Raw genomic sequence first — 72,089 nt, 5'->3', positions numbered from 1 at the left:
TGTGAGTCACGACTTTAAAGGCATGCTAAAACCAATACCACAATCATTAAGTGAACTGTTCATAGTAGAAATGGCCAACGGGAAAACCGAAGGCACTAAGGAGATATATTTAAACTGCACCCTAACTCTAAACGATAATCCCTTTCCAATCAATCTGATGCCAGTCTCGATTAAGAGTTTCGATGTCATCATTGGCATGGATTGGCTGAGTTTTCATCATGCGGACATTTTATGTTACGATAAGGCCGTTCGCCTTAATCTGCCAACCGGCGAAACTTTCATTGTCTTGGGCGACAAACCCAGTACTACTCTTCGTATCATCTCAAGTATCCAAGCACAGAAATGCCTACGCAAGGAGTGTCACGCGTTTCTGGCACATGTTGTAAATATGAAACGCGAAATCCAGGGCGTCAAGGATGTGCCCGACGTATGCGATTTTCCCGACGTTTTTCCCGAGGACCTCCCAGGAATACCACCCGCAAGACAAGTCGAGTTCAGAATCGATCTGGTTCCCGGAGCTACCCCAGTAGCCAAAGCACCCTATCGATTAGCCCCGGCAGAGATGCAGGAACTATCCAGCCAACTGAATGAACTACTTGGAAAAGGATTCATCAGACCGAGCTTCTCGCCATGGGGAGCACCCGTGTTGTTCGTGAAGAAGAAGGATGGATCGTTCAGGATGTGCATCCACTACCGAGAACCCAACAAACTTACCATCAAGAACCGATACCCCCTACCCCGAATCGACGACTTATTCGATCAACTCCAAGGAGCCAACTACTTCTCCAAGATCGATCTAAGGTCAGGATATCACCAGTTGCGAGTCCTAGAGAGTGATGTTCCCAAGACGGCCTTCCGGACGAGATACGGACATTACGAGTTTGTAGTGATGCCGTTCGGTCTAACCAATGCCCCGGCCGTATTCATGGATCTAATGAATCGGGTATGTCGTCCATTCTTGGATAAATTTGTGATAGTATTCATAGACGACATACTCATTTATTCAAAGAATAAAGAAGAACATAGTCAGCACCTGAGACAAGTCTTAGAGACGTTACGGACTGAGAGACTTTATGCAAAATTCTCAAAATGTGAGTTTTGGATTAGAAAGGTGGACTTCCTCGGTCACGTGGTCAGCAAGGAAGGAATCCACGTGGACCCCTCAAAAATCAAGGCTATCGAAAACTGGTCAGCACCAGTTACACCAACAGAAATTCGCCAATTTCTAGGTCTTGTTGGTTATTATCGAAGGTTCATCCAGAATTTCTCCAGCATCGCAAAGCCTCTTACCGCTTTAACCCAGAAAGGTGTGACCTACAACTGGGGAGAAAAGCAAGATGCTGCATTTCAAACCTTGAAACAAGCCCTTTGCAGTGCACCTATCCTTTCTCTTCCGGAAGGGACCGAAGATTTTGTGGTGTATTGCGACGCTTCGAAGCAAGGGCTGGGTTGTGTGCTAATGCAGAGGGGAAAGGTTATTGCATATGCCTCACGACAACTGAAAACGCATGAGGTCAATTACACCACTCATGACTTAGAACTTGGAGCGGTGGTCTTCGCTCTTAAAATTTGGAGGCACTACCTATACGGTACCAAGTGCACTATCTTTACAGACCACAAGAGCCTCCAACACATCTTCGACCAGAAGGAGTTAAACATGATACAACGACGTTGGGTCGAATTGCTCAACGACTACGAATGTGAGATTCGCTATCATCCGGGAAAGGCAAACGTCGTGGCCGATGCCCTTAGTCGAAAGGAATACTCTGGCCGAAGAGTGAAGTCATTAGCCATGTCAATCCATTCGCACCTATCAGCGCAAGTCAAGGAAGCTCAAATAGAGGCCTTGAAACCCGAAAACGTGACAGGTGAGGCCCTTAGGGGAATGGACAAGAACTTAGAAATCAAGAGTGACGGAGCACGCTACCTCATGAACCGGATCTGGACACCCAAGTTTGGTGGATTCAGAGAGGTAATTATGAGCGAGGCACACAGGACTCCATACTCCATACACCCAGGGTCATACAAGATGTATCTAGATCTCAAGCAACTCTACTGGTGGTGAAACATGAAAGCGGAGATTGCTACTTATGTGAGCAAGTGTTTGACTTGCGCCAAAATAAAAATAGAACACCAGAAACCTTCAGGCCTACTCCAACAACCTGAAATACCTGAGTGGAAATAGGAGCAGATTTCCATGGACTTCATAACCAAACTGCCCAAAACTCAGAGTGGCCAAGATACTATTTGGGTAATCGTCGACAGATTAACCAAGTCAGCCCATTTCTTACCGATCAAGGAAACTGATAGGATGGAAAAACTATCAAGAACCTACATCCGGTAGATCGTACGACTTCATGGCGTACCGATGTCCATCATCTCAGATAGAGACAGCAGATTCACTTCCAGATTCTGGCAATCACTGCAAAAATCCATGGGAACAAGGTTGGATATGAGTACGGCATACCACCCACAAACTGACGGACAGAGTGAGAGGACGATCCAAACCTTGGAAGACATGTTGCGAGCATGTGTAATCGACTTTGGTAAGGCATGGGATGTCCACTTACCTTTGGTCGAGTTCTCTTATAACAATAGTTATCATACTAGTATCAAGACTGCTCCATTTGAAGCCCTTTACGGCCGTAAGTGCAGATCACCCCTGTGCTGGACGGAAGTGGGTGACACGCAATTAGCAAAGGGGCTAGTCCCTAATAGCACCCTCACTGGTCCGAAGATCATCAGAGAAACGACTGAAAAGATCGTGCAAATACGAGAACGACTGAAGTCCTCAAGAGAAAGGCAAAAGAGCTATGCCGACAAAAGACGTAAGCCCTTGGAATTCCATATTGGCGACCGTGTACTACTAAAGATCTCACCCTGGAAGGGCATGATACGTTTTGGAAAGCGTGGAAAGCTAAATACTAGGTACATTGGACCCTTCGAAATCATTTCAAGAATTGGTCCAGTGGCCTACAAACTCTGACGTCCAATCGAGCTTAACAAAGTCCATCCAGTATTCCATGTATCGAACCTGAAAAAGTGTTTGTCCGACGAAACACTTGTAATTCCACTCGATAAAATCGAACTAAATGAAAATCTTAACTTTGTGGAAGAACCCGTCGAGATCATGGATAGAGAAGTTAAACGAACTAAACAGAGTCGCATTCCAATAGTTAAGGTTCGATGGAATGCTAAGAGAGGACCCGAGTTCACATGGGAACGGGAAGACCAAATGCAACAGAAGTATCCGCATCTCTTCCCCAGCCCCTAAGACCTCTCTTTTGTATTAAAATTTCGGGACGAAATTCCCTCTAACGGGGGGATTATGTAACAACCCGATATTTCAACTCTTTGTAACGACCTAAAAAGTCAAGTATTGTAACCACCTTAGAGTTTATAAAATTAACTTTGATAATAAAATGCCCAAAAAGTATCTATTTAAATTCCTACTATGTTTAATATCAATAAACCGGGATCGTACGTAAAACGGATGCCCAAATCCGGCTTCGTTTATTGAAATTAAGATTTTTTTCCAAGTTCGGCTTAGCAGCAGACAGCTAAAAACTCGAATCGGAAATCGAGCGACTTTTGGCCGGAATGACCTAAACGAGAATCGAAGGTCTCACCAATAATATTTCAGCGGTAAAAAGTCTGGCAAAAACCGACATCAGATAAAGAAGTTATGAATTTTTAAAGAAATTCCTTAATCACGTCATTTTAATAAATAAATAATAAAAATAATTTCATAATTTGCCAACGGAGTCTAAACGAAAGTTGTAGATCTTAGTCTCACCTACGCGTGGATATAAAGACCATCGAAAACGGAGTTCGTATGAGGAAGATATGAATTTTTGAAGTTTATTAAATAAATTATAATTATATTTAAATCAAAAATGCTAGTAATATCCGAAGAGGAGTCAGCGTCCTCATCCGAGGTACGCGCCGCGTAACCCCGTACGCCCTGCGTACCCGAGGGCCTTGGCCTCAGACTGTCCACGTCGCCCCTTTACGAACCTACCGACCCGTCCCATCCGAGCTCCGGGGCAGTCGAGGACTCGCTCATGCGTGACGCACGGGTACACGCTGCGTACGCCCGTACGCCCCGCGTACCGAGGCCTCTCAGACCCTATAAAAGGGGTGCGAGGGTTTTCGAAAAACTTGCTCATTTCTTCTCATTTCCCTTGCATTTTGCTTCGTTTTCCGTGCCCATTCAAACCCGAAGCCCTGGTCATTTTTACTCAACTTCTGAGAGTCGATTTTACTCCCGAGATTCCTGAGAAAGATCCGCTTCCCGAGACGAGACTCTGCCCGGTTTTCCATCCCGCTATCTTCAAACTTCCAAGTGAGTTCATACCCCTTCAAACACACTTTAAATATATTTTAAATGCTTTTATACTCTTTTAGGGGGGGGGGGGGAATACAAGTAAACATACGGTTATTATCGTGTATTTCATAATATTTCACTTGCTTGTTTTTATCAAATGAATCACTTGTGATTTAGTACTGCTATGTGAAAACTCTTGTCATACTTTATATGCATTAGATTCATACAAAGTATTTAGTAATTCCAAAGTATCCTTCATTTCTAAACCGTTTTATATATTCTAAAAACTTATGATTTATGCTTTGTCAAACATTGTGAAAAAGGATAAACTTTGCACACAAAACTATTACTATAATACAGACTTAGTTGAGAATCCATGAGATACGTACATCTTCAACTACTGCCTTTTTATTAGAAGGTATCGCTACAAATCCTGTCTATAACCAGAGTCTCCCGTTCGGAGAACGTGTCAAATGTGTATAGATCTATACGAGAAGTCATGATCCCGCGCCCTGATTGTTAAGCTACAGTCCTTCCTTTGGGGTGACAGTTTGTCATAACGCTACGACGCCTGAAGAACGTCGCTATAGGCATATTATGTTTAGTATGGTTATAAAACTCATCGGATATACAATTATTATAGTACTTCTGATTGATGAACGAGTAGCTATTAAAACTATTCTTTATCTAACAAACTAAAATCTTCTGATGGGTTTATTATATAAATCTATGTTCAAAATAGCCTAAAACATGTGGATTGCCTTCAACTTTTTTTTTTGTCTTGGACATTAAACAAACTATTACCTTAGGAAAATAAGGGATTTTCCTGTATACAAACCAAACAACTATTAGGAAAATAAGGGATTTTCTTGGTTCAACTAGCTACATTTTTCAACACAAATACTCTCATGCATTTCATACTTTTATTAGAAAATAAGGGATTTTCCTGGAAAATATACGCTCATTTTTGGAATGGCATTCAATGTTTCTAAATCACTTATGAACTCACCAACTTAATTGTTGACACTTTTTCTTTGAAATAACTTGTATTCTCAGGGAACCGTTAAGCAGGTTTGGAACTCAACTTTTGGTGATTAACGCGCTGGCGTTAATTATTTCTTTTGAAAGATGTTTATGCATTTATCTTTTGAGTATGTAATGAATACAATGATGTAAACATTTTTTTAAACCTTTAAATCTGTATGGTGGTGTGTACTTTCCTTTCTATGAACTGTTATGATATTGAATATGACGTCCTCCGCCCCCGAACGTTTCCGCCGTTCTGGTTTGGGGGTGTGACATTATATAATCGTTAAAAAATTTCAAATAAGTAGCTTAAAATAACTTATAATAACAATAGTTTAAATAATAATGTTTGATGTTTTAAATAATTATAATGATAGAAATTAAAACATTAAGCAAATATATTTTAAAAAATTAGTTGAAAATAACAGCTATAAATAATATTAAACCATATATAATATTTAATTTTATTGATGTGTAACTCGCGAGTAGAAGTTATTCAAACGATTGAGATTATGATGTTATAATAGATTTATATATTATCATATAATTCAAAATAGTCAATATATTATATCAAATTAATATACGGATTATTATATCAAATTTAACAATAACGTTAGTGTTATATTTTAAAATATATATATTTGTAAAGATATCAACTATATAGGTGTTTCTGCATATTACAATGTCAACTCAAATATATTTTTAAATATATTTTTATAATCGTTAAAAGTTTCCAAATAACTAGCTTAAAATAACTTACAATAACAATAGTTAAAAACAACTCTATATAAATGATTATATTGTTTTCTTTAAAATAAAAAAACAATGTTTGATGTTTTAAATAATTATAATGATAGAAATTAAAACATTAAGTAAATAAATTTTAAAAAATTAATTAACAATATAAACAACTATAAATAACATCAAATCGTATATTATATTTAATTTTATTCATGTGTAACTCGCGGTCAGAAGTTATTCAAACGATTGAGATTAAGAAGTTATTATAAATGTATATATTATCATATAATTCAAAATAATCAATATATTATATCAATTTAGTATATACAAATTATTATATAGGTGTTTCTGCGCAACGCGCGGGCATTCGCCTAGTTAGTAATGTAAACAGTGAATAAAATTCATAAAACTATTACAAGACAACCATACTGCATTAAGAAGAGAGGAAAGTTATGTCATTTTATACATCTATACATAGTAAATTTACTATCTGATTTGTTTAAATTAGAAATTTGTATTAGTTGGAAGATCTCATGGGATCTTGAATTCATGTCATTCAACCCAGTAAAAAATGTTTTGGTAATATATTCTTAATCGGGTTATTTGGGTTGACCCGAAACCCGAAATGTTTTGAAAAAATCAACCCTAAACCCGACCCTAATAATAATTCGGGTTAGTCGGGTTAACCCAAATAACCCGATTAAGAGTTCTGACCCTATTAAACCCGACCCTAATTACCTTATTCGGGTTTGGGTCGGGTCGGGTCGGGTTAATCGGGTTCGGATTTTTTTGACACCCCTATATATATATATATATATATATATATATATATATATATATATATATATATATAGGTAGGTTCAAATGTTTTTCACATCTATTGTGTGCTACAATGCACCAATAGTAATTTAATATTAATTATATGTATATTAAATTTTATCCATACTTGTAACCCATTTTTATGGAAACTAATTAAATTCGTCATTAATGTCAACAATAATATTCTTTCAGAATAAATTCATATCTAGAAGTATGAGAGTGTATTGCAGCAGAATGAGAGTGTATTCTAGTAGAATACACTCTCGTTCTTCATATTCCATACAACTTTATTGTATTTTAAGTGATTGAGTATTGAAACAAAGTACGAACTCATATATAAAAACTTAGATGCAAATTCATTCTGAAAGAATGTTATTGCTGGCATTAACGACGGATTTAATTAGTTTCCATAAAAATAGAATTATAATTATGGATATCATTTAATATACATATAATTATAGAAATCATTTATTATCTATAATTATTTAATTTACTAAATTTCTATTGGTGCATTGTAGCACACAATAAATATAAAAAACAAAATAACATATATATATATATATATATATATATATATATATATATATATATATATATATATATATATATATATGGTTATTATGTTCTAACTATCTATTGTGTGCATGTGTGATTGATTCTGGACCAATCATTTTAGTTATTTTAAAACAGTAATTAATGCATATTATATGTTAAATATATAAAGAGCATTAATTAAACCTTCAGTATTTAATATTCATTAATTACTTTTTTCTTAAAATAACTAAAATGATTGGTCCAGAATCAATTATACAAGCACACAATAGATAGTAGAAACATTTGAACCTCTCTCTCTCTCTCTCTCTCTATATATATATATATATATATATATATATATATATATATATATATATATATATATATAATATTAAAATTAATTAAATATTAATATATCTTAAGAAAAACAAGTACTTCAAAATTAGAAAATAAGAAAATTGTAATTTGAAAATTTGAAAATACGAAAATATGAACATTTTTGTATAATATTTAAAATTTTGGAGTAAAAAAAAGTTCGTTTTTTTAATTTTTAAAATGTTTTTAAAAAATATTTTAAATTTTTTTTGACCTTTTTTGACTTTTTTCGACATTTTTGACTTTCGTTGACTTTTGTTGACCGATTAATCTCGTCAAACCTGATTAATTCTAAATTTTTGATTAATGTTCTAATCCTCAACGATTGGAGAACGCCAAACGATTAATCCCGATTTCTGCAACAATGATATATATATATATATATATATATATATATATATATATATATATATATATATATATATATATATATATAGACAGAGAGAGAAAAAGAGATGTAAGTTCTATTGAGAAAAAATAAAAAAATGTTGAGAATTGGAGAATCATTCTCAACCATTGAATTATTTTTGCTGTAAAAACCTCCATCGTACCAGCAGAAATAGGAAAGAAATACACATATGTTTTTCCAACATAACATGTTTACTTAAACTATGCTAATCATTACCTATATATATAAGACATAGTTTTTTTTCGTTTTTTTAATTTTTAAGGAACTATTTTTTATCAAAAAATGATTTTAAATATATCAAAATTCATAAATTTTTATTCTCTATAAATAGACATCCATATTGATATAGTTTTAAGATAAATTAAATATTATATTTTTTTTATAGTTTATGTTATCGTTATTCATAAGTGAATAAAAATCAATCAGATTTTTACTACAGTACATTCGTTATTCACTTATGAATAAAAAAATATGATTAATTTTTTTACAATTTAAGTATCATTTATATTACTTATTCATATATGAATAAGAATTTAACTGTAACAAAAATCTGATAAATGTTTTATTCATATATGAATATAAAATATAACGACAACTAATACACGTTTTATTCATATATAAATATAATATATGACAAAAAAAATGATGTAAAAAATATATTTTTAGTAAGAAAATTTTATTAAGTGTTATATTCCTATATGAACGATACTCAAACTATAAAAAAAGTTAAGCATACTTTTTATTCATAAGTGAATAACGAATGTACTGTAATAAAAATCTGATGGATTTTTATTCACTTATGAATAACGAGAGCTGAAACTTTAAAAAAAATAAAAGTTTAGTTGGAAAACTATATCAATATCGATGTCTATTTATAGAGAATAAAAAATTATGAATTTTGATATATTCAAAATAATCTTTCGATAAAAATAGCTTTCTAAAAATAAAAAAAAATAAAAACAAAAAAAAATATGTTTTGTGTATGTTAAGGTAATGATTAATATAATTTAAGGAAACATGTTTGATTGGAAAACACATGTTTATCCGTTATCAATTTCCACCGGTACGCCTAAGTGTTTTGCAGCAAAATAAATGTGTGGCTGAAAATGATTCCCTCATTCTCAACCTTTTTTTTCTCAATTGAACCCTCCTATAAATATATATATATATATATATATATATATATATATATATATATATATATATATATATATATATATATATATTTCAAATGAGAACCAAAAACGATTAAGAACCCCTAAGAACCATTTTTTACAATCATATTATCATATCTGATGTTTTGATATAAAAATTTCAAAATTTGTAGTTTCTCATTTCTCTTACATTAAGAACTACCGCATACTCTCTCTCTCTCTCTCTCTCTCTCTCTCTCTCTTCCAAAGCAAAAAAAACCATCACCTCCGATACCTTCTCTTCTCCAACGATGATATGTCCTTTCTCCGGCGACTTCACATACGTCGACATCGACGACGCAACCACCAACGTTGTCATGCCCTCCTTCTTCCATGGAGGATTTGCTCCACTATCGTTTCTTCTTATTCTCCTATAAAAACCGCCATCAGACACCACCAACCAAAGCACCTTCTTTGTTTCAGATCTACTCCGACAAGCACATAAAAACCTGTTAGAATCACTCAGATCTAGTTCGCAACCACTCTCCACCACCAAATTTAAAGCCTAAACAATCTCCGTCGCTCACCTCCTCCAGATCTATCATAAAGCACAACTACCACCACCACCGATGACCACCACGACCATCTCTCATACCGGATTTGTTTAGATATGTTATAGATCTAAGTGAAATGCCACCAGATCTATTCAAATATGGTTTAGATCTATTCAGATATGGTCCAAATCTAGTCTACCACCAACATCTGACGACTTTCCACCACCGCCACCATCAATCTCCGACGCATCATATCTATTACAAGATCGTGAACGTTAAAACACCGCTTAAGCTTCAGTTTTTCTCACTAAATAAACGGAAAATGTTAGATCTTTATACAAGTCGTCATAATTTCTTAGATCTGAAGAGAAACAGACAAAAAACGACTACCACACGCAAAATTTGCTCATATCTGAAACCTTAGTGTAGCTACTGGAATGAACAGATATTAGCTCAGACAAGTGATGAGGCCATATTTACAAGCTTCAGTCACCAACGAGGATCCACCAGATTCTCATCCATTTAATTTTTTCTTTCTTATCACTGTTGAAACACATCGAGTATGTCGATTTTTATTGTTTTTCCTTCTATTAAACTGTGAATTTAATGTTTTAATCTCTTATTTTTGTTTTTTTTTGTTAATTTTAGTTTTAACGTTGTTTAGTTGTGAATATATGTTAATTTTCTTAGTCGTTGCAATATTTTTATAAATTTGTTATTCATATTTTTATTTTATTGTATTTCTGTTGTAGATTGAGTTTATAATATGTGTTATTATGTTAGTGTTTTCTCAAAAAAATAATAATAATAATTTAAGTTATAAACTACAAATTCATGATTTTTTATAAGTTTTAAATTATGAATTTTGTGTATTAAATTGTGAATTAACCATATTAAGAGTTTTAATTTGATAATGTGGTTATGAATGCATACTTTTTATGTACTAAACTGTTAATTTATTATATTAAGTTGTGAATTTTGTATATTAAGCTGTGATTTTTGTGTTTTAAACAGTAAATTAACTGTATTAAGCTGTGATTTTTTTTGTTTAAACTATGAATTGATTATATTTAACCTATGAATTTTATGCTTTAGAATAATAATTTATTGTATTAAACTATGAATTTTGTGTATTAAACTATGAGTTAACCAGTATTAAGAGTTTTAAGTCGATAATATGTTTTTTTACTTGCATCTGTTGTAGATCTCTATGATATAGTTTTTTTTTGTTTGTTTTTTTTCTTTTAAAGTGTGAATTTGATGTTTTAATCTCTCATCTGTCGTATAATTTTGTTAATCTTAGTTTTAACTACAATTAATTTGTGAATGTATAATTGTTTTTGAATTAAACTTTGAATTTATTATACTAGTTTGTGGATTTTCTATATTAAATTGTGTATTAAAGGTAGTAAGTGTTTTAAGTTGATAATATGGATGTGAGTACTACTTTTTATGTATTAAAATGTGAATTTAGTGTACTAAGCTGTGATTTTTGTGTTTTAAATTGTGAATTGATTGCATTAAGCTTTGAATTTTCTTTTTAAACTACGAATTGACTGCATTAAGTTGTGAATTTTCTATTTGAACTGTAAATGACTAGATTAAGCTGTGAATTATGTGTATGAAACTATGAAGTTGCTTGTATTAAACTATGACTTTTGTGTATAAACTTTGAATTGACTATATAAAGAGTCTTAAGTTGAAAATATGGTTGTGGATGCATACTTTTTGTGTATTAAACTTGGAGTTTTGTTTACTAAACTGTGATTTTTGTGTTTAAAACTGTAAATTGACTGTATTAAATTATGTATTTTCTTCTTAGATTATGAATTGACTATATTAAGCTGTGAATTTTGTGTATTAAATTATGATTTGATTGTATTAAGTTGTGAATGAATTGACATTAAGCTGTGATTATTTTATAATTTTTTGTTTGCTTTTGAAATAATATAAATTTTATTCACGACTTAATATATTAAATTCACAATTTAAAATATGAATGATTTATGTATAAATTTTTTTGTTAATTTTTTTCTGAATATATTTATTTTTTGTGTTGTATAAGTATGTAAAAATACATTAGTTTTAATAATAGTTTTGCATTAAATTCAAAATGAGTGATGTAATATCGTAATTTTCAAACAAATTTATCATTTTAAAAGCACATTTATCTCATTAATACAACCACAAAAGAAATCCTAAAAGTATTAAGTTATCAAAGCACATGTTCCAAACACTATTTATAACACAATCCATGATCCTCCAAAACATATCTCCAACTCGTGTGTGTGTGTACAATCAAGCCGGTGTCTTCCCATGATCCTGAGAGGTACTTGAAACACATAACACATAACACGGTAAGCACGAAACTTAGTGAGTTCCCCAAAATACCACACATAGCTCATTAGCCTCTCATGATTATACTCAGATAAGACCCTCCAGTCAATGTGTCTCAATGGAACCCTCCGGTACTAACTCATTAAGCTCATAATAATACACAACATAAATCATAAAGACATAATGCAGGATATCACAATACTCAATATAAACACATACGACTCTCCGGTCACGCAAAGGTTACCACTCTAGGTAAGTATAGTGAGAAGACTCACCTCGTAAGCAAGCAAGTAAATAATCTCGTACATGAATCTCGAACTAGCCTCCGCCGAGTGCATCTAAGTGACTTGCCGAGTCCCCATTGTTCCTTCTGAAATGACACGAAAACCCAATTTAACTCGTCGAGTTGTCTCATCAACTCGTCGAGTTACCTATATCCAGACACATCGGAGAAATCCCTAGCCGACTCATCGAGTTAGCTTATTATCTCGGAGAGTCCATTCAGTCTGTAATCTCATTCATACGTTTTAATTCAGATCCACCACTCCAAACTCTAGATCTAGTATCCTAAGGCTATAATGTCACGTACAGTTTCGATCTTTACGTTCATGCATGACATATTTGCTCCATAATGCAAATTCTAGCTCCAACAAGGGTTAGATGCACAAGACCTTATCTTTAGCTCAATAAAGTTTAGGTATTTGGACTCACAAGACCTCCTACAATCTAGATCTGAGGTTTCAACCTCAAATCATGCTCAAAGGACTCAAATGACACAAAAAGGATGGGAGAAACCCTAGAAAATCCCTAAACCAAGATCTCATAAGGAAACGATCAAGTTAGCATCTTTTTACCTCCAAATAAAGCAAAACTCTGATGAATCTCTAGATTCAATGCCTCTTCTTGATCCAAGCTTTGATACTCTCCCCTTCTCCTTTAAAAGTGCACTAATAACCACAAGATTAGCTCTTTTCTCACTCTCTAGCTCAAGTGGACGATTAGGGTTTCTCTCAAGAGTGTAAGGTGACTGGCGAGGCGGAAATGAGGGCTTATGATCCCTTAAATAGGTCACAAACCCGAGGATTTAGGGTTTCCTCACACAGCACCAACTCGGCGAGTCGGCTCTCTGACTCGTCGAGTTGGTTATTAAACCTACGTGACCAATCCAACTCTACTCGACGAGTCGGACACACAACTCGTCGAGTCACTCATTAAATCCCAAAAATGAGTAAATAAATAAAGAAATGAAATACCTGGGAGTCGGGATGTTACAATTCTCCCCAACTAGAATCAGACTTCGCCCTCGAAGTCATGCTCCAGAAATAACTATGGATACTACTTGCGCATCTCAGACTCCGGCTCCCAAGTCCACTCAGATCCCTTCCGATGTTGCCACTGGACCCAAACCAGGGGCACCTCTTTGTTCCTCAGAACCTTCACCTTATGATCCAAGATCGCTATCGGCCTCTCAATATAATTCAGGCTCACATCCACCTGAATGTCCTCTAATGGTACCACCGTCGTATCATCGGCTACATACTTCCTCATCTGGGACACGTGGAAGGTGTTATGAATCTTAATCAACTCTGTAGGTAGCTACAGTCGGTATGCTACCTTACCCACTCTGGCGTTCACTCTGAAAGGACCAATGTATCAGGACCCCGGCTTTCCCCATTTCCTGAATCAGATCACCCCTTTCCATGGGGATATCTTCAGGAGGACAAAATCCCCAACCTGGAACTCTAGCTCGGATCGTCGCCGATCTACGTAACTCTTCTGGCGACTCTGGGCTGTCAGTAACCTCTGTCTGACCTACTGAATTTTCTCGGTCATCTTCATCACTATCTTAGTGCCACCCATCACACGCTGCCCTACCTCTCCCTAAAAAATGGGAGTCCGACACCTCCTCCCATATAAGAGCTCGAAGGGAGGCATGCTAATACTAGAATGGTGGTTGTTGTTGTAAGAAAACTCAGCCAAGAGCAAATAGGTGTCCCAACTTCCTCTGAAGTCCATAACACATGCACGTAGCATGTCCTCAAGCATTTGAATCATCTGCTCACTCTGACCGTCTGTCTGCGGATGGTATGCGGTACTAAATTACAACCGGGTACCTAGCTCTTCATGAAATTTCTTCTAGAACCTGGAAGTAAAACGCACATCTCGATTCGACACTATCGAGGTCGGCAATCCATGCCGTGCTACCACCTCTCTCACTTAAATTTCGGCCAGTTTCTCTATAAAAGAGCTCTCACTGATGGCGAGGAAGTGAGAACCCTTCGTCAACCGGTCTACAATCACTCATATCACATCAACCCCATGCACGGTCCTCGATAGCTTGGTGATAAAATCCATCGAAATCTGTTCCCACTTCCACTGGGGAATCTCTAGAGGCTATAGAGGTCAATGTGGATGTTGGTGCTCCGCCTTAACCTGGCGATAGGTCAAGCACCTCTCAACTACCCATGCCACGTCCCTCTTCATACAGGGCCACAAGTAATCTCTCTTCAGGTCCAAATACATCTAAGTGGCCCCCAGATGGATCGAGAATCTCAATCTATGTGCCTCCTCCATCCGTATGTGTCGTTCTCCACCTGTATAGGGCACCCAAATCCGCCCTCGGAAAGTCATAATCCCACGACTGTCTGTCACAAACTCGAAAACCTACCGTATCACCCACTCCCTCTTGCGGCTCTCCGGTCTCACGGCCTCCACCTGGGCCTCTCGAATGGTATCTAAGACTGGAGTCATCACTGTCATCCTCATGCATGCATCTTGGATCGGAGCACTCACTGCTCTATGGCTCAGGGCGTCGGCTACCACATTAGCCTTGCCCGGATGATATAAGATCTCGTAGTCATAGTCCTTCACCACATCCAACCACCTCCTCTACCTCATATTTAGGTTGGGCTGATCCATGAGGTACTTTAGGCTCTTTTGGTTCGTTTATATGGTACACCGGACTCCATACAGGTAGTGGCACCAGATCTTGAGGGTGAACAACACCACCCCTAGCTCCAGGTCGTGGGTGGGATACCTTGTCTCATGAGGCTTCAACTGTCTCAATGCATTTGCTATCACGTTCCCCCTCTGCATCAACACCGCACCCATCCTGGATATAGAAGCATCACAATACACCATAAAGTCCTTCACTCCCTCGGGAAGGGATAACATTAGGGCTTCGCACAATCTCTAGCAAAGGGTCTCAAATGAGGCCTGCTGCTCGGGCCCCCAAGTAAAAGTAACACCCTTCTGGGTCAACCTGGTGAGAGGAACAACAATCTTGGAGAAATCTCTGATAAACCTCCGATAGTAGCCATCCAAACCTAGAAAACTCCAAATCTCGGACGGGGATCTCTAAACCTCCCACATCATAACTGCCTCAATCTTGGCCGAGTCGACCAATATTCCATTTTGATTAATGAGGTGTCCCAGGAACTGGACCTCTCATAACCAGAAATCACACTTGAAGAATCTGGCATAAAGCCTCTCTGTCCTCAGTACTCCAAGGATCTCTCTAAGATGTTCCTCATGCTGCTCTCTGGATCTCGAATACACCAGAATATCATCGATGAGCACGATCACCGATCGATCCAACATAGGCCTGCACACCCGGTTCATGAGGTCCATGAACGTGGCTGTTGAATTCGTGGGTCAGAAAGGCATCACCACAAACCCGTAGGGCCCAAAACGAGTCCTAAAGGCCATCTTCTGGATATCCTCCTCGCAAACTCTCATCTGATGATATCCAGATCTGAAATCAATCTAGGAGAACCAAGAATCCCCCTGCAACTGATCAAAAAAATCATCGATCCTTGGTAGTGGATAACGGTTCTTGACCGTCAGCTTGTTCAACTCCCGGTAATCAATACACATCTGGTGTGAACCATCCTTTTTTTATGAAAAAAATGATCAGCGCTCCCCACGGTAAGCTACTCGGTCTGATAAAACCCTTCCCCAGCAGCTCCTGGAGCTCATAAAATAACTCATGCATCTCTAGTGGTGCAAGGCGATAAGGTGCCTTGGCAATAGGTGCTGCTCCTGAAACCAAATAAATCCGGAACTCCACCCGCCTCTCGGAAGGCACACCCGGAAACTCCTCGGGAAAAACATCTGGAAACTTGCACACTATCGGAACCTCGATGATAGAACTTGCCTCTCTGTGGCAACCCTCGTATCCATCACATACGTCAAAAAGCCCATACAACCCTGCTATAGACACTGTCTCGCTCTGGCAGCAGAGTAGAAAAGCTGATCTAGATCTGGTGCCCTCGCCATAAACAGTAAGCACTCCCCCACTAGGGTCTCTTATAGTCACTAACTGATGCTCACAGTCAAACACGGCTCCAAAACGGCTCAACTAATCCATACCCACTACAACACATACATCACCTATCGCTATCGACACCAGATCTATCGGGAACTCGACACCAAAAATCTCTAATACGCATCCACAGAATACATCAGTGGCAAAAACCGCATGCTCTTTGGCTATAGAAACCCTCAGAGGTCGACTCAACGTCTCACGTTTGATACCGATGTGACGACTAAAAGCTAAAGACACGAAGGATCGACTCGCACCTGAGTTAAATAACACCAAAGCAGGTATAGAACTCACAAGAAAGTACCTATGTGCAACACAGTATAAGAATAAACATATCTCAAAATAAACAGTAACAAGGAAAGTGCATACCAGCCACGACATCAGGCACTGCCCGGACCTCCTCCGCTGTCAACTGGAATGCTCTCCCACGAGCCCTAGGAGCCTCGGCCTTCACTGGCCGACCATTAGTAACGCGTAACGCAAGAGGAGTAGAAGTCTGAACTGATCCTTGAGTGAGCTGAGGACACTCGGCCTTCCGATGGCCAGTCTGGTTGCAATTAAAGCAAACCGAAAATCCCATGGGGCAGTCCTTCACCATATGCCCCTCTTTGCCACACTTGTATCAAGTCCCCGCCCGACAAGATCCCTCATGACACTTGTCGCGCTTGCCACAAGTACGACCCTTCTGGCCTCCTGATCTCAAATTCGCGGGCTTAGCCCGCTTCGTTGTCGGCTACAACTGCGTCGGTCTCCGATCTCTCCCCTGAGACTCCACCTCTTCCTTATCCTGAGTGTCCAACTCAATCTCCCTCCTCCTGGCATTTGCCTGCAGCTCGACAAATGTCCGATAAGACGAGTTTGCCAAAAACTCCCGAATGACCCTCCTCAGAATGCTCAAATATCGGCTCATGTGTGCCTGTCCATTGGACACGTGCCCAGGGCAGAACAACACGCTCTCGTGAAACATCCTCGTAATCTCAGTCATTGACTTTGTCTTCTGCTTGAGAGACAAAAACTCATGTGCCAAACGTTCCCTCTCCACCCGGGGAACATACTCATCTCGGAACAACTGAGTGAACCTCTCCCACATCACTGCAACATGGTCTACAGGAGTAAAACTGGTAGTCACAAACTTCTACTAGTCCTTCTCCCCCGCGCGAAGCTGGTTCAGCGCAAACTAAACTCTCAAATGATCAGGGCATGAACACGTGTAAAAACACCCCTCGATATCAGAGATCCATCTCATAGCAGCAATCGGATCTTGTGTCCCATCAAACTCTGGTGGCTTCATGTTGTTGAACTCTTGAAACAACAAAGATTCACCTCCATGTGGCATGGCAGCAGCAACAGCTGTGGTGGCTGTAGCAGCAGCCCCCTCAGTAACAACAACATATCGCTCGTTAAATGTCCCAATCAGTGTGGTCTTAATAGACCCAAACATCTCATGTATTGCCTTTCAAATGGTTGCGGCCACCTCCTCATGAATCATCCTACGAATCTCATTATCACTAGTCCCACTGTTCCCGGGGTTGTGGTGTGTACCCACCATGATGTCTCTGAAACACAACCCAAAAATCATCAGAGAATTGCTCGAGCATACTCACACTCGGTCACCCATCCCTACTTGTTCCTTATCATCCTAATGATTCCTACATGGGTTGCATACAGATCCGGTGCTTTCAGTAGTACGGGCCCAATACTACCTTCCACACCAACCTGTAGCCACCCCAAGTCCTCCTCCTAGGATCCTAGTTCACAAGTACTCTATTTCTCACGAATATCAGACTACCCTCTCAGTAGACCTCTCAGAAGCTCATCTAGGTATCTGTTCCTAGATTATCCCTCAACTCAGAACTCTCTCTTTCTCTAAGTGATTCCTATTAAATACTCCTACTCAGCATATACTCAAGGCAAATATCAGATAGCAGCAACTCCAAGGCTAAGGCATCGCAAATCAGGCAACTCTATCCCTAACATGAAATACCTAGCTTATCCTCTAGCATGCATCCCTAACATCACACAAATATCTCATAACCCAATTAAGTAAGGATCTTTTGGGAAATCACCCTTCGGGCTCTGCTGATTGTACACACTACTCCAACTCGTTTTCTCTTCAAATTCTTTCTCATTTTAGAAAAATCATTTCTTTTGAAATTTTTTTCTCAAATCCTCAGTTTGAGTTCAGACATACCTGAAGGTACACCTGAATCCCTCAAACCAAGGTTTTGATACCAACTTGTAACACCGTAATTTTCAAACAAAAATTTCATTTTAAAAGCACATTTATCTTATTAACACAACCAAAAAAGAAATCCCAAAAGTATTAAGTTATCAAAACACATGTTCCAAAAACTGTTTATAACATAATCCAGGATCCTCCAAAACATAACTCCAACTCGTGTGTGTGTGTGTAGAATCAAGTCGGTGCCTTCATGTGATCCTGAGAGGTACCTGAAACACATAACACATAACACGGTAAGCACAAAGATTAGTGAGCTCCCCAAAATACCACATATAGCTCATTAACCTCTCATGATTATACTCAGATAAGACCCTCCAGTTAATGTGTCTCAGTGGAACCCTTCGGTCACCCTCCGGTCCTAACTCAGTAAGCTAAGAATAATACACAACATAAATCATAAATACATAATGCAGGATATCACAATACTCAATATAAACACATACGATTCTCCGATCACACAAAGTTTATCACTCTAGTTAAGTAGAGCGTGAAGACTCACCTCGTAAGCAAGCAAGTAAATAATCTTGTACACGAATCTCGAACTAGCCTCCACCTAATACAAAAGATAATTATCTCCAATTAACATTTAATTCACGACTCTAAGCAAACTAAGTTATTATCTCTCTGAAACTCTTGGAATAGGTAAAAGAGCATTTTACCCCTCCATGGTCCCTACAATCCCTGACTTGACCAAACCCTAAAGTCAACAGAAGTCAACACTCGAGTCAACAATCCATGTTTGTTGGATTAGATGTCTAAGCCCATAACTATTATTGGTATGTACTCGACCCGAGAGTAGCAAGGTCCATTTGGGTTGCATAACATTAGGACAATTTGTTAGGATGGACTTTTGAGAAGAGGTTATATATGATTTATTAATATATTATAAGTTCTAATATATTAATATGAAATCATATAATTTAATTTGTATTGATCAACATTTAGTTAGGAGTTAATTTAGTGATCAAAACAGACTAATTAAATCTATGGGGACTAATTATGGTGATTGGTTATATTTATATGTGTTGGGCTTATGATCCATATTGGACTAAGTTTATGTATGGATACATAAAGAGTTGGGCCACATGAACCACGGATCATAAAATCAATCGGTATGGATTTGGGTTATACCCATGACTCTTGGAATCCTACATATAAATATAAGCTCCATAACCTAAAAACGTCATACTTCTAGTTCTTGGAGTTCATGGAGGTGTTTTTGGTGCATGAAAATTCTCTCTCAAGAGTCACCTTTGTCCTAGGTGAGTTATGATTCCATTTGAGGTGAAACACTTGGGGCACTAAGTTCTTAAAGGCCAAAGTCTTCCTAGCAACATCAACAACATCAAGAGGTATGTTTAAAACTTGTCTTATTATACACATGTTATTTGTATGCTAGTTCTAGGCTTAAAGATTTGGAAACCATATGCATGTATAATTAGAGAAAACATAGATCCAAAGATTTTAGTGTTGTATGTGCACCATAAGATGTTGTAGTATACAAAACCCAACAGTGGTATCAGAGCCTAGGGTTGTTTTCCATCATACTTGATGCTACTTGTTTTCAAAGCATGAAAAAATCGTTTTTTTATTCTGCCTGATCACCACGAGGTGGTGACGAGTCTGGTATATTTTTGGATTTCTTGGCTTAATTTGGATTTGGATAATTACTATAAAATGTTTTCTTGATAAAAATTCAATTTTATGATGTGAAAATAACTATCCTCGTCCAAATAAAAGATAATTGTCATAGTTTCAAGATTTTATTAGTTTATGTGATAGACTAATTTCTTGTAAAATAGTTGATATGAATGATCTTGTTATTATGAGTTTAATCTAGATCTTGGAAAAATTATCTGATTATTGTGTTAATTGGAATATTTGATCTTAATGGTTTTTATAAACTCCATGACTTGTCCTCAAGTTATGGAAAATGAAGAGTTTTCTTTTAAAAGTTCATTAAGATTCATAGGTTATGAAAAAAAAATGAAAGGTCTTATTTTTAATGTGTTCATAAAATAGTTTTATGTCTTCCATAACTTGTCCTCAAGTTATAGAACTGGAAAAGTCTCCCATAAAAACCATATATAACTCATAAGTTATGGAAACCAATAGTTTTTGAATTGTTCAAAACTTACCCTCAAGTTTTGGAATTTGTAAAGTTACCCCTATGTATACTTTAATTCCAACCCTTAGAATTTTAAAAGTTTAAAATTCAACCCTTATACTATTATAATATTACAGGTTGAATATTTATATATATGTATAAGAGTAAGTCAATTTACCGTTAGTAGGCCTCATTCATGAAGTCGGTCTATAAGGGGGTATAAGGTTACTGCCTACAAAATGGCAGTTTAATGGGTGTCCACTCCTGTAACAACGTAAATTTTCAAAAAAAAAACATTTTAAAATCATATAATTCTCGTAGCACATTTCACAAAAATCTCATTGATTTAATTTACAAAACACAACTCCATAATTGTTTGATTCGTACTCCAGGATCCTCAAAACATAACTCCTGCTCTGGTGTGTACAATCAAGTCAGTGCCTTCCCGCGATCCTAAGAAACCTGAAACACATATTACATAACACCGTAAGCACGAAGCTTAGTGATTTCCCAAAAATACCACACATATCTTATTACCCTCTCATGGCTATACTCGGATAAGACCCTCTGGTCAATGTGTCTCAATGGGACTCTCTGGTCCCACAACTCAGTTGGACCCTCTAGTACATCAACTCGACAACTCAATATAATACACAGTATATATATCACAAAGACAACTAGCAGGATATATCAATGCACAGTATATGAACATAAGACCCTCCATTCACACATAGAATACCACTCAAGGTAAGTATAGTGAGTAGACTCACCTCGGATAAAGAACATCTCCTATAGACACTGCTACTACGCACCGGCCACTAACTCTGTGCCAAACCCACAATTATCCCAATTAGGAACTAAGTCCAAACTCTCACTCATTAGTTCTAAAGGTAACCCACTAACCAGCACATCAATTACCTAAAACCTATTGGGCCCACCAAGGCCCAATAATAGACGGGCTCTCCCAAGGCCCAATTCTAGATCTAAATGGCAAGCCCAACTCAAGGGCCCAAAGCACAATATAACATTTCTTTGCTCAAAGTCACTAATACACAAGCCCAAAGATCCAGGCCCAACCCTTAAGGCCCAATAATAGATTCAACCCTAAAGCTCACAGAGAGGTTACGCGGGGCTTACCTCCCTTGGTACGATCAACGTACACTAGCATGAACAAATCTGATTGGGGACACCAACCCAGTACGTGGGGCATACTGGAATTACGTTGGGTGTACGCCCAACTTTGCTTAGTCCATTTTCTTGGTCTTAACCCGTTAAGACCTTAACTCATTTCTCAGATCTGGAATCCCTGATAGCTCTTACTCCATAAAGTCAGTGACTTTAAGCCTTTGCATGTTTGATAAGGTCACAAACACACAAAACTCTTACTCTCTTAACTCAAAATGCTTATCTCTCATGCATGGGCTGATTCTCACATTCAAGACCTTATTTTTATGGATCCTTTCCACTAGAAACACTTAAAAGGACATATATTAAGCTCTGGAATGCAACAACTCATAAAGCCTCTAGCTTTGGGACCAAAACCCTAAAATGGACCATATCATGCACAAAACAAAAGGATGGGAAAGCTTTGAGCTTTATACCTTCAAATGATGCTCCAACCACAGAAAAGCTCAGATCCAAAGCCTGGACTCCAACTCTATTCTCTTCCATGCTCCTTCTTCACTCCAATAGTCCCACAAGAACTATTAAAAGCTCACCATGGTCACACCTACGCTCAAGAACGAGGATTGGGGTTTGAGAGGATTTATTAACTGAGGATGGTGGCCAGGAATGAGGCCATCTTACTCTTTATATAAGGACACCTCTCTCAATTAGGGTTTTCCTTCTGTGCCTAGTATGCCCAGCGTACCCTCTAGTACGCCCAGCGTACTAGGTGGCTCCACTTAAAAGTCATGCATATGAATACGCTAAGCGTACTCACATGTACGCCCAACGTACTCCATTGCCACCTTTTTCAATTAAAGGACTTATCCTGCCATAACTTCAAACTTCCATTGCTTCCTCGATATAACTCCGTTTCCAATGAATCTCATATCCTCAGAAAGGTTTCGAGATGCTCTATGCTTCCAGCAACTCTTCGCGACCCCGAGACTTCCTTATGCCCGGGTTGCAGCCCACAAACCCTAACCTCAGACGATCTGAAACAGGATGTTACAACTCTCCCCCACTTGAATTTGATTTCGCCCTGGAAATCGCTCCTTATCAAAACATATAACGAACCCAATAAAAATTCACAAACCTAAGAATGGGTATACCCTTCTGTCACTACGTTACTCGTTCTGACTCTTCATAATTTGAAATTTTATATTGGTCTGTCTCCCTGCCAGACCACCTCGCAAAATATCATCTTGTTAACCACTCATCGAATAATAGACTCTAGGAACATTCTACATCTCTGATTCTCTAATCGACCCCAGTCGTAACTCAAAACGAACAGAAATGTCATATCCCACCCAGGACCCACCGCCTGAGAAGCTATCAAAACTCTACTGAAGAAGTGATCCTCAAACTCCCATAATCATAAGCCCCAGTTCCTCTCAAGTGTTCCTTCCAACATTGAACTCCAGTCAAATCCCAACCCGGCGGTTGGTCCTTCAAGACTACTTATTGCATATCAAGGACGTCTTACCGACTTCCTTCTCACAATAACTATCTCGGCTCATCACGGCACACAAGTCACGAAGTTCGCTTTACCCCAAGCGAATACAAAAATTCACCTTAATTAGTCACACCTTCGACCTCTGTCGTCTACCAACCATTGATTCCATGTTGCTCGTGGTCCTTCCCATACCGATGAAACTGACTCACTCTGGTCTAAGACATCTGATGGAGAACAATAACTCTCAAAATGAACCCATCTACGAATCTGAAACCTCATCTCGCCTACTCAACACATGAACGAATCTAGACTCAAGCTCGAGAGTCTGACTCAACAGTAGAATAGGAACCACTCAGTTCCAATCTGGTACTCAACTCATGACCCAAGATTCGCGAATTCATGCACACACCATCTCTCCAGTTCCATTCCGATTACGATAATCCTTTCTCAACCTGGGATATAATAATTATCGAATGAAATGGAGACCCCAGTATCGCCCCTGGTTCGGCAATCAAGTTCTCGAAGACTCAAGTGGTAAGGCTGCCCAAGCCCAAGAACTCCTCTGCATCATACTCGGACTAGTGAAAACTACAGCTCCTGGCGGAACAATATTCACCCTTATCGACTACCGAGTGCTACGGTCTCCCCCGCAGTATCAGAACACTCTCTCTTTAACCAGTGAATACTATGGCTCCCCGCAGTATCACGACACTCTCTCGCTAACTAGTGAATACCACGGCTCCCTGCAGCATCATGATACTCTTTCTCTCACTAACTCATGGATGCTACGGCTCCCCGTAGTCTTACAACACTCTCTTACCCGCTGACTCGCCATGTGCTCACTCCATGGTTTTTCCCTGATAATTCTAAGTGATTACCCCCACTCGGATCCACTCGCTATCTTATCACCTCATAATCTCATCATCAAATCGTCACTACACTGATTTCACTAACTCGTGCTCCACAACCCAACATAGATAGGTGCACACACCAACTTAATTTATGCACCACCACTTCCTGATGTAAGTTCTCACGGGCAAGGCACTTTTCTCATCACGGATACACCCTTAGACAGTCCCACTCCAACAACAATTAACCGAGGGGTTTCCACTGGAACATAAGTCACTCGGTACTCCACTCGCCATCCCACAACTCGAGTCTCAACATGACCAAAAATTAGGAGATCATACATGCGTACCTCTATACACCATCACAACATCTCACGATGTCTTACCTCAACCATTGATCTTCCACTCACGCAACTCGAAACCTCGAAATACTACAATCTCACAAATTGAAACACGGAGGAATCATCAACGATTGAAAACACGTTGACAAAAAAAATCTAAAGCTCAATCCTTTGCTGATCACCACCCATACGAAACTACTCAGACTGACTCTGAAATTTGTTGACAAATCAATTGCTGCCCCTCCTGGGGTATAGATCACAATCTATACCGATACTCACAAATCTCAGCAATTGCACCCTGAACTCAGTGACCCAATTGCCTCGAACTCAACATTTGCAAACCCGACAAATCCCTGGCCACAATAAATTATCTGACCAACGGCCACCTGCCGTGGATTCACTCATCTATTCTTAAGCACATACACTTACATCATCCCACCTTGCACCTCGCCTCATCCACCAATAACCCAGGTCTCATATGTCCATACCGCAGATCTCCATAGCCAGTTCTCTAACCACTCTCGAACAAACCTCTGATCCTCTCAATAAAATACCAAGTTCTCCCCCACTCAGGGTTCGAACCATCACCAGTTTACATACCCCAGCCTACCCCACGGACTGGCTCACCAGATATACCAATTCCGTCTTATAGAATGTACCACACAACACTCGAATATCTCCTAGATAATGACCAAATAACTCCAAGTATCCCATAACTCAGACAAATAGCCCAAAATTCTCCCGATCTGACTGCCTCTAGTCATCTCGAAGTCTCAGACCAACACACCACCGGATACCCCAACTGTTCCAGATTAGACCTGGCGCTCCATCTGGAAATAATGCTCTATCACACACCTCGTCTCTGATTCCTCGACCAACCTCCCATCACAGAAATCATAATGGAAGCAAGAGACCTTACTCTCACAGTCGATACACAACGTAGACAACGAGGTCCACCACCCCAATATACTCCTCTCGATCACTTGAAACTACTGCTAAAAGCATGCCTGACTCGACTAAGGCATCTCTTTGTCCTCATCTCAGTCTACACTAATAGCTCTCTTGTGGTATAAGGAATACCTCGTTGCAAACATACTGCCCAAATACTCTGGTGAAAAGGTTGCAACCCTATGCAACCCCACGGGGTTTACCTCTAACTCTGAAACCAGAATATCAATATCTTATTTTACTTCTCCCAAGAAACGGATACAACACAACTCTTGTCACAGAAAGTGACATCTCAACTATCGGTCGATTTCTCAACTACGGCTGTGGTCCTACAATAAGCATCATCTCTACTCAACCATGGGTCTTACGACTGCAACTAGCATCTCACCAAAAATCTCCTGGAAACTATCTCGATTTCCTCCACAAGGTATGCTCCATTGAAACTCGTTCGACATGGCCATCTGTCCCCACACTTTATCACATTTGATCCCAATCTAATCAATCACAACGGGATAACTGGTAAAACTAGGAGCACTAACCGCCATGAATCATGGTACTTGAACCATGTGATCACCTCTCGGTCAACTACGAATCATGGTACCCGAACCATGTTATCTCCTCTCACTCTACTATAAATCATGGTGCTCGAACCATGTTATCTCTCTTCTCAATCTGCTACTTAGAACCTATGGAATTCTTCCTGTTTCGAGTATAGGTCCTCTGCTTTTAGTAGTACGGGACCATACTACCTGCCACACTACCCATACTTTCCACACGGATCGTCCTAGATTTCCTAACTAGTTGCTCAACTTTCCCGATCACCAATCCCGCTACACATGTTCGCCCTACTGCGCATACTCTCCTCTATTAGCGTACTCATTTGACTTAAGTTACTTCCTAGGCTCTTCCTAGGTTCTCACACTTCTCCGCCATCAGCTGCTGAAGAACTCTTCATGATGCCAGCCACCTACCTCCTGAATATCGTCATATTCACATAGTAGTTTACTCCCATCATCAAGAATTCCACAAAGCACGAAGCAAGCAGCATTCAGGCATCGAATAACCTCCACCAATACATAAAACCACTCTATGTTACAACTCTATTTTCTCTACTCACACTCAAAAGGTGTCACCGAACTCCTGTAACTCTACCCCACGTGGGTATCTAACTACTCTCTCAGTAGGCTCCTCCACTACTCATCTAGGTATATCTCCTAGATTACTCCTCTACTCAAAGCTCTCTCTCTCTCTCTCTAAAAGATTCCTGCAGGATACTCTTACTCCACACATACTCAAATCACATCACAGATACCAAAATTCCTAGGCTAAGGCATTACAAATCAGACAACTCTAGCCCTAAAATGTGAAGTACTTAGCCTATCTTCTAGCATGCATCACTAATATCTCAATACTAACTCATAACACAAGTAAGTAAGGGTATTTTAGGAAATCACCGTTTGGGCTCTGGTTGATTGTACACACTAATCCTTCTCGTTTTTCTCATAGAAACTCTTGCTCGTTTTATAAAAAAATCATTTCTTTCAAAAAAATTTTGCAAAATCCTCAGTTTGGGTTCAGATATACCCGAAGGTGCATGCGAATCCCTCAAACCAAGGCTCTGATACCAACTTGTAACAACGTAAATTATCAAACAAAATTTTCATTTTAAAATCATATAATTCTCGTAGCACATTTCACAAAAATCTCATTGATTTAATTTACAAAACACAACTCCATAATTGTTTGATTCATACTCCAGGATCCTCAAAACATAACTCCTGCTTTGGTGTGTTCAATCAATTCGGTGCCTTCCGCGATCTTGAGAAACCTGAAACACATATCACATAAGACAGTAAGAACGAAGCTTAGTGAGTTTCCCAAAATACCACACATATCTCATTAGCCTCTTATGGCTACACTCGGATAAGATCCTCCGGTCAATGTGTCTCATTGGGACCCTCTGGTCCCACAACTCAGTTGGACCCTCCGGTCCCTCAACTTGGGGACTCAATATAATACACAACATATATATCACAAAGATAACTTGCAGGATATATCAATACACAGTATATGCAAATAAGACCCTCCGGTCACACATAGAATACCACTCAAGGTAAGTATAGTGAGAAGACTCACCTCAGATGAAGAACAACTCCTATAGACGCTGCTGCTACGCACCGGCCACTAACTCTATGCCAAACCCATAATTATCCCAATTAGGAACTAAGTCCAAACTCTCACTCATTAGTTCTAAAGGTAGCCCACTAACCAGCCCATCAATGACCTAAAACCCATTAGGCCCACTAAGGCCCAATAATAGACAAGATCTCCCAAGGCCCAATTCTAGATCTAAATGGCAAGCCCAACTCAAGGGCCCAAAGCACAATATAATATTTCTTTGCTCAAAGTCATTAATACACAAGCCCAAAGATCCAGGCCCAACCCTTAAGGCCCAATAATAGATTCAACCCAAAAGCCCACAGAGAGGTTATGCGGGGCGTACCTCCCTTGGTACGCTCAACGTACACTAGCATGCACGAATCTGATCGGGGACACCAACCCAGTACGTAGGGCGTACTGGAATTACGTTGGGCGTACGCCCAGCTTTGCTTAGTCCATTTTCTTGGTCTTAACCCGTTAAGTCCTTAGCTCATTTCTCAGATTTGGACTCCCTAATAACTCTTGCTCCATAAAGTCAGTGACTTTAAGCCTTTACATGGCTCATATGGTCACAAACACATAAAACTCTTACTCTCTTAACTCAAAATGCTCATATCTCATGCATGGGCTGATTCTCACATTCAAGACCTCATTTTTATGGATCCTCTCCACTAGAAACACTTAAAAGGACATATATTAAGCTCTGGAGTGCAACAACTCATAAAGCCTCAAGCTTCAGGACCAAAACCCTAAAATGGACCATATCATGCATAAAACAAAAGGATAGGAAAGCTTTGAGCTTTATATCTTCAAATGATGCTCCAACCACAGAAAAGCTCAGATCCAAATCCTAGACTCCAACTCTATTCTCTTCCATGCTCCTTCTTCACTCCATTAATCCCACATGAACTATTAAAAGCTCACCATGCTCACACCTAAGCTCAAGAACGAGCATTAGGGTTTGAGAGGGTTTATTGACCGAGGATGGTGGCCAGGAATGAGGCCATCTCATTCTTTATATAGGGACACTTCTCTCAATTAGGGTTTTCCTTCTGTGCCTAGTACGCCCAGCGTACTAGGTGGCTCCGCTTAAAAGTCTAACACATGAATACGCTGCCACCTTTTTTTAATTAAATGACTTATCCTGCCATAACTTCAAACTTCCATTGCTTCCTCGATATAACTTCGTTTCCAATGAATCTCATATCCTCGGAAAGGTGTCGAGATGCTCTTCGCTTCAAGCAACTCTTCGCAACCTCGAGACTTCCTCATGCCCAGGTTGTTGCCCACAAACCCTAACCTCAGACGATCTGAAATAGGATGTTACTGTTGAATTAGTGTCTAAGCCCGTAACTATATTTGGTAAGTATTTGACCCGGTTGTGCATGGTCCTTTTGGGTTGCCTACACCAAAGCAACTTGATAGGATGATTTACGGAGAATGAGGATTAATTATGATTTATTAATATATGAATAATATATTAAAGGAGAAATCATATTGTTTAGTTAATAATAGTCAAGAGTTAATTAAGAATTAGTTTTGTGACTAAAAGACATTAATTAAACTTAGGGGACTGAAATTGTAATTATAAGATAATTGCAATTGGGCTATGGATCACCTTGGAACATAGGTTGGATGAATTCTATGGGAAGCCCATAAGGAATTTTTCCAAGGGGTGTTCTAAAGGGAGTCCATGGGCTGCTTGTTGCCTAAGCAGTCAAATTAGGGTTTCCTTGTTTGATAACCCTAATAGCCTCACTATATAAAGACCCTTATGGCCCCAAAGACTTGGCTAAATCTTTTGGGAGAACCCTAGGACGTTTTTGATGCTTCTCCTCCTTCTCATAAGTGATCCTCTTGCTCTTGGTGTTGCTGAACCATTAGAGGTGTGACACTTGTGACACTAAGCTTCTTGAACATCAAAGAACTCTTGTAACCATTGTAAGGTAAGATCTAAACCCTAATTCATATGTTGAATCATTTACTGTATGCTAGATCTAGGGTTTATGGCTTTGGATGATTATTGTATGTTCATTAGACAAACTAGGTCCAAAGCTTTAGGGGTTGCATGTACACCATAGGAATGATATAGTGCTAAAAACCCATCAATTACAACTCTCATCCACCGCTTCCTTGACTGGTGGATGGTCGTTAGCCGAACAGGTAGGACAGGACATTAATTCTCCCTTAACTAAAAGTATAATGATAAATATAAAGTAACTAAACTTTATTAAATTCTTAATATTAGTTACTTTAGGAAAATGTGAATTTGGTGCTAACCCACGAAATTTCACTTTGCACCTTGTTAAATCGTTAGTGGAGCGTGTGTGGTTAACCGGCATAGTAATATGGGACTGACAATCTGTGGCAAAGGGTAGCTTGATGTTAATCATAGATCAATGGAGCGAGTGTGGTTAACCGGAACATTGATTAGGTGGTTGTAACATTAAGTGTACCAAGTTAATTTTCATGGTTATTCACTCTTTTTTTGTGATCCTCGGCATCCCGGTCACAAACTTGAAGGGCACAATCGAGATTTAAACATGCCATTAAATAGTTCAATGAATCTCAAAAGATCTAGGAGTTTCAACTCATTTAAAACCTAATGTTAAATATCGTTTTTCATGGTGGAAATTGGTAAATCTTCATTTACCTACCTTCAAATATTTTCTAGCTTGGATTACGGTATCCCTCTACCAAGTTATAAAATATTGTGTTGGGTCGAAGCCTTAATATTTCATATTGGGTGTTATATTAAGGACTTAAATCAACTAAACTTGAATTTCTCCCTCATAGATGTCTAGTTATGACAACTATGGTCTTCCTTATCCTTTTGGATAAAGCTATCCTAATGAAGATGATATCCCAAATGGCGATCAATGCGAAAGACTAATCCCTTTTTTGTGTATTAATGGGACTGGAAATCATACTTCACCTCCTCCACCTCCTCCAATTGTTCTCCCTTACCCACAAGTTCTTGAATAGTTCAAGGTCACTCAATCCCTATTGGCAAGCAATGTCTATATGTACTCATATCTTGGAGATGAAGTCTCATATTGACAAGCTAGGAGAGTTGGGTGTCGAAGTCTTAAGGAAGTTGACTGTTGATTGGGTTCTTCAATCGCTTTCTGAGTCATATAGTGAGTTCATTAAGGACTACTATGCGACAGACCATGACATGACCATTAATGATCTTACCTATTAGCTTGTTGTTGCCAAATCAGCAATGATTTGGAGCACTGGTAAGGCAAATTTGATTGGAAGATCTACTTCCCAAACTTTCATGGACATTGACAATGGTAACATTAGAAATCCAGAAAATCTTTATCTTCCCAATGGAAAGGGATCGGCCATGGTCAAGTCATCTGACCCAATGGTAAAGAGAAAGGCTAAGTCTGAGATAGTCTCGTGTACCATTCCTAAAGAGTCCATTTGTTTCTATTGCCAAAAGAAAGGGGTATTGGTTGTGAAGTTGTCCTATTTACCTAATACCTAACAGTTCACTAGGATGGTAAAAGTAAATAAATTTGAGTATGCTTCAGGTAAAGTCCACTATCTAGCTCTATTAAGTTCCTATTTGGAGATTCTAATTACATGATGTGACTAGGTCGCAATTTGATGTTTTGTAGAATCGAAAAACGAGAGGAATCTGCTGAATCTGATCGCGAAGATGGATTTCGATCGCATAATTCGAAGATCAAAATTTTGAGTTGTTGCTTAAGAGTTATGATAGATTGCTTAGGAATAGATAACAACATAGTTTTCATATGTATTTGTATTGTAAGGATAAGTTTTTCCACAATTTTAAAATAAAAGGAATATTTTTGATTTTATTTATTTTAAGTATCCTTACAATGGGATTTGTGAAAATTGTTGTTTATATGTTTCCATTGATAGCAATATTGGAAAATGGATCTGATTCTTTTGTTCTTTGTAGTGTCATAATTTACCAAATAAGGAAAGATTCTCATCACCCAAGTTTCAGTTGGATAGAAACTTTGAATCATGCAACATGTATTGTATGATGAATGAGAATTTTCATCTTTGGGAAATTAAGACTAATTCCTTGTTCACATGTATATGTGAGTCAAGTGAAGGACTAGGAGATTGGGTACACTTTGTTGTGCGCTGATTAGGTCCACTACAAAGAACGATAAGGCTATTCGTCATGATTTACTAAAGTTTAGTAAATATGGTTGTGCTTACAAGTTTAAGTATAATTCTGAAACATTGGAAAAGTTTCAATGTATGGCAGGACGAATGAGAAGAATCAAATTATGCAGAAAGATAAAAGTTTCTCTAATCTGAAAAGATGGGAGAGTACTTCAGTATCATGTTTTCTGACCATCTTAATGATTATGAAAAAACCATATCACAATTTATCCTATAAGGACATCTTAGTGCAATTGTTTGACTAAGAAGAGGAATCGTGAATTGTTGAAATGGTTAAATCAAAAGATGAATCATACTTCGTTCCAAAATTGAGTCTTAGAGTAATACTCCAAGATTGAGCCTGGAGTAACATAATGTTAAGAAGGTTTAAAACACTGATCAAATTTAGAGTAAAATGTTTTCTACTCTTGTACATTTGAAATTGGTGAGTTGTGATGTTTTGGATAAAACAAAGACCAACTAAGGCCAATTGTGTGAAGTGTTAATCTTGATAAGAATCCGCACTAACTCTTGAATGTTTGCTTTGTCAAAAAATGGTTCTTGACAAGAGAATCTTATATGTCAAGAGGTCAGTGGGAGTCTTAAAGATCTTGAAAAGGTTCAAGAACTAATCAAGGGTATTGTTTATCACTAGCACACGACTTGAGGTTTGTAACCTATCTTGTTGACATATTCTTGTTTCTGTGCCCATTCCAGTTAACCGTTTACTATGCATGTGAGTTCTATCAATTCTCAATTGTTTGCATGACAACTTGGAAGACATGGTAGGCCCTTGTGCTGCCAGGTGGCAAGAAGTTAAGATTGAACAAGTTCAGTCCATATGAGTTTGGATTTGTCACTAACCTCCTCTTGTGGTTATGTTTTTGAAAAATTCACATGGATAGGAACACATACACCATAAAATCTAAGTGTCATAAGGTTTCTCTTCGATTCATGAAAAAGATGGTGAGGAAACGTTTTCACTAAGTAGATTTTAAGCAGATTGAAATTGTGATATTTGCATTCTCAAATTCAATTATGATTACGGCATCCACTTTCATAATTTGAATTGTGAGCAATGGCAAAGGTCTAAACATTTGAGACTATGATTACGGCATCCCTTTTTATAGTTCTAAAATTATTTAGACACACATGTGAGCTATCTAAGGAAAAGTGTATGATTTTGATAAAGTCTTATCAAAGAATCTCATATCAGAAATCTGAACTTTGGTAAGAAAGTCAATAAAGTATTGATTTAAAGAAACCCAGCTGATTTCTAGAAACAAGTCAAAGCTAGTGGGAGCATAAGTGTTATGCTTATAAGAATATAATTATCATGTTATTGGGAGCATGCTTATTATGTTAAGTGTTGCAAGTTAACAATGTTAATTATAGAAAACAAAAGTTTCAATTTGCAAAGTCGTAGGGTTTGAAAAGTTGTTTTTCTATAATTAAGGGAGAGAAAATTAAACTTCATGCCAATTCTAAAAGCTTAAATTTAGATTTTAATCAAATTTAGTCAAGTATATATATGAATGTTATGTTGGAATGGTTCAACATAAGGAAATTCTATATATGGAAATATTAATTGCGTTCTCAATATTCGATTATGATTACGGCATCCATCTTCATAGTCTGAATTTTGAGAACATGGCTAATAGGAAAAGTTATAGCAAAAGACTGGTCTAGGATCTTGTCTTTATGTGAGACATTATGAATCATATCCCATATGCTTCGGGTATAGGATCGATTGCATATACAGTTCTGGTCCTTTTTCCCTCTTAATGCCTAAGGCATTAAGAGGGAAAAAGGACCAGAACTGTATATGACTAAAATGATTAAGCAATTGTCGATGACAATCTGAGGCTTACCAAAGATTGGTTACTCATGGACAGTTGGAAGTATAGTGTTAATTTTGGAAGGACCATATTGACATATTCTGAAAAAAGACAACTCTTGTTCAGAAGTGATAGTCAAAATGGGAATATGGAAATGTTTCCATAAATGAAAGTTATTCTTTAAATCTGTGTAAGATTAGAAAAACTTAATGCAAGAATGATGTTCAAAGGAATGTACTTTGAATGTGAGACTTCGTTTCCATGGAATTGCTCTCCATTGGAATACTTTGTAATGTCTGTTGCCAAGTTTTTGTGACTTTTGTGCATAGTCATTACAAGAGGATCATTGCATATAAGTTTAAAATCTAACAGATTGGCAAAGAATCTTGTATTCTTACCTTTGTCATAAGGATTTGGAATTGTGAAATGAGCATCATTGAAATGTTTTCATATGATCTATTCCACAAAGAAAGGACCATAGGTAAACATAGTGTGCATGCTTGTAGCATGGGACAACTATTGTTTTAGTTCAAGTATTAAGTTTTGGGGCTATATAGGATTAGTATTATTCTTGTTTTTCACTTTGCATGTTTTGACTTCCCGAATAACTAGGTTATTCAAACCGCCTGCAGTCGATCATACTTTGGAAGTAGGTATTGAGGCAAGACTGTCATGAATGGGTATGTAGTACGTCTAGATGTTTTAGACATAGTTGTAGTATTCATGAGTGCTCCTGGAATAAGATTCGAGTATTGGATTAAACCAACGCTCATTTGAATCACATCATGGATTTTGTCACGAGTGATCATGAGACGATAATATCTTATATTCTTCAAACGGAGACGTGTGAGTTGTAGTTGCGAGTCAGTTGCACATTGACATATGTAAACGCACCAGTAACTTAGATGTTATAAAACATATCGTTGTGTGTAATTTTATGAGTGGGTACAAGCGAGCATTTGGGTTGAAGTTTATCCGTTCCTTTTACCCCATGTGGATAAACACGATATATGTGAGCCCCTCGATGATATAGTGATGACAACCCTAAGTGCTCGGCCAGGCCTGGACTGATTTGATTTGTTCAATTAGTTGACCATCATAAATCAGAAATCGGGAAACAACATATGGGCAAAGAGAATGATTATAATCCATGTCTCGGTCCATATGATATCTAGAATGGAGGAATATATGCTCCCTTATCCATGGACATGTCATTTACTAGGTTAGAGTTCGACAATGGCTTTTAAGAGCTATAATTGCTAGTCAGAATTTTGGAGTCATATTTGCAATAATAGTTTTAGACTTATCCAAGTGGGAGACTGTTGGATTAGATGTCTAAGCCCATAACTATTATTCGTATGTACTCGACCCGAGAGTAGCATGGTCCATTTGGGTTGCATAACATCAGGACAATTTGTTAGGATGGACTTTTGAGAAAATGTTATATATGATTGATTAATATATTATAAGTTCTAATATATTAATATGAAATCATATGATTTCATTACTATTGATCAAGAATTAGTTAGGAATTAATTTAGTGATCAAAAGCGACTAATTAAATCTACGGGGAGTAATTATGGTAATCGGTTATATTTATATGTGTTGGGCTTATGATCCATATTGGACTAAGTTTATATATGGATACATAAAGAGTTGGGCCACATGAACCATGGATCATAAAACCAATGGGTATGGATTTGGGTTATACCCATGACTTTTGGAATCCTACATATAAATATAAGCTCCATAACCTAAAAACGCCATACTTCTAGTTCTTGGAGTTCATGGAGGTGTTTTTGGTTCATGGAAATTCCCTCTCAAGAGTCACCTCTGTCCTAGGTGAGTTGTGATTCCATTTGAGGTGCAACACTTGGGGCACTAAGTTCTTAAAGTCCAAAGTCTTCTTAGCAACATCAACAACTGCAAGAGGTATGTCTAAAACTTGTCTTATTATACATATGTTATTTGTATGATAGCTGTAGGCTTAAAGCTTTGGAAACCATATGCATGTATAATTAGAGAAAACATAGATCCAAAGCTTTTAGGGTTGTATGTGCACCATAGGATGTTGTAGTATACAAAACCCAACAATGTTGACCTGACTCGCTGAGTGCATCTAAGTGACTCGCCGAGTCCCCATTGTTCCTTTAGAAATGACGCGAAAACCCAACTTAACTCGTCGAGTTGTCTCATCAACTTGCTGAGTTACCCATGTCCAGACTCACCGGGGAAATCCCTAGCCGACTCGTCGAGTCATCTTATTGACTCGGCGAGTCCATTCAGTCTTTATTCTCATTCAGATGTTTTAAGTCAGATCCACCACTCCAAACTCTAGATCTAGTCTCCTAAGACTCGAATGTCACGTAAAGCTTCAATCTTTACGTTCATGCATGGTATATTTGCTCCATAATGCCAATTCTAGCTCCAACAAGGGTTAGATGCACAAGACCTTATCTCTAGCTCAATAATGTTTGGGTATTTGGACTCACAAGACCTCCTACAATCCAAATCTAAAGTTTCAACCTCAAATCATGCTCAAAGGAGTCGAATGACACAAAAAGGATGAAAGAAACCCTAGAAACTCCCTAAACCAAGATCTCATAAGGAAATGATCGAGTTAGCATCTTTTTACCTCCAACTGAAGCAAAACTCTAATGAATCTCTAGATCTAAAGCCTCCTTTTGATCCAAGCTTTTATACTCTCCTCTTCTCCTTCAAAAGTGCACTAATAATCACAATATTATCTCCTCTCTCACTCTCTAGCTCAAGTGGACGATTAGGATTTCTCTCAAGGGTGTAAGGTGACTGGTGAGGCGGAAATGAGGGCTTAAGGCCCCTTAAATAGGTTATAAACCCGAGGATTTAGGGTTTCCTCACACAGTGCCAACTCGGCGAGTCGGGTCTCTGACTCGTCGATTCGATCATTAAACCCATGTGACCAATCCAACTCTACTCGACGAGTCAGACACACAACTCGTCGAGTCACTCATTAAATCCCAAAAATGAGCAAATAAATAAATAAATGAAATACCTGAGAGTCGGGATGTTACAAGTGAAATAAATGGTTTTATTAGACTGTGAATGTAGTATTTAAGTATTATTAATGCACGACTTTGTTTATAGATTTTATTTAGAAGAAAATAATGGTTGTGGTGCTTGTACAGGTGGTTGGTGTCAGCGTGTGGTGGTGGTAGCAGTAGAGTTTGAATTATTGATTGCTATGAGTTTGTGAATTATTGGTTTGTATTAAGTTGTGAATTTTGTGAATTAAACTATAAATAGACTATATAAACTTGTAATTTATATGTGTTTTGTGTTCAAATATGAGAGCATATAAGAATGAAAATGTTATAGTACAAAAATTACACTTTTGCCCTTTTTATATCGAAAAATGAAAAAAAAAACGTAGAATTTTCACATGTTTAATAAGAATATCATGTAAATATTTACTAACAAATGGAGGTTCTTAGGGTTCTTAATCTTTTGTGGTTCTCATTTGAACCACTCCTTATATATATATATATATATATATATATATATATATATATATATATATATATATATATATATATATATATATATATATATAGATAGGATGAGCCTACAACCCGTTGGACTGGACAAAACATTGACCGGACCGAATATTCATATTAGTAGGCCGGTTTTGTTTTTACAACAAATCGGATTTCTGGTTTGGATCAGACCGTACCTAGAATATAGGATTTAACTCGGACTGGACCGGAATATGTTTTCACCTTAATTTCTTTTATAAATATTAGCATAAATTTAAAATATAGAGATAATACAATTGAATTACGAATTATGTTATGAAGTTTTTATTGAATTATTACTTAATGTTACAAGAAAAATGTATCTAGCTTGTGTACGATGTCATTGAAATTGTATGCAACATGCCTAATCAAAATTGGATAAATAAAATAATAAAGAAAGGTCTGCTGAACATTCATGTAATGTATTTATTGTAATTTGTAACATTATTCCTTTTACTAAAAAAATTATTTATAAACATTAAATTATTATTAGGTTTTTTTTAAGAAGTGTGAGGCTCATCCCTAAACTCTAAATCGACAATTACACAGAAAAGAAAAAAAATAACAAAAATAAGAATGATGGATGTTACATAATAAGATTATAATTTCAAATAGTATGCTAGAGAGTAGAGAGTAACATGACAAATAAAACCTGAAACCGTAAACAATAAAGATATGAAACCCAGTTTGGTATCAAAATTAGGATCGAACCTAACCGTAACAACACTGTCAGAGTCTAATTCGGTCCAAAACCCAAAAGCCGGTTTATTACCCGAAACCGGACCCGACACACCCAAAAACAGTCTAGTTTTTGGGTAATGTAATTCACGATTTTCGGTTATTGGGTTTTCGGTGTTTGGATCGGTCTGGGCTGCGTTTGGCCCATTCCTCATCCCGTTTATATATATATATATGCACTATATTATTAAACATATTCCATATTTCTTGAAAATTAAGAGGTATAACTCTTACAACACCATGCACAATCCTATTAAGCTTACAATGTAAATTTAAGTAGTCAACGAAATAGAGGCGGGACGTACCAAAACACAATGCATTAAATTCTGGCTCCTAATTTTTTTAAATTCTTTTGAAATTCTTGGATGTTATACCCCTCCTCCGACAGCTCTCATGCTTTCTGTCTCCCCCCGATCCGTCATTTGCATTCGGTTTTTTCTCTCTCCAACATATTTCTCTCATATTTTCTCTTTACTATACCTAGATCTTGCACAAATCCATCAAAGTTAGATCCATTTTTTTTTTCTTCCTTACAACCTTTGTTGCTTTCTACAAGATTTGAAGGTAGATCCATAAAATACAGGTATGTTTTCTTTAATATTTTGCGATTTTAGGTTTCACTTTGTACTGTTTTTTTTAAAACCAACAAAGTTGTAGGTGGATTGATATGAAGATGAGATATGAGTTCGGGATTTGGAAGAGGGGTATCGACAGGAGAAAGAAGGGGAGCCGAAAACCCTAGATCGAACTTACACTACCTTCCTCTCTAGAAATCGGTGATTGTTATTTTATTTCCCTTTCTCGATCACTCATCTAAACCTCTTCTCTTCGTGTGTGCAAGGAACCAAGAATGGTTGGGATATCATGAAGGGTGGTGGCTAGGAAAAGCAAAATTGGCATAAAAAATGTTGTCCTCACCGCCATCAACCACTACACACCGCCGTCACATCAGAAGAAATACCCCGAAAACCCCTAATATGTACTCTCCATTCTTGAATCAGGGTTTCACGTCGCCCTCCTCTCGGTAATGCACATCAAGTTATAGCTCCCTCACTATCGACCTTATAAAAAATAAGATTCAAATTCCGCTCAAAATATTCTTGATCTTAAAGTTTGGTTATGATCATTGATGTTTTATTATGATTTCATTCATTAACAATAGAGAATTAAAGGGGTGCTTGATGATGTTGGTGAAAGGAAACAAAATCTGGAGATGCAACCTTGGTTATAATGCTAACGCCTTCATCCATCACTTTCTCTCTCTCTCTCCTAAAATTTGTTTTTTGTTCATGATAATGACAAGTATGCTTTCTGGACATGACACATAGTTAGGGTTCAATTTCGTATGTTTCAAGGAAAATTTGTGATTAGTCTTCAGGAACTTAAACTTTTTTTGATCGGTGGGAAATTATAACATTAACTGTTTTATATTCTTATTTCTAGAGACTGGGTTTCATTATTTTCTGTAGTTTCAAAATTGTTTGTGTAAAGGCATAGTTGTATAATTCCTTGACTTGGTGCTTGACTGCTTGATTATGGTTTATTAAGAAGCTTTCTTCACAAAGGATCCAAATCAAATGTTTTGATTAGTTTGTCGATAATAACATACTTTTGTTATTAATTTTGATGTTTTTGATTGTTTGGCCAAATTTGATTTGATTTTTCTGTGATTTGACGTAAACATTACGTGTTGCAGGTACCCCGAAGGGTGGACTACATAAAAAAGCTACTTTTATTCATAATATCCCTCAAAAAGTATCAAGTTGTTGATTATTCCATCTTTTTAAGGGTATTGTGACATTATTTTATCTTACAACTGAATTTGTAAAATCTATGGTTAGATTGTGGTTTTGGTTTTTTTTACTTTTTCTTTTTTGCTGGATATCTAAAGATGCAATTTGGTATGAACTATTTTTTGAATAGCTAAATTTTGACTAATATTGTCTCTGAATGGTCTTTATGGTCTTGATTTTCAATTTTTCATAGTGAGTTTCACTTCAATTTGACAGATGATGCTGTTGGAGTATTCCCTTAGCGTCTGTTGCTTACTACTACCCTAATAACTTTCAATATTATTCCTGGTGAAGTCCCTATAGTGTGTTGCTTTGATGCTTTCTCTTTCTAGGCCGAGCCAAAGTATAAAAAATCAAAATTCTTAGTTATATTTAAATTGGAGTTCATCAATGGCACACATTATCATTATTGATATTGAGATATGGTGTTTGTTTTTCAGTGCTCAAAGGAAATTTAAGGTTTTGAACATGTAGTGGTAACACCTACACATGATGTGGTAAGATATCTCAATGTAACCCTAACATAGGATATGGTAGCCAATGATTTCCATGGAAGTGAATGGTGCTTCAGGAAAATATTTTGGGGTAAGTACTAAGGATGTGTGTTTAATTGTTGCATATTCATCGTGTTATTTCTTGTGTTTAATTTGAATACCAAATTAGCACTTTTAATACCATTTTGGCATATGCTTATCCTTATTTGATTCTATATTTTTTTATTAGGATTAGGTCTTCTTCTTTAACTGTACCGGTCTTACATGTCTTTTATTTAAAATCATGTGTATAATTAGTTATGTTATGATCATACATTCTATATTGCATCACATTATTACACTAGGTGTGAGGCCCGTATATTATACGGGTTAATTTAAAAAATGATTAAACTTAAAGTATAAAAATGAAATATTTTTTAATATACAACCTTAAAATAAGAAAGAAAGAAACGTATTTATTACAATTTAATATCATATATATATATGATACTTAATACTTTACATATATAAGTATATGACTTTAACTAAAAATGAAACAAACCAAAAATTGACAAGTAGATAATATTTATTTCAAAATTATCACAAAATGACACGTGTCAAATATCATGAGAGAATGACAAGTAGCAAAAAAACCTTCATTTATTAAGGAAGATGCATTTTATTGATTTTGGCCAATAGGATAATTACTCATTTAAGATGTTTTGGTTTCATTTTGTACCGTGGGACATAATTTATTGGAATAAGTATATGGTGAACCTTTTTTTAATATGCTATGTTTCATTGGATATTTATAAGTGTTATCCCACTTCCTAATTTTCTTTTTTGTTATTTATATGGTTGTATATATCATATCATCTTGCTTTTCAATTCATTCTATTACAATCGGCTTTTGTGACAAACTTACCACCAATAAGGTTCTAACCAACTCTTGTTGTCATCTAGATCTTATAAATGCACCTAATATGGTTCCAACATGCTCATGAGTCGAATTAAGTGGGAGTAAGTGCTCTTGACTATAATGGAATCAAAGAAGACCTGCCTTGGTATAATCCCATCACCATGAACTTCATTGCTCTTCTTCATACCCATCACCATATTTAGAATACTGCTCACTCGGCTACATGAAGGTTTCGATTCTTCAATGACAAAACTAAAGAAGAAAGATGGTATTTAAATTTTAAAATGTTTTTTTTTTCAAAAATTAAGATCCAAATCGGACCCAAATAAAGTAAATTTGTATTCCTTTTTTTGGTACCACTAATCATTTTTTTTCTGAAAAAAAAAAACTAACTATCGAAAAAACTATTTGTACCCGTTGTTTAGCGCGGATAAACGGCTAATATATATATATATATATATATATATATATATATATATATATATATATATATATATATATATATATATATGGAAAAGTGAATATACCCTTAAGGGTATATAAGCTTAGGTACTCAAACCCACAATAATACGTCGTTTTGTTTGATATATTCATTATAATTTTCTTAAACTTCAATCTCTAACTTGATTTATTTTCAAGATTTTCAAATTTTCATTATTATCTTTCTCTTACATCACATCTCTTTGTCAAACACCTACTAAGCTATATATATATATATATATATATATATATATATATATATATATATATATATATATATATATATATATATATATATATTATAGTTGAAAATGAAAATTATGTAAAAGGAAGATAAATGTGAAATTTATAAAACTCTTGGAAGTAAATCATGTTAGAAGTTGAATTATAAAAATATTGGACTATTACAATGTATATATATATATATATATATATATATATATATATATATATATATATATGAATATGATACAAAACGATCTAATATGATGAATTTGGGTGCCTAAGCTCATATACCCTTAAAGGTATATTCACTTTTCCATATATATATATATATATATATATATATATATATATATATATATATATATATATATATATATATATATAAAGTGTTACTATAATATCTTTTAACTTCTCGCGGTACAGGGAATCTAGTTTGAAGGGCCGCATAAGGTTGTTGGATTTCAGAAGTGTTGTAATGCCAAAATGGTCATGCCCTCTGGTGTTTCATATCTGTCCCCTGTCTGTACATAGTAGTTGAAAAGTATTTTTTTAACACTTATAAAACAAAATATCTCGTAATTAGTCGTAATAAATATTAGGCTAAAGTCTAATGGTAATAATACTAGGTTTCGTCGAAGGAAATTATATTGTTAAGAAGCAAAGCGTTGTCCAAGTTGGAGTCACCACTTTAACTAGTGAGTGAATAGTTACTTTTATCTTACACATAGATATGAAGTATTTAATATAAATTACGTGGTATGTGTGCATATTATATGTGTTCTTGATATTTATGTTGGATGAACGATTTATACATGTTTGAAATGATTTAAACGGTATATGTATTTTATATCTACAAAAATATTGGGTAAAACATGGGTAGATGAAATAGTTGATGCGTAATGAAATAAAATGATGAGAGACCTCGACGTTTACGATGATCCAGCCATCTAGCGGAGTATAGATAACAACCACATACTATTCTAGACAATCTAGTGGAACGTTAGCAGGCTCGCAACTTGTAGGTGTTTATTTGAACTTCGTGTTCACCAGGTGTACTTCATCCCCCTCATGGTTGCCTAATTTGACATAAATTGTTGAGGAATCCCCTGAACAATGTTGTCCACCCCGATGAAAAACCTTAGGGTAGGTCCCTTGTAATAGATGCCTTAGGAACGTAAAGTGAGTATAACGGGAACGGTTAATCGGGTTGAATGATTTGATGAAATTAATAAACTTAATTATTGTGGGCTGAAACCCCTATATGTTCACCAGGCTACCAAGCCTGAGCCACTCAATTTATTGCATTATAGGTACTAGTAAGGGAGCACATGAGTGATGATCTGATGAGAGATCAATGGAATATAGACCACTAGAATAAATAGACATTATAAGGCCTATGTAATTTCTGTTTATGCTTTTGATCTATATTGGCAATGACATCCCGATGTTTTTAATATAATGAAAATACATTTTTTCGGAAATGTTTTGATAAATTCGTTATCATATATTTGAGAACGAATTCCGCAACATATTTATTTAAAAGTATACTCTGGTTTTTTTTTAAAAAAAAACATAAACAAAATCGGTAATTTATGGCCGTGAAAATAAAGATGTCACAGGCCATGCATAGTAATGTTATGGCCCCAAGATATATAGATGTTTTTAAAAAAGAATTAGTTTTGTCATTCAAAAAACAGTTGTGACATAGTTTGTTGTTCGTTTACCCGCTACGTCTATATAAAACTTTTTTTTCTATTTTTTTATTTAAATTAAGAAGGAATTTTTCCGGGGGTAATTTCCATAGGAAAATGACCTGTTTTTCTATTAGTGTATATACTTTTATTGAATTTGCTTAAAATAATTATTTTTAAACAATTATTATTTTTACCAAAAACTATATTCAATACTTGTGGCGATCATGTTGGTTGTTCACACCACAAGACGTGGATCTTATAGCTTATCCTTTACATGAATAAACTAAACAATCCCAATATAAAAAAAATGATAAATAATCTGAAACGATTATTATAAAATATATTATTAATAATTATTTGATATTTTTTTATGTAAACACAAATGGCTTACGTATATTACGTATATATAGCATGTTTTAATATATTAAAAGAATTTATGATGCAATTAACATTTTTTTCACAAATTGGAAACTATATTATATTTTTTGAAAACTGAGTTGTATTTTCGATTAATCTTTAAACAACTTGTCTAAATTTATTTAAAAAATGTTGTTTTATTTAAAACAACTTGAAACATGAACTGTGGTGGAAAATTCGTGTTTACTTATTAAATAAACTGCCATATAAATATTGCAATAAGTATATTAAATACAGAAACTGATAACATAAATTTATATACCTGTATTTGCAATGTCATATTAATATCGCTTACAAAATTAGAGGTGTTTTATCGATCAATTTTGAGTTTTCATTTGTGACGCACGTCGGCACTCACTATCATTTTCGCAGAAAAATCTCCAAACTTTAATTTTATTTATAAATAACTTTTTATTTTAATCTTTTTTGCAGAAAAAAAAAATAACTTATTTGAAAATTTGTAAAATTAAGATTTTGACATTTACAATAGCAATGAACCAGTTTCAATTTTTTTTTTCCAATTAGAAGAGAAACACTTATCAAAATCAAATGTTTTTTTTTCCAAAACTAATTATATTTAAATTTATAATTTATTTTATTAATTTACTATAATTTTATTATAATTCTTTATTTTTGTTTTATAATTCTTTTATTTTTGTTTTATCTTTTTTTATTATTGTATTGTAATTTATTTGACTTTAACTACAAAAAAATTATTGTATTTTTCTTTCTAATCCAGATAATTTGAATAAGAGATATTATTTTATTGTTTTTATTATAATATAATCTTATATGGTAGAGTCTAGAGAGTGTTAACATGCTTTTTATACATTAATATTATTGTATTAATTTTAAATATTATTGTCTTCTTACTGTAATATTATTATATTTTTTCAATGTAATTTATATTTCGGATCAAATAGAGAATATTATTTTTAGTGGACTTTTTAAAGTTCATGCTGTTGCAAGTTTAGTGTTCATATTGTTTGCTATGATTTTCATTTCTAATTTTCGTTTTCGTTTTAATCGTGAATTTTTCTTTTCTAGTTCATTTAGATTATTTCTTATTTCTACTTCATTTACTAATCAATCTACTACGTCTTGGTTTTTTATGAGAATTAAAATGTACGTTTGAGTATATGATTCAATTTATATATATATATATATATATATATATATATATATATATATATATATATATATATATATATATATATATATATATATATATATATATATATCAAGGTTGCAGAAAACGCTCGACGTAGGCTCGGAGGTAGACTGGGGTCAATGGATTAATCGGTTAGGCGGAGATTAATCGGGGACCATTAATTATTAAAAAAATTATTAAAATTTTAATAAATATAACATTAATCATAAGAATATAACACTAAATATAACATTAAATATAGCATAAATAAATTTAACCATATCAATTAAAAAAATTATTAAAATTTTAATAAATAGAACATTATAACATGAAAATATGATTACAAAAAAAAAACCATTTTACTCTTAATACATCACATCTAAATAACCAACTACTACATTGCTTTTCTCAATCACTTAATACATCTTAATAACCAACTTTTAATGAGTTTTTGAATCGATCTCATGCTAACTTTCCAGACTATTTTAGTAGCAGTTAATGCCATCACAGGAACATTTGGAAATTTCTGCTTTAGACACCCTAACACTTATTAATCTGGACGAAAATCATGTCCCCAACACAATGAGTATGTATTTTTATATATCATAGTGTAGATCATCACAGGAACATTATCAGCATTCACTCAAGCAATTGATCGAACACTTGGTGGGCAGATGTCAAAGTCGCTTCTTCTTTGTTTTCATTCCAACCAAACGTCACCACCACTTTTACCCTACCTATTACAACCGAGACACAAATCCAAACCTCGAAGCAGAAAAATATGAAGAAAAAACAAACAGTTTTAGAAAGCAAAGTAACAACGATTTTAGAAAGCAACACAAGAAAGAACAAACGATTTCATGAAGGGTTAGCTAACAATTTCAATCGAGTGAGTTTGAATTGAAGGTGAATCGGAATAACAATCAAACCAGAACGCAAACCTCATCCCAATTGCAGCGTTCGATCTCGCAGAAAATGGAATCACAAATCGAGTTACCTTCAAGATCAATTACATCTAATTGTCGTGAATTGAATTACCTTCAAGACAATCACTTCTAATTTCTCCATATCCCAAATTTCGGAATGGGTTTCACCACTCGTTGAAATGAAGTGATAAAAGAATTGAAGGTAACTCGGTGGTAGGTTGCATCTGTATATATCCAACAGTTAGTAGGGGTTATTCGATCGAGAGAGAAATGTAGGGAAAAACAAGATGCAAAGTGGGGAAGAAAGTGATGCAAAGAAGAGATATGAAACAATTAAAATTTCATCCCACATTGCTGGTGGGACAATAGACGAAGGCTAAAGTTATTCTATAAAAAGGGAAGCCAGCTCCTTTGAAAATCAAAGCCAGCTACGCTTTGGGCTAGCCGGCTCCTTTGAGCTGGTGGGTCCTTTGGAGTAAGCTGAGCCGATTTGGTCTGATTTGGAGTCCAAGTTGGTCCGATTTAGTCCGATTAGGACTGGTTTTGACCAATATTGACCAAAAGCGATTAGCTAACCCTCTAACCCCTATTCGTAGGCAGTTGGAGACCGCCAAGCGTTTAGGCGCCGATTAATCGGCCGCCTATACCGATTTTTGCAAACTGATATATATATATATATATATATATATATATATATATATATATATATATATATATATAGGGAAATGATCAAATGAGAACGCATAAAAGGTTGAGAACGTGATAACAGTTCTGGACCAATCAATATATAAGGGCATATTATTAAGTGTATATTTTAATTAAATTAAAATTAAATCAAATTGATTCAAATTCCCTTAAATTTAGGATCGTTACCAAAAAACAAAGAAATATTCAATTTTTTATTTTTTTATTATGGAATATAAAAAACGTTTTTAGTCAAATTTATTTAAAATCTTTCAAAAAATCTTAAAAAATCATTTTATTCTCCTATTTCACGTTTTTGTTTTTCAAAAAAATGATAGAAATCCAATTTCAAATCAATACACTTGTATTCACAAACGAAATGTTTCTTCAAAAAAACCAAATACTACTCCAATCACAAATGAATACACATCAAATTACAAATAATTCAATGCATTTTTCATTAATTGAAATGAATACACTATTATTCATAAATAAATACAATTATTTATACATTAATACATTTCTATTCACAAATGAATACACTGCTTTTCATAAATTAATACACATTCTATCATAAAATGCATACCTCTAATCATAAATAAATACACTCATTCACATGAATACACTAAAAGTCATAAATACGTACAACCATTCACACATGAATACATTGCTATTCATAAATAAATACACTGCTATTCATAAATAAATACACATTCTATCATAAACAAGTACAATACCCTTATTTAACAGAACATGCAAAAACCTTCATAAATCTGAATTTGAAACCTTTCATCAAACAATCCCTTCACATCTTCAGAAAAATATTTCTCTCTTTCTTCCTTATAAACCTCACCATCTTTTGAAATTAAATGAAGCCTCAGTCTCATAGCATCTTGAAATGTATTCCGATTGAAGGAAGAATAATTTCATTTTCCTGTGTTGTTTAAGATGGATGTCCGATTGCAATCTTAAGAGAAAGGTGGAATGATTTCATCTTCGGAAATGATGAATCTGAGTTCTAGAAACAATAATGTGGGTGTGATATTATAACTTAAGAACGTTAGATTATTTGACAATAAAATAAGTGAACAAAAGGTTAATACAACATTTATTTAATTGCCTTTCAGAAGTACATGATGTCCAAATTCACCCATGAATCATCCAAAGGCAAGTTTAATTGGTTAAACCACTCCAGCCATCAAACTAAACCAAACGACCAATAATTGATGCTACAATTGAAATGAAATAAGCAAACAAAAGAAGGAAGGATTTCACCTATCTTCAACAATGACGAATCTGAGTCCCAAATCTGGAAACAATAGCTAGTTTGAAAGAGAAAGGCGGAATGATTTCATTTTCTTGTGTGTTTCAAGACAGATATCTGATTGCGATCTGAACCAGGTACACACCTCCCTCTCGGTTTTCCATGAATTGATTGGAGGTCCGATTGAGATCGAATTACAGGAGGCCGATTGGAAATCTACTTGCAGGTCCGATTAGGGCTACGAAAATCGAAGGTGCGGTGGAGGTAGGCTAAGAGATGAAGATCTTTTGAGCATTGATGGGTTTCTCATCTTGAATCGAAGATGATGATGGAGGTTGATGGTTAAACCTGATGCTAGCGATGGTGGTGGATCAATGATGTAGGGTTGTGCAAAATTGGTGGCGTAGGGATGAGATGATGATGATGAACAGATGGAGACGGTGGAGGCGTACCTAGGTTTATAGAGAGATGAAGAGAAAGAGACGGGAAATAGAAGGAAATAGGTGAGTGATTGAGGAATTATAGGAATTAACTAACAGTGGTATAGGTCCAATTACCATAATACCCTTATCACCATTTAAAGTTACACTTTAATACCTATAACTTTTAGAATTTTACATAAATTGCTTGTTTGAAATAGGCGGCTACAGCGGCTGTAGCAGCGGCAGGGGAAGGAGCCAGTAGAGGTTTTCAATATCGGGACTTCGATAATACGAAGCCCCCTACCTTCGATGGAGTTCAGGATCCGATTGTTGCTATGAGATGGTTGTCAGACGTGGAGGGGTGTTTCTTTACGTGTTCATGTCCTGCTGATCAGAGAGTGAGGTATGCTCTGAACCTGTTGAGGCTCGGGGCGAAGGATTAGTGGAGATTGACCACGGGGTCATATTCGGATGCGCAGCGGGCTGCGGTTTCGTGGGATCAGTTCCGGGAGATGTTTAGTACCCGTTATGTTCCACGGGTTGAGAGGGAGAGGTTGGCTCAGGAGTTCTTGGAACTGAAGCAGGATTCAGAGTCGGTGACGGAGATCACCAGGATGTTCACTGAGAGAAGTGCGGGAAGTGCGGGAAGGGTCACACCGGAGTTTGTAGGTCCGGTGGTGCGTGCCACAAGTACGGGAGAGAGGGGCATTATGCGAGGTATTGTCGTCAGTCAGCCCCATTTCAGGATATGAGGATCTGTTATCAGTGCCATCAGGTTGGTCACATGAGGGCCAACTGTCCACAACTTGTTGCAGGACCGGTGCAGGCTCCAGCACCGGTCACTTTGAGGATTACGGGTGGAGGTCAAGGTGGAGCAGAGCCCCCGAGGGCTCAGGGGCGTGCTTTTCAGCTTATAGCAGAGGAGGTCAGGGCAGAGCCGGATGCAGCTGTGGGTACGTTTCCTTCTTGATATCTTGTTATCTTATGGTTGTTATGGAGTATTATATCTGCTAGTCTTGCTCGCATAATTTATGGTATTGTATCCATTCGATCTTTAGAGTTTATGGCATTATTGAGGGGTCGGTAGTTAGGGGTTGAAATCAGTTAGCATCCAAGGGATTTATGGTCAGATTTTGGTTGATTAATCTTGTTGTCGGGTATAGCAATTGCGATTTGAGAAGTGTTCAGCGAAGAGTCGAACTCCCTTAGAGTTCGAGATGTGCGATGTCGGATAAGTGATTTTATGGAGATTGCTCGTTTTGATTCAGTTCAAGTAAAAGAGAATTTGTTGAGTAAGAATGCTTAAGAGATGTTGGTTGGGTCACCAGTGGTTGGTAGTCAGTGATCTAAGTGGAGAGAATTGGAAAATTCTCAAGAGGATCGACAAGTATTTGAGGTTGATTAGCTGTTTGGAAGTCAGCGGTGTTTCGGTCAGCCAAGAGTGTGGGCTGGTATGAGTAAGTGGCAGACTAGTGGGGGAAGGGAGCAGACCATGGATTCAGGGTAAATAGTGTTTGATGTTAGGCCTGGGTTTAGGCCAAAGAAAGGATTCCGGGATTAGAACGAGAGTTCGGAACCCTAAGGGGCTAGAACAGTATGATCGGGAAGGATTCCCTGGAACGGTAGTTGGAATGATGTATGATAGTTGAGCAGACCGGGAAGACTGAAGGCCAGAAAGCGTACCAGTCAGGTCGAAGGCTAGGGGAGAACGGTCCAGACAGGTTGAAGGCCCAGAGAGGCGGTCTAGACATGTTGAAGGTTCTGAGAACGGTCCAGACATGCTGAAGGTTCCGAGAGTGGTCCAGATAGGCTGAAGGCCTGGAGGGGCGGTCCAACCATGTTGAAGACTATGTACGTGTTAGTGGATCAGTATGAGGAGAGTGAGGAAATGCGTCGCTAGGGAATGATGATTGATATGGTCTGGCCCCAAGTGTTCATCAAGTTAGTGGAAAGCAGTGCATGGACTCGAGAGTCCTTGTGAGCAGATTCAAAGCATGTGCGATGCACGGAGTAGCGGTTACTCTGCAAGGGATAGTGTAGAGTGGGGTGTGTACACCATGGCACTTGTCTAAAGTGGCAAGGTTGGCAAGTAGATTTCCTTGGATAAGTAAAGGGAAAGATATGTGACTCCGAGAGGGAGTGTTCGTTCACAGAAGTGGAAGCAGTAATGAGAATGGATGATTGAGAGTATTTCAATTATGGTTGTTGAAGCACTGTGATAATACCAGTGGTATGGAAGCACATCCGGATTGGGTGTCTGTTGAGGTTGCGGATGAATTTCCGGTGGTATAGAACCTGAGGAGTTTGGAAGGGAGGCAAGGATGGAGCCTTGGATTTTCAGTATGGTTGTGATCAGGAGGTTATGTATGTAGCGGTAATTCATCCTGTGGATGTTTGGAGGTATCGTCAGCATGTCGAGTTTTTTTTCCAGCCCAAGGATGTTAAAGCGGGTTCAGCAAGTGATTATGTCATTTAGAGCAATGTAAGTACCATCGGGTGATCATTGGCTAATAAGGGTTGTTAGCAGAGAAAGCAGCCGGTGGCCGACTTGAAGCAGTTGTCGTAACTCTGTGAGAAAGATTTGGTCTTTATAGGGGTTTGATGGCAGTGTTTGGAAGAACCTGGGTTGATTAAGAAATCGGAGTCTGCAGTGCGAGGGTTTGTTCTGAAGTGTATGCAGTAGTAAGCTTCAAGGATGAAGCCTAATTTAAGTGGGGGAGAGTTGTAACATCCTGAAAATTCAGAAGTATTGTTCAAGGGCTAAAGTGTAAATTAAGGAGGGGACTCGACGAGTAGGTATTCCGACTCGCTGAGTCGGAGCGGGATTTGGTCGCGGGTTAAGTGACCAACTCGCCGAGTCAGTAGTTAGGACTCGACAAGTTGATGCTGAAAGGAGAAAACCCTAATCCCGGGGGTTGTGCCCTATATAAAAAACATATCATCCCTTTTTCAGCCTCCTTACCACCCTTGAGAGCCTGAAAACCCTAGAATCGAGTGGAACTCCATTGATAGTGAAATCGGAGCTTTGGGAAAGGAAATATTGAAAAGGGAACTTGAAGACTAAGGGATTACAGCAAGGGAGTGGTTTAGATTTGAGGTCTAGTTCAGTGGGAGCTTGCATTGGAGGTAATAGATCTGTTCTTGAGCTTTTGTGTATCTAGATCTATCAATTGTGGGGTTTTGGTGCATAATTGAGGTCCATCTCGAGTTTGATGTAAGATCTGAGGTTGCTAGCGCAGATCTAGGCTTGTAATGACCCAAGGAGCCATAAAGTCTATGTTCAAGAGATGTAGGTGAAGTTCTTTTGTCCCAAACCTTAGCCCAAGAGTGCATTATGCTTAGATCTCTTTGGATTCACGTAAACTTTGCCACTTTACGTGATGGATGGGTTTTAGGGGAGTGGATCTATGGTTTGGAGCCCCTACATGGCTTGGAAAGCCACTGTATGGATTAAGAACTAGAGGTACTTGGTGAGTCACATGGGTGAACTCGGCGAGTTGGATGAAGATAGACAGGAACTCGGCGAGTTGGAAGAACAACTCGGCGAGTATGTTGAATGTTGCCTTGGACTCGGTGAGTCTGTTCTTGGACTCGGCGAGTCTGGTCGTGGAGTCCTGACCTTTTTGGTTGAGCTGTGAATTGGGGAGTCGAGGGACGACTCGGTGAGTTGAGTGAGAAAGGACTCAGAGTTTGTTGGACTCGGCGAGTCTTGGGGCGACTCGGCGAGTTGAGTCGTGGACTGGGAGTTCTGAGTATAGGGACTCGACGAGTCAGCGGGTTGAATCGGTGAGTAGAGTCAGTCTGGAAGGTTGACTTTGACCAAGAGTTGACCAGTTGACCTCCGGGGGTATTTTGGTAAATATTGGTACTTATTGAGCTCAGTCTTTTGGTATTAATCAGTGGTGGAGTTTGTGTCGGAGGTTGGGGCAGTGTGATCTTATCTTTTCAATCATCAGTGGCGAGGTGAGTTATCCTCACTATATCAACAGGGTCTACGGCACCAAGGCCGGCCATTTATCATATTGTAATCTGGGTATCGTTGTTATGTTATTGCTTTGCTATGTTTGCATCCTGGTAGTTAGGATGGTATACGTTAGAGACCTGGTTAAGGTCGGTATCCTGGTATATAGGATGGTGCTACGCTAGTGACCAGTTAGGTCGGTATCCTGGTTAGGATGATGTTATGTTTGTGATCTGCTAGATTGGTTTGATTGGATGTGAATTGTTATATGATTGTATGTTTATGTCCACATGGTTGTTGGACTGGGGTTGGGTTGAGGCGGGTCCTGCTTTGTGCTGTAGGCCAACATACCCAGGGATGACCGGTTATCCCGAAGGCCCAGCGAGCGGTCCGGATAGGCTGTAGGCCCCAAGAGGGCGGACCAAACGTGCCGAGGCTCGAGGAGTGGACCAGGCCGACTGAAGGCCCGGTGCAGGCGGACCAGTCATAATGTAGACTCAGAGAGTGGACCAGGTGGATTGAAGGCCCGGTGTGGGCAAACCAGTCACACTGCAGACTCGATGTATATGGCTAGATTCGGAGGGTGGACTACGTGGACTGAAGGCCCGGTTCGGCGGACCAGTCACACAGTAGACCCGAAGTGCATGGTTGTTCTGTGTTCTGTTATGATATGACATGTTATGTGTATGGTATATGTGGTTGGTATTTTGGGGGTATCTCACTAAGCTTTCGGGCTTACAGTTGTGGTTTAAATGTTTCAGGTACTTCAGGAGACCGTGGCAAGGCAAAGGCGTGATCGTACCGCTCCTCATGTTTATGTCTTATGATATGGTCCTGGGAAGAATCTGATAATAATTGTATTGAAACCTTTTTGTAATAACTTAACGAAACTGGGTTGTTAGAGCATTACAATATATATATATATATATATATATATATATATATATATATATGTTCAAATGTTTCTAGCAACTATTGTAATCTTAAATGCACCAATGAAAATTCAAGAAATAATAAATAATTAAATAAATCATTTAAGGGTATTTTGGACCTTTTGTACTTTTAATTAAGGGATTATTTAATTGAAATCCAGCAATTAAGGAAATAAAATAAATATATTTGACCTAGTCTCTCTCTTATATCCTGTCTTATATCAATGAAGTGTATTCTTTTTCACAAAGACAAAGTAATCTTCAAGTCTTCACTTTCCCCGAACTCAAATCGGCCACCAATGGCTTCAGCCGATCAGCAAAGATCGACGAAGGTGGTTTTGGGTGTGTCTACATCGGCCCCATTAAATCCAATCAAGACCCGACTATAAAGCTTTGTGTCTTTGTGAAAGAATCTTACACTAAGGGTGATCCAGAATCTGTCTACTCTACTCTCAAATGGATATCAGTCATTGACATGTAAGTTCCAATTGTTTTACAGTATCAATTCGTTATTATATTCACTTTTTTATGTGCATTCTTGTGCAAGTAACAACGATCGCTTCTTTCTATGTTAGTTTATACTCAATTTTACAATGAATTTTCGATATTTGACTTGTTTCCTGATCATTGATGAATGTTTTAATGAAATCTTGAGGCTTTACTCTGAAAGGTCAACTATTAGTAGTGCCAACACTTCAACTTTGAGTATTATTAATCTTTTCTTTACATTTTAGTTTCTGTAAAATAGGCAAGAAACAAATGTGATTAAATAATGCTAATTAATCCCACCTAAGAAATTAAACAATTGGGTTCTTTCAGAATTATGATGTAATTGGGGACTAACATCCCCAAACATTGACATCTTGAGGCTTCATCTATTTTTTGGTTAAAACCCCAAACGAATTGTGTTATTTTAGTCTTTATTATATTGAATTTTCTGAAACAAACAAACTATATGCAGACATTCTATAAGAGTACATATGCGTAAGTCCTGATATGATTTTATGCTTAACTTTTGACAGATGACTAAGGTTACATGCTTAATTTCATTCTTTGTATCTTATATCTTTGTAGTTTATTGTTTATATTTACCACTCAATTAATCTAACCATGTGGTATGCATTCTATCTGAATTTCTAGAAATACATGATTCTTCTACTTCTTAATTGCTTGCAATTCTTCCTCTGAATGCTACTGATTTAAGATTCTTCACATGAATTTTGCATTTGATTTATTCACATATTTTCGATTCTTTGATTTCTGATTATCCTTCCTGTTGATTTCCGATTTCACTAGTATACCCATTGTGCTCTCATTCTTCTTTAATTTTAAATATCAATCATTCAAGTTGATTTTGTAATTTAGAATCTGACTTAAATAATGATAGATTGTTCTTGATTTTCCATTTGTTCTTGATACTTGATTGTTCTAAATTTGGCTTGTTTGATGATAATGCCTAACACGTGTTTGTTGAAAAGCCTGAAAGAGAATCTAAAGAATTTAACATTATGGTATGCATTATGTCAGAATTACTAGCAACACATGTTCTATGTAATTGTTTAAAAAGGTAATTAATTTGTCTATGTATTATTTTGGTTCAATTTGTGATTCTGAATTCCAATTTCTATTGTCCCTCGTTATTGTATATTTGGAATCTAAAATTATATTAGTAGTGAGTACAATACTTTTGAATGTATTTTATGTATTCTTTCAGAATGTATTCTGCCAGAATGTATTCTATGTATCCTGTCGTATTATATGTCTTCCACCAGAATATATAAAGTGATAGTTAATTGCAAGTAACATGTTGTTAATCATTATTAGTTTTTGTTGTATTTGTGATAGGAATGGCTGAAAAAATATGTTGAAGACCTAATACAAATAACTTGAAGAATGAATAAAGTTTGATCATACTCACAATTTAAGAATGATTTTATTTTTAAGAATTTTATTCATTTTTGTTGATATTCTTTTAGAATATATATATATATATATATATATATATATATATATATATATATATATATATAATTATATTAAAATGTATAAGGCTTTAGTTTGTAAGAATATGTATGAATTTGTATTTAAGTTCGGATGTATAAGAATATATTAAATTGTTGTTATTTTTCAACATCGGATTCAAGAATTTTGTTATTCTTCAATAATATTCTAATAGAATAAAATTCTGAAAGAACATCATTCTAACAAAAAAATATTCTGACAGAATAAAATCGGTTGTGTCTACAAATTACGTTAGAATTAAATTGAATTAATTAAAAAAAATTCAGATTTTTAAAATTAGGAGAATTAATTAGGGAAATCTCCAGAAAAATCCTAAAATTTTAGTCTAATTTATGAAAAAGTCCCAAATTAAATTTTGCTTATAGAAAAGCACATAATACCGGTTAAAACTTCGAAAAACCCTTTTTGGCCGGTTTCATAGATTTACCCGGTATTCTGTCATTTTTCGTTAGTTTGTTCAAAATATTATAACTTTTTTGAAAATTACCCGATAACCAAAATATTAGGATTTTTCTGAAAATTACTATGGAATTAATGGATATTGTTAACAAATCATTTATAAACATAACAAAATATTTTTTTATTATAAACAAAGGGATACATTTGTTTCAAATTTCTAGGAATAGAATGGTCAACTAGTTACCCCTATTGTTTGTTGACCACTTCAAACTCCCTATGTTCCTCCTACGTATTGTTGTGGGTGTCATAGTGAGATGTAATCTATACGTTTCTTCAATTAAATATAAGAGTTGATCATATTTATTAATACACAATCAATAAGTGTTTGCTTGCTATTAGGCGTGACGCTATAGGATCACATGTTATTAGAAAATATCATTACACAATGATTCTTGAACACATAGATCTTTCATTATGTTCTTTAACCTAAATACTACCTAACCTACATACATTTACTCGGTAACAACCATCAAATTACACACATAGTGAAAAGTAAACTTTGAATGACAATTTAAATAAATAATCACCCTTCACTTGTTTCCATATAAACTATCGTTCACGATTCACTTTTTCACATTTGATAGATGTGTGTTAATCTATGGTTGTTACCATGTGAGGTATAGATGTTGGGTGGTAGTTAGGTTAAACAACATAAGAGGAACACTAACATTAGAGGAACACCCACCGAGTACATCCCGCTATCTTACACACAACGATGTATAGGAGAAACATAGAGACTTCGATGTGGTCAATAAGCAATAGAAGAATACTTAGACCGCCAATTTATTCCTAGAAATTAGCAACAAATGTATTTCCTTCTTTATAATAAACATATTCGTTATGTTTATAAATGATTTATTAATAATAATATCCATTAATTCCATGGTAATTTTCAGAAAAATCTCAATATCTTGGTTATCGGGTAATTTCCAAAAAAGTCCCAAAATTTTGATCAAACTAACGAAAAAGGACATAATATTGGCTAAATTTGCGAAACCGGCCGAAAAAGGGGTTTTTCGAAGTTTTAGCCGGTATTATGTGATTTTCTATAAACAAAATTTAGTTTGGAACTTTATCATAAGTTGGACTAAAGTTTTAGGACTTTTTTGGAGATTTCCCAATTAATTATCCCTAAAAATCCGAAAATTTCCTTTCATAAATGTAGTTAATTGTCCAAAATACCCTTTTCCTAAAATTTATAGGATTATATGGTACATGTTATCTCATTGTAATATCATACACTCTCAAATCATGTGTATTGATTAATTTCATCCATTGGTCCAGATTTGTGGATTCTGACACACAATAGTTAGTAAAAACAAAATAATATATATATATATATATATATATATATATATATATATATATATATATATATATATATATAGATAGATAGATAGATAGATAGATAGATAAAAAAAAATACATTTTTTTATGTTTCTTTTGCCAAGATCTAGACGATTTGTCTAGATGCCTTTGTGGTTTTCTTAATAGGGATAATGACTTAAAAGGGTAATATATTTTTCGATTTGTACACATTTGGTTACCGAGTTTTTTTATTTGTCCATATTTACTCCTTCAACTTGTTAAACTGTACACATTTAGTTCTTATTACCGGCTACTCCATGTTAGCCGGTAAAAATGACTTAATAGGGTAATATATTTTCACTTTGTACACATTTAGTCCTTAATATTTTTTTTAGTTGCAAAATAAGACTTTTTTGTTTTGTAATCGTTCAGTACTTATGAACGATTTCTTCAGGTTTTCTTATTACATCTTACGTGGGACAATCATTAATGAGGTGTTTGGGCTTTTGATGCTTATGTCCATCGCGATATCGACTACTTGGTTGCTTAAGTTATGTGTTTGAACGTCATAACTTCTTCATACGATCTTAGATTTTAACAATCTTTATATCCTTGCATTCGTATTTCAGTCTACTACAACTTTTGGTTATATTACTCAAGTTAAAAAGTAATATATTTGTACTTACGATCTTATATCCATACGTTTTTATGAATGCATGTATGGATGTTTTTTTTAATAAATTATAAGTAAAAATATATTACATTTTAACGGGAGTAATATTAACGAAAGTTGTAGTAGACTCAAGAAAAGAACATGTGGATATAAAGATCGTTAAAATTTGATATCGTATGAAGAACTTACGACGTTCAGAACACAAGACTTAAGCCTAAACAAAAGCCGACGAAACCAAACAATCGAGATCGCGATAGACAGAAGCATCAACAACCCCAAACACCTCATCAATGATTGTCTCATGTAAAATGTTGTTAGGCGTGTCAGACCCAACAAATAAAGGGGGGTAAAAATAACTCCTTAAACACTACTACTTGTACTAAAAATGTAATACAAGGTAAGCATGGTCGATCCTCAGAGACACGAGATAAGTCCTTATACCCTTTTTGCGTAAGGTAAAATTAGATCACAAAAAGGGAGGGGGGTAGATAGAATGATTCAAATAAAGGACTGAAGTAATAAATGGCAATTTATTAAGTAAAATAAGTACAAGATTTGTTAGTACTCCAACTCTATGCAAGACTAATTAGCAATGTGATTCAAAATATGAAATGATATTTGTTTAATTTCATCTAAGTTGGTATTAGAAATGCTAATAAGCTCTAACAATTCGTCTTCACCATTTTAATTAATTAAAATGAGCTCTTTAATTAATTCTAATCTAACTAACCTAACCTAAACAAGTTCTTATAATAGGTGGAAAGATTGCATTATGCTTTGTGTGAATTTTACTAACAACATTCAATACTTCTCATAAGCTTGGAAGTGTTAGAATGGGTGAATTTGATTTGTACTAAAATCATTGCAAGTAGTATGATTTAATATTTGTTACTTGTTCTATTTTACAAAACAATTACGAATTTTGTATAATAAATGACATGAGTGATTTAACCTTAACTCAATTGGCCAAAAAAACTAGAATTGAAATCAAACCTTCAATTAAAACAAAATCAAATTCACTAGATAGCATTTAAAACAAACAACAAGTCAAATGATTGAATTCACACACACAATTGTCAATACATGAAGTTGGAGAGTTAAGTTTCTAGCCACTCATGACTAGAATAAGCACAAACCTAGAAATTAAAGTTAAAGTCTTACAAATTAAAATCTAAGTGAAATCCAAATGTTTTCAAGCAGCAATTGTCTTCAAAATGCTCCCAAAATCGCCTCCTAGAACTCACCAAATCGACCCCTTTTCTTCTGGAACCGGTTGCATCATTTTAGAAAGGAGAAAAACTGACTTAAACTGACAACCTCGTTTACACGACCTGTGTAAACTAACACTACCTATTTACACAGCCGTGTAAACACAAAAAGTATATTGCTCAATTTGGCCAGGTCTTCGAAGTACATTGCTCATGAGTATGCGTTTACACGGCCCGTGTAAACACAAGGCTTGCATTTACACGGCCGTGTAAATCTCTATAAAGCTAAAATCTTCATTTTCATGATATCTTCCTCCTCGATGCTCCACAAGCCCCGGAACTTCATCCATATCTCTTATTCATCACCTCAACTAAGATCCTACCTCCAAAATCCCCTGAAATATCAGAAAAGCGTGTGAATGGAATTGCATCATGAAAAATCCCGAAAAATATAGCAACATGCATGAGTTTAAACCTAAATGCAATGCACTTTTATGGAGTAAAACTACAAAATGGATGCATGAAATGCATCCAACAAATATCCCCAAGCTTGAACCTTTCTTGTCCTCAAGAAAGAACAAGAAAATTTTAAACTAGAGAAAATAAAATAAAGGAGAAGAAAAGAAAATCAAAGTCAAAACTTTTTGAAACTTAATGCAAGAAATCAAAACAAACATGACAAAGAATCCAACTCAATTAACCTTGTTTTTGTACCATAGTTGAGAATGTACCTGTAGTGCCTTGAGTCAAGTTGGCTTTAGTCTCAAATTATATAACAATAGAAATAAGACTTTAGTCACTCCCTAATGCAACTCAACAGAATCAAAGATCACAACACTTGTTCCTTCTCAATATCATCAAGTCAATTTATGGAAAAAAATTATGGTCTTACTCTCGTGAAATTGTATGTAACAAAACACGCTCAATCATCTTTGTTTCACAAAATATAACAATGCCCGACTTCAGCTATTTGTTGATTAACAACAATCTTTTTCTAAAAAAATATCTTCTAAAAATTCCCTAATATTTACCCTGATTGGTTACAAATTTCAAACCACTTACACCAGTCAAAGTATTTAACATTCAGTCCCAATGTCATAAGTTCAAATCCAAGTACAAAGGAATCTTTTGGTAGCCAAGCATTTTTCCTAAACATATTATTCAATTATACTACAAACACAAATATATAAAAACTTTCTAATTATATTTTTCTACAAATAAAGCTCATGGCTTTCTTTGAAATCTGTGTAACGGGCTTCCAACCAACACGTCCAGATCAAATGACCTTAGTGTGCTAGATTTAAAGAGATCCCTCGGGTTTACTTGCCTGAACCTCAAAGGCCACAAATTAGCTTTATTTGTTATTATTAAGTTCATGACTTTCTATTGAACCTGTGTAGCGAACTTTCAACCCAATCAGTCCCAAACAATTTAGTTTAGGCGATTAGGTGTAGAACACCCCTCAGAGTTTACTTGTTCGAATCCAAAAGGTCACATATTAACTTTATATATATATATATATATATATATATATATATACAAAACAAAATAAAGATAACATATAACACTCTTATAAATTTATTTGCTAGGCCTATTTCTTTATATTTTCATCCTTGACTTTTCTATTGTGGGACATCTCATGGTCTATTACCGTGAGGGCTTCTAGACATTTTTTGGGGGACTGAAGTTAACATGCAAAGACCCGTAGGTATAGTTGGAAATATGTCCCCAAGCAGGTTATATAAAAGGGAATGAGTAGAAAGGACTTTTTAGAGCGCTGGAAGGCTCGGGACATTAAAATTTTGTATTCTTTTTATGAAATTTTGAATTTGGCATTTTGAGTTCAATTGAGCATTTACTACTCATAAGACCAGACGTGCATCCCAAAGAATTGACTCATACTTATTGTTATGCTCCAATGTTGACAATCTTCTCACTTTCTATTTTGCACAAGTAGCTTCGGGAGGTGTCTTCGTGTGCGATTAACTTGCTTTTAGATTTTCAGGAGGAAGAGCAAGCCTAATCTCAAGGCATACGACTCACTTACCAGCTCAACTGTTTTGAGAAGATTCGGTTGCTTGGGATTGGATCAAATTTATTATTATTATTTTTACAAATGAATGCAATGCAAAATGCAAAGAATAATAAAAATTAGAAAGAAAATCTTTTTGGCCTTTGAAAAATTTTCTATGCAGAAAAATGAAAAAGAAAATGAAAATTAATGCAATATGTACAAAACTACATGCAACCTACATGCATTAGGATTTATGCATGGATAGATGCCCCTCCCCAAGCTTAAAATAAACATCGTCATCGATGCTTGGAGAGAGGCATAGTCGGCCTATTGAGGGTCGGGCGGTGGTAGATGTCGAGGGAACTGTGAAGGATAATATGGAGGTTACTGGGTTTGGGATGATGATGATGGTTGTTGCTGCATAGGAAGGACAAGTACTCGATGAATATCGCTCAACAAGTGATGAATGTTTCTGTTATGTTGCTCCTGAACGGCCCACCGCTGATCTTGCTTGGCCCATCGCAGCTCTTGTTGGGCCCAACGCTCTTCTTGAAGGTTACGGTAGTCTTGAAATTCGGAAGTGCTTTCAGCAACACCCGTATAAATCTCTCCTACCTCCTGTTGTAAGCTCGTGTAATGGTGGTCTAAGCGTGCAAATTCGCCCATGTAAAAGTTGTGTTCAGGAAAAGGAATATGGCGAGACGAGCTGGAAGCACCTGCAGTTGCAGTTGGAGCAGGAGGATTAAGAATGGTGGTTGGAGGTCTACGAGTTGCAGTAACACCCAAGTTGGACTGGAGGTGCCAATTGGTAGATGGGATGTTATTAGCTTCTTATTTCGGTTGTTAATGCATATATATATATATATATATATATATATATATATATATATATATACCATCGACGGTCCAATGAACATCCCCATTGGGATTGCGGTGAAAGAGGTGCATGGTCTCCATAACATCAAGTGATAAACGAGTACGACTCGGAATTATATTGGTTGGATTGTTGGGTAAATGGAGGCCAAGATGTTCAGCTATAATAGAAACCATGCCTCCACAATGAAGCTGGTTACCATTGCTCATGGAGTTTCTAAGCATTTTCTGAATTACCCAACACCCGAAGTGAGGAACCTCCTCAAGCATGTTAATCAAGCACCATAAGACTTCCAATTCTTTCTTGTTTGCCTTGCTAATCTCTTCTTGAGAACCGGATGAATGATTTCATACGAAGTTCGCTTGAGGTTTTTTTTTTCTTTTCACTATGGTCTATATAACAATGGCTATCTACAGACACATCACACTAAAATTTGGAGGTAAATAATTTGTATTTTTTAAAGCTCCAAATTACGATAGTTTGTGATGTTTGTAAAAAATATTGAAGGTCACATTAAGTAGATACTATATTATTGGATAACATATAACATTACACATACACTTAAGAAAAATACTTAAGTTATATACAAGGTAACACCACCACTACGTCGTTTGGTAATTCTTATTGAGTAAGTGGTGGTAGAGGTTTCATCGTTTCAGTTCGGTGATGAATTATGAAATGTTGGATAAAGTGAGTTATGTTAATGTTTTGTCCAAATAAGATTTTATGAATGTTATGCTGTTATGATATTATGTGCACATGTTTCTATTGAACAAAAGATAGGGATCAAATGAAAGAAGTTTATCTAGAGTTTTTGCATGTCAACTGTAGAAATGATAGAGATCGATTAATTTTTTAACGATGATAGTAGAGATGCATAATCACTTAGGTGGCTAATTAGATGTGTGACGCATGTGAAAGATGAAATTGTTTATATATGAAATATTACTTTATAAATCAACAAACTTGTTGTCTGGTATATGTTGTTTCCATGCATTCCAGGTTCAGGTAGCAAGCCTTAGAGAGATTGGACTTCGAAGCATCAAGAACATGGATTGGATCTTTGTTTCATGCTTTTTTTCTTATTACTTTAACTGTGGTTAGGATATGATTGGTACACCCATACATGATTTCTAGAAATGTTTTTAAAGATTTTTGAAACTCTGGTTTTGTAAATAATGTTAAATACTCTGATATTTTCCAGAAGTTTAATGTTAAAATGTTGTGAAAATTACGTGTTGTTACAATTGGTATCAGAGTGATAGTTTAAGTGAATTAGGTTGGATTGTCCTACCTAGGCTTAAACTGTGTTAGATAAAGAAAGAACCAAAAGTGTAGGTCATTACCGTGAATATTTTTATGAACTTTGTTTCTTAGATTTACATGAATTAGTGTATTCATGCTAGTGGTTTATGATTTCAGAAATGGTTCGTACCAGAAGAGGTGTTGATCCGCAAGAAAAATCTGCACATTTTGCCTAAAAAAAGAGTTAGACGATAGCTTAGAGTGCTAGTAAGAAGTCGGAATTGGTGAAGGTTAGAGCTCGTGCCTTCTAGTTGACTGTGGAAGAGGCTAAGGAGGCACGTGATGTGGTGTCATGTATAATACTTGTAAACTCCCTTATTGCAAGTGATTTATTTAACTCGTGCAAAAGGTTTTCTTAAGTAAAAGGTAGAGTGCAATGTGTACGATCGGTCGAGCTCAAGTAAGTGTTTCCCAAAAATTAACCATGCTTATGTACTGAAACTAGTATGTTGATATGTGAAGTGCATGCTAGAGTAGGGCTAATGATACCTTCAGGGATTATGTGATAAAATTTCCTAATTTGTGTGATGCCTTATAGCCTAGGGAAATTTGATACCATATATTTCTTGGAATCAATGTTGACTATGTTATTTGCTAAGTGTATGCTTTCAAAGTTATATATGCTTAGGATTGCATAGCCTTAGAATGATGGATTCTGCCTCATTTCTTGTTCCTTGTTTAGTTGTGGACTTATGGAAGAAACTTTAGTTGACAGTCTATATGATTCTATTTGTGTATAACTTGCATGCATAAGGCAACCTGCGGTGTTGATTGAGGTTTCTAGTTCTGGTAGGATTGAGAAATCCTAGACGAGTCTAGGATGTGTGTGTGTGTTGTAATTTATGAGTTATGTTTCTGAGTATAGTTGGGTGAATTAAAAGTATCAGTTATGACCTTGAGGAAGGTACAGGTAGGTGTGGAAGTTAGTATTGGGCCAGTACTACTAAAAGCACATGACATGTACCTGAGAAAACAGCAGACCTTGAAGCTCTAAGGAGTCTGGTGAGGATGAATCCCTTCAAACTTCTTATCAATTGTTTCTATTTTGTATTTTCAGTTGAGAATGGTGATGGCTACTTGAGGAGGTTCATGTTCAGGATCGGGTTTGGGTTCAGGTTTAAGTTTCGGTGCGGAACCTATTGATGAGAGGTTACACGAGCTCATCGCAACTGAGGTTACTCGTGACATCCTTGACTCTACCCCGGTGATTTTCGGTACCATCAAGGAGGGGATTATGGAGATCATGGAAGAGTGGCTCGGATCATTTTTAGCCGAGAATGTTGCGGGTTAAATTGGGACTCGAACTCCCTCGTTCCGGGAGTTCAAGGCGTACGAAGCGCCTAAGTTGTCACACCCCCAAACCGGAACAACAGAAACATTCTGAGGTGGAGGACGTCATGTATAATATCACAACAATTGCATAATAGTAATCAAAGCAAACACAACCATTACATTAATAAAATATTGTATTTACATATGTTCATAACATAGTTTGTATGACATCAAAAGTATATAACAAAAGTATAAAAGACGAGACTCTATATCGTTCTGTCTTCTCAAAATCCTGCGGGTGTACATGTCTACTGATTTCCTGAGAATACAAGTGATTTTAAAAGTGTATCAACATTTAAGTTGGTGAGTTCATAAGTATGATTTAGTGATTGGAAAACTTGTCTTTGTACTTTGAAAATTACTAGTATGTTCCTCTAGAAAATCTCATATTTTCTATAGTGAATGTAATGTAGTGCTGTAAATATATAAACTATTTCATATGTGATCCTTAATATTGTGTGTTGTATTATAGTACCATGTACTTACAAAATAGTGTATTGTATCTGTGTTTATATGAAAACCTTTATATGTATGCCTAGATACCACCAGCTATAATGTAAAGTAGTGTGTTTGTATGTAAACCTTTTATGAATCCTTGATTACCACCAATATTAACTTATAGTAGATTTATTACTTAAAATAAAACCAATTAAAGAGTTGTAATCTCGTAAACAAATGTTTAGTTTATACTGGTGTGAGTTTCATATAACCATGATTGATATGACCTAGTGACCTCTACGACATTCTTCAGGCATCGGTATGTTATGACATTTGTCACCCTAGGCCTACCGGCCTAACTGTAGCTAGCAGTTCAGGTGTGAGATTGTCAGTCCCGTATAGATCTATACACAAATCTCACGCTCTCCCTCCAAGAGACTCTGTTATACTGTATAGGATTTAGTTTCGTACGCTGATTGATACAATTGAAGTAGTGCCTCACAACCCTGTATTAACTAGTTTACGTGTAGTTTTGTATTGTTCCCTTGTATTTGAAAATGTATGTATAACCTTGTAGAAGATTACTTGTAATGTAGCATAATTATACTTAAATAATTATTTAGTAATATGTCTTTGCATCAGGAAAATAGCATAGAATTCCATAAAATATATCTACCATAGTTTATATGTTTGTTTCAGATTAATGTTCTTGAACTAGAGAAATAGTGTAACGAATCCCAAACTATACCTATTATAGTTTGAATGTATGTTTTTGTTTCGTGTATTGATCTCAGAGATAGTAATGTAGTGTTCTCAAACTATACCAATTATAGTTTAATTGTGTGTTTCTGTAATGTACTGAAAACTTTTGCAATTTAGTTGTATGAAGGAAAACACCCTTATGCTCGACATAGTACAAAAGGGTTAAAATATATAAATATTTTTACGCAATGTAGTGAATTCTCTGTTTTTGAAAATGTTTGTGTATAAACACAAAAATCCTTTGTGTTTTACTTGTATTCTCCTCCAAAAAACATTAAAACGTTGAAAATGTAGGGGTGTGAACTCACTTTTGGTATGTGCTCGTGACTGGATGGCGAGACTGAAGAGATGACCCTCGAGTTGGCGTACGCAAAACTAACGGTATCCTAATAATATTTAAACACATAATTGTATTTAAATTAGTGAAACCATTAATTAAAGTGTTAGAAAACACTTGTTTTGTGTTGAGAGTGATTACCGAAAATTGCACAAGTGTTGAAGGGTTTTCAGTTCCAAGGAGTTCTCGGCCGAACACAGTTTTCGGTCATGGGCTGTTTTCAGTCACTTGAAGATACGAATGCTGTTCTTGGTGTTCTTGGTGAAAATATGAAGATTTGAAGGTTTTCACTTGAATGTTCGAATGTTCTTGGGTGATCCTTGGGAGCAAAATGTGGGTATTTTCGAGTGAAAAAGGTGAGAAATGATAGATTTTTCGATGGAAAAATTTATATACGGTTGGGTTTTCAACCGGAAAAGGGGTTCTCGGCCGAAATCTGTTTTCTGCCCGAAGGTTTTCGGCCGAAAACAGTTTGCTGTCACGAGAGTTTGCGGTTTTTAAGGGAAAAAAGTTGATTTTTGAGTGTTTTTGATTCTGAAAACTTGTATAAATATTATCTATCTATAACAAATTATTTTCTAAACATTACGAACTTAACGAAATGAAATAAAACTTGAAATTTTATTTATCGGATTTGACTTTTGTTGACTAGAAAGTATCGAGTTGTCACATAAGTTCTCTGGAGCTAAGGACCCCTTCACTAACCGCCACTAGATCGCTGACATGGAGAATGCTCAATGCATGAGCTTTTGCCCTAAGGCGGCAAAAGTGTGATTTACGTATAATTTCGTAGTCAAAGTGACATGACAATTCCTTGGTGAAATGACAATTCTTATTAAGTGTCTTAAATTCATATTCAAAGTGTATAATTTCATTTGCCACTTACCACATGTAGATAATTCTATATAAAGAGCCTAAAATCATAATAATTTAACACCAAAGTTTCTCACAACTTGGAATTCATAAAAATATGTTTTTGCTTGGAAAAATGTTTTATTCGTCTTCTCAAAAGACTAGTAAAAAATTGTTCATCCCATCAATAACCCTTCCTCCTTCATAAATAATTTCAAACCGTGGAAGATGCCTAAAAAATTAAGAAGGAAGTAGAGGCTAAGGAAAAAGAACTGGAGAAACACATTATCAGTCTTGGTGCATAAAGGAATGTGATGGACAAAACAAAAACACTACCAAAAATGAAATAGATAAATCAAACGAAATTAAACATAACGAAAAAAGAACAACTCAAAAAGGAGTCTAAAAAATATCTAATGTTGGGAGAGGGAGAGGTGATGGTTGAATTGAAGGAGATGAATAAGAAACAAACATGGTTTAACCTAGAGAAAAAAAAAACCTTAGACTACCCTGAATCACAGACAAAAGATCATTAATAATATGTAGTGTATTAGAAAATGATGTTTTATTAAATGTTATATTGTTATTTTTTTATTATTACGGTACGTTTAATTCGGTAGTATTATTCAGTAGTGATATACTTTATTCGGTAAATTTTGATATGTAGTACAATTTATCTATTCAATGTCCACTTACCACTAGTGCAAAGTTATATAAAAACACTGCAAATATGATAACTATATCATACCAAAACATTTTTTCGTCTTCTTCTCTAGCAAAAAAGCTCTCTTTAAACCTAACGACGAATAACTTATAACATGGAGGGATTCTAATAAGGTCAAGGAGGTCATATCATCTAGAGAAAGAGAAATTGAAAATCACAATTTCCATATTTGTGTTAAAATAATGCTTTTCTTCCGTATCTTACTAAGGTCTCAAAACCAAGTTTTTCTGTTTTTTTGAATTTTTCGGAAAAAATTATTATTTATTCATATATAAATATATCATAGTAAAACAGATTAATTAAATAAATATTGTTAACCAAAAAAGGTTTATATATAATGTTAATATCATATACTTAACACATAAATTTGATTGAGGTGATTTTCTAATAAATTATCTAAATAAAATGTAATATATATCGAAAAACATTATGAAGAGTTAAGCTAGAACTTGAAGAATAACAAATGAAAATATCAAAAATTATGAAAATTTTGATTATAAACGAGGTTGTGAAAATTCGATAAATTTTTGGATTTAGTGATGGTTGTTTGATTGTTGACATAAGATGATGCAGAGATTGATAAATATAGAAGATTTGGAAGGATTTTACTTTAGATCAATGAATTTGAACTTGTTTGAAGGCGATTAGTATTTTTTTATACAAAAATCAATGATTTTGGATGAAGAATTTGATAATTTTTTATGAAAAACGTTGAGTTTTATGAAGAACTAGGTGTGAGACCCATGTATTACATGGGTGTATTTAAAACAATTAAATATATATAAACATTTGAAAATTTTGAATTTATAAGATATATAAAATTATAAGGAAAGTCTATTAATAGAATTGATATGCATTTATTATTAAATTTAAATACCATATGGAATTAATAAAATAAGAAAACCACAAAATTACATGTGGAATAAAAATTAATTCAAAATAACCACAAAATGACATGTGGCAAAATGAATGTGAATATGACAAGTGTCAAAAAAAACTTTCATTTATTAGAGAAGATTGATCATTTGGATGAACCAGTAAAAAAAACATTGATTTTAGGAATGTATCAATCAAAGATTTTGTTATTTTTATTTAATCAATAAACATAATTACTTATTTGTCATTTTTTATTTAATTAATCTATTTATTTTCAACCTTTACAGTTTCGAAAATAAGTAGCTACGCTCGGCATTTACGATCTTTATATATATATATATATATATATATATATATATATATATATATATATATATATATATATATATATATATATATATATATATATATATATATATATTAGGTTGCTACATGTAGAACCAGAGAAAAAAAAATTAGGGGTGTAATCTATAAATTAATTCGTGTATATATATATATATATATATATATATATATATATATATATATATATATATATATAAAAGCAAAAAATAGATTTTTTTGAAATTTTGAGGGTGGGCCTCGCTCATAGGTTATATATATTCACACATACTGAGAGGATGGTTCAGTTGAGAAAAAAAATGAGAATGAGGAATGAATCTGAGTAACTCATTTCGAGTCTGCCGTTTAAACGCTCCAGCGTACCGCCAACGAAATTGGTCATATTCATATATGAATATACGTATGCATATATGTATATTCGTATATAAATAAGTGTATTCATATATGCATATGTATATTCATATATGAATAAATATAGAGGAAGTAGTTATTCATATATGAATATGTGTGTGTGTGTGTGTATATATATATATATATATATATATATATATATATATATATATATATATTCATATATAAATAAGTGTATTCATATATGAATACGTATATTCATATATGAATAAGTATAGAGGAAGTGGTTATTCATATATGAATATGACAACAGTAGGTAATGGTGGAGGTGTCAGTGGTTGCTAGTGGTTGGTTATGGAGGTGGTGGTGGTGGTGAATGGGAGGTGGTGGATTCATATATTAATACATTTATATTTATATCTTCATATATGAATATTACTCATCCTCCGTCGGTCCGGTACGCCGGAGCATTTTGCGTCAAAAATAAATAATTGACTGAGAATGATTCTCTTATTTTTAACTTATATATATATATATATATATATATATATATATATATATATATATATATGTGTGTGTGTGTGTGTGTGTGTATTAAAAGGCTAAAAGAATTTTGTCAAAAGGAAGCCCTACCTAAGTTGTAACTTCACATAAAAAGATCCGAAAGTAGACCAAAACTGCAACTTGAGTTTTGAGGAATGTATTTTGAATGTTTGGTTAGCATGAAACTGAAGTTCCCAAGGAAAACTCCAAATAAACACTCGTTGTTTTCTTGGATGTTGCCCAACCCCCATCCTATATATCCCAAGTTATTACATGCAACTTGCCTTCATAATAATTCCAAATTGAAGTCTAAATCTTAAAATTGTGTTCGATGAATCTGGGTACTAATATTTAAATGGATCCAGATGTGTTGTACCAAATGAACGACAAATCCATATGTGCTTAACAAAATTGCAATATATAGATGGTGAGACGAGTGTTTTCTCATGGAGCCGGTTAAGTTGATATAGCGATCATTAGTATATATTAGCTTTCTAATTTTAGTTCGAGATGTTCTTAATGATATTAAGTTGTAGCCCTCGAGATACAATGTAGTAGACTTGTCACTCGTGCATCTTCCTATGTTCATTTTATTATATGAATCTCTTTTAAAAGAGAAAAAGTAGGGCTAAAAATTTTCAAGGTTCTATAATATATTATATTAAGGTCTCGTTTGATAGTTTATGTGCGGTAAAGTGCTGTCTGGGAAAGTTTTCTGACTGGAAAAGAAACCATGCTGTTTGATTGTACATCTGATTGACTGTGCTGAATGATGAATAAAAGTAATAATTTAATAAAAAATAAATTTTAAGAAAAGTGATTTAAAAAAATTAATAATCCAATAAAGAAAGAAAGAGGCGGAGTTTGGTGTATAATTGTCTTTCCAGCCCATTCTGTCAGAAAGATATGATTTTAGGGCTTTATGGGAAAGACATATCTTACCGGGAAAGACCCTTCTTTTGTGTAAATCAAACAGTCTTTCCGGTCCATTCAGCCAGAAAGATCTGTTTGAATCTGGAAAGATGCATATCAAAGGGGGTCTAAGTCTTTTGAGTATATAATGAATTTAACATGTTTAATTATGAATAGTTTAATTTCTCATCTATGTTTATGAGGCATACGTACAAAAAAAAATGGTTTGTAAAGGAAATTATGAAGAATAAGTTATTTTAATAGATGATCGATTAGTCACGTAGAGATGACGTCGTTGATGAATGATGACGGAAAGAAGATTTTCAAAGATGATGGATGAATAATTGGTAGTATAGTTTATTAATTGAGCGTGAAGCATGGGATTATTATGGACCACCAACCACTTGCTTGCCTCCTGCCCAACTTTCTACCCTAAAAATAAAAGTATAGTTTCATCAATACTTTTATTGTTTGGACTTTGGATTTGGTCATATATATGTATGTGAGTTTTTTTTATTTAATTTTTTATTAAGTTAATGATACTTAATTGCAAGTTTAGTCGCGTTTGACTTGAAAAGTCATTAATCGTTGTTTTAAACTTAATATGATGTTAAAACTTAAATTTTAGTGCCAAATTGACCGTTTTGAGGATAATGAAAGGGTCATAATTCATGTTACGTTGTCCATGTGGGCATTTTTAACTTTTAAAAGACTAAATATGTCAAAAGGTGAAACTATTTGATGGCATTAAATATTTTGTTTACTTGTTCACAAATAAAAAAAAATTCTACGCTTCGGAATTTATTTCTCTCCCATTTTGGTTTCATTCGAAATGCGCACTACACATAACCTCTAGATCATCTTTTTTTTTTTTAAATTAAAAGAAGATATAATAACATCATGTAACGAAATAAAACAAAATAAAACACAAAACCAACTTATCCTTATATATATAATTTTTTAACAATCAATTTTTGTTAAACTAGTATGGTGTTAAAAAACCAAAAAACTTCTTCTATGTCTTCGGTTTAATGAATGAAAGCTTTTTTTTTTTTGAGTTGCAATTAAAAAAAAGGTTTGTCACAAAGTGACTCATTATCGCAATTCGTAATTTAGCCCAGAATATGAACAAAAGTGACTCTTTATTCAAAATTCACCAACACACACTTGTCATCATTGTTTCTTCAACACCCAAAAAACTTATCACACCATGCAATTACAAACATTTTGATTCAAAACAACACACAATGGAATGTAAAACAATCTCGTCCATAATAGTATAAGTCAAGC

General features: G+C 35.5%; 1 protein-coding gene across 1 annotated transcript in view; it reads right to left on the bottom strand.

The window, feature by feature from the left end:
* Positions 1-72,047: 72,047 nt before the first annotated feature.
* Positions 72,048-72,089, bottom strand: part of LOC145091501 (D111/G-patch domain-containing protein) — a 2,839-nt gene continuing 2,797 nt past the window's right edge. Inside the window, exon 10 of the mRNA XM_079029242.1 lies at positions 72,048-72,089. This exon is cut by the window's right edge and continues 228 nt beyond it. The gene's annotated coding sequence lies outside the window, so the exon portion shown is untranslated.

Source organism: Lactuca serriola, chromosome 3, assembly GCF_051521515.1.
Source record: "Lactuca serriola cultivar US96UC23 chromosome 3, Lser_US96UC23_V15, whole genome shotgun sequence".
NCBI classification, from domain to species: domain Eukaryota; kingdom Viridiplantae; phylum Streptophyta; class Magnoliopsida; order Asterales; family Asteraceae; genus Lactuca; species Lactuca serriola.
The sequence above is the reverse complement of the archived record's forward strand: the minus strand, read 5'-3'. Positions and strand labels throughout refer to the sequence as shown.